Raw genomic sequence first — 72,089 nt, forward strand, 5'->3', positions numbered from 1 at the left:
GTTTTCTTGCAATTCAGCCGTTGAATCTTGGTAATAAGTCATGATTTTGTAGATTTCGTGCTCTTCTTTGCGAATTCAAGCCAGAAAACAACGAAAATCGGCGAGAAATAATAGTTTTGCATCGAAATATGCGGTTTTCTGTAAGAATTTTGATGATTTCGTGCAGAATTCTGCTGTTTTCTTGCAATTCAGCCGTTGAATCTTGGTAAAAAGTGATGATTTTGTAGATTTCGTGCTCTTCTTTGCGAATTCAAGCCAGAAAACAACGAAAATCGGCGAGAAATCGTCGTTCTGCATCGAAATATGCGGTTTTCTGTAAGAATTTTGATGATTTCGTGCAGAATTCTGCTGTTTTCTTGCAATTCAGCCGTTGAATCTTGGTAATAAGTCATGATTTTGTAGATTTCGTGCTCTTCTTTGCGAATTTAAGCCAGAAAACCACGAAAATCGGCGAGAAATCGTCGTTTTGCATCGAAATATGCGGTTTTCTCTAAGAATTATGATGATGTCGTGCAGAATTCTGCTGTTTTCTCTCAATTCAGCCGTTGAATCTTGGTAAAAAGTGATGATTTTGTAGATTTCGTGCTCTTCTTTGCGAATTCAAGCCAGAAAACAACAAAAATCGGCGAGAAATCGTTGTTTTGCATCGAAATATGCGGTTTTCTGTAAGAATTTTGATAATTTCGTGCAGAATTCTGCTGTTTTCTTGCAATTCAGCTGTTGAATCTTGGTAAAAAGTCATGATTTTGTAGATTTCGTGCTCTTCTTTGCGAATTCAAGCCAGAAAACAACGAAAATCGGCGAGAAATCGTCGTTTTGCATCGAAATATGCGATTTTCTGTAAGAATTTTGATGATTTCGTGCAGAATTCTGCTGTTTTCTTGCAATTCAGCCGTTGAATCTTGGTAATAAGTCATGATTTTGTAGATTTCGTGCTATTCTTTGCGAATTCAAGCCAGAAAACAACACAAATCGGCGAGAAATCGTTGTTTTGCATCGAAATATGCGGTTTTCTGTAAGAATTTTGATGATTTCGTGCAGAATTCTGCTGTTTTCTTGCAATTCAGCCGATGAATCTTGGTAAAAAGTCATGATTTGGTAGATTTCGTGCTCTTCTTTGCGAATTCAAGCCAGAAAACAACGAAAATCGGCGAGAAATCGTCGTTTTGCATCGAAAAATGCGGTTTTCTGTGAGAATTTTGATGATTTCGTGCAGAATTCTGCTGTTTTCTTGCAATTCAGCTGTTGAATCTTGGTAAAAAGTCATGATTTTGTAGATTTCGTGCTCTTCTTTGCGAATTTAAGCCAGAAAACCACGAAAATCGGCTAGAAATCGTCGTTTTGCATCGAAATATGCGGTTTTCTCTAAGAATTTTGATGATTTCGTGCAGAATTCTGCTGTTTTCTTGCAATTCAGCCGTTGAATCTTTGTAAAAAGTGATGATTTTGTAGATTTCGTGCTCTTCTTTGCGAATTCAAGCCAGAAAACAACGAAAATCGGCGAGAAATCGTCGTTTTGCATCGAAATATGCGGTTTTCTCTAAGAATTTTGACGATTTCGTGCAGAATTCGGCTGTTTTCTTGCAATTCAGCCGTTGAATTTTGGTAAAATGTCATGATTTTGTAGATTTCGTGCTCTTCTTTGCGAATTCAAGATAGAAAACAACGAAAATCAGCGAGAAATCGTCGTTTTGCATCGAAATATGCGGTTTTCTCTAAGAATTTTGATGATTTCGTGCAGAATTCTGCTGTTTTCTTGCAATTCAGCCGTTGAATCCTGGTAAAAAGTCATGATTTTGTAGATTTTGTGCTCTTCTTTGCGAATTCATGCCAGAAAACAACGAAAATCGGCGAGAAATCGTCGTTCTGCATCGAAATATGCGGTTTTCTGTAAGAATTTTGATGATTTCGTGCAGAATTCTGCTGTTTTCTTGCAATTCAGCCGTTGAATCTTGGTAATAAGTCATGATTTTGTAGATTTCGTGCTCTTCTTTGCGAATTCAAGCCAGAAAACAACGAAAATCGGCGAGAAATAATAGTTTTGCATCGAAATATGCGGTTTTCTGTAAGAATTTTGATGATTTCGTGCAGAATTCTGCTGTTTTCTTGCAATTCAGCCGTTGAATCTTGGTAAAAAGTCATGATTTTGTAGATTTCGTGCTCTTCTTTGCGAATTCAAGCCAGAAAACAACGAAAATCGGCGAGAAATAATCGTTTTGCATCGAAATATGCGGTTTTCTGTAAGAATTTTGATGATTTCGTGCAGAATTCTGCTGTTTTCTTGCAATTCAGCCGTTGAATCTTGGTAAAAAGTGATGATTTTGTAGATTTCGTGCTCTTTTTTGCGAGTTCAAGCCAGAAAACAACGAAAATCGGCGAGAAATCGTCGTTTTGCATCGAAATATGCGGTTTTCTCTAAGAATTTTGACGATTTCGTGCAGAATTCTGCTGTTTTCTTGCAATTCAGCTGTTGAATCTTGGTAAAAAGTCATGATTTTGTAGATTTCGTGCTCTTCTTTGCGAATTCAAGCCAGAAAACAACGAAAATCGGCGAGAAATCGTCGTTTTGCATCGAAAAATGCGGTTTTCTGTAAGAATTTTGATGATTTCGTGCAGAATTCTGCTGTTTTCTTGCAATTCAGCCGTTGAATCTTGGTAAAAAGTCATGATTTTGTAGATTTCGTGCTCTTCTTTGCGAATTCAAGCCAGAAAACAACGAAAATCGGCGAGAAATCGTCGTTTTGCATCGAAAAATGCGGTTTTCTGTAAGAATTTTGATGATTTCGTGCAGAATTCTGCTGTTTTCTTGCAATTCAGCCGTTGAATCTTGGTAAAAAGTCATGATTTTGTAGATTTCGTGCTCTTCTTTGCGAATTTAAGCCAGAAAACCACGAAAATCGGCGAGAAATCGTCGTTTTGCATCGAAAAATGCGGTTTTCTGTAAGAATTTTGATGATTTCGTGCAGAATTCTGCTGTTTTCTTGCAATTCAGCCGTTGAATCTTGGTAAAAAGTCATGATTTTGTAGATTTCGTGCTCTTCTTTGCGAATTTAAGCCAGAAAACCACGAAAATCGGCGAGAAATCGTCGTTTTGCATCGAAATATGCGGTATTCTCTAAGAATTTTGATGATTTCGTGCAGAATTCTGCTGTTTTCTTGCAATTCAGCCGTTGAATCTTTGTAAAAAGTGATGATTTTGTAGATTTCGTGCTCTTCTTTGCGAATTCAAGCCAGAAAACAACGAAAATCGGCGAGAAATCGTCGTTTTGCATCGAAATATGCGGTTTTCTCTAAGAATTTTAACGATTTCGTGCAGAATTCTGCTGTTTTCTTGCAATGCAGCCGTTGAAGCTTGGTAAAAGGTGATGATTTTGTAGATTTCGTGCACTTCTTTGCGAATTCAAGCCAGAAAACAACGAAAATCGGCGAGAAATCGTCGTTTTGCATCGAAATATGCGGTTTTCTCTAAGAATTTTGATGATTTTGTGCAGAATTCTGCTGTTTTCTTGCACTTCAGCCGTTGAGTCTTGGTAAAAAGTGATGATTTTGTAGATTTCGTTCTCTTCTTTGCGAATTCAAGCCAGAAAACAACGAAAATCGGCGAGAAATCGTCGTTTTGCATCGAAATATGCGGTTTTCTCTAAGAATTTTGATGATTTCGTGCAGAATTCTGCTGTTTTCTTGCAATTCAGCCGTTGAATCTTGGTAAAAAGTGATGATTTTGTAGATTTCGTGCTCTTCTTTGCGAATTCAAGCCAGAAAACAACGAAAATCGGCGAGAAATCGTCTTTTTGCATCGAAATATGCGGTTTTCTCTAAGAATTTTGATGATTTCGTGAAGAATTCTGCTGTTTTCTTGCAATTCAGCCGTTGAATCTTGGTAAAAAGTGATGATTTTGTAGATTTCGTGCTCTTCTTTGCGAATTCAAGCCAGAAAACAACGAAAATCGGCGAGAAATCGTCGTTTTGCATAGAAATATGCGGTTTTCTCTAAGAATTTTGATGATTTCGTGCAGAATTCTGCTGTTTTCTTGCAATTCAGCCGTTGAATCTTGGTAAAAAGTCATGATTTTGTAGATTTTGTGCTCTTCTTTGCGAATTCATGCCAGAAAACAACGAAAATCGGCGAGAAATCGTTGTTTTGCATCGAAATATGCAGTTTTCTCTAAGAATTTTGATGATTTCGTGCAGAATTCTGCTGTTTTCTTGCAATTCAGCCGTTGAATCTTGATAAAAAGTCATGATTTTGTAGATTTCGTACTCTTCTTTGCGAATTCAAGCCAGAAAACAACGAAAATCCGCGAGAAATCGTCGTTTTGCATCGAAATATGCGGTTTGCTGTAAGAATTTTGATGATTTCGTGCAGAATTCTGCTGTTTTCTTGCAATTCAGCCGTAGAATCTTGGTAAAAAGTGATGATTTTGTAGATTTCGTGCTCTTCTTTGCGAATTCAAGCTAGAAAACAACAAAAATCGGCGAGAAATCGTTGTTTTGCATCGAAATATGCGGTTTTCTCTAAGAATTTTGACGATCTCGTGCAGAATTCTGCTGTTTTCTTGCAATTCAGCCGTTGAATCTTGGTAAAAAGTCATGATTTTGTAGATTTCGTGCTCTTCTTTGCGAATTCAAGATAGAAAACAACGAAAATCAGCGAGAAATTGTCGTTTTGCATCGAAATATGCGGTTTTCTCTAAGAATTTTGATGATTTCGTGCAGAAATTTGCTGTTTTCTTGAAATCAGCCGTTGAATCTTGGTAAAAAGTCATGATTTTGTAGATTTCGTGCTCTTCTTTGCAAATTCATGCCTGAAAACAACGAAAATCGGCGAGAAATCGTCGTTTTGCATCGAAATATGCGGTTTTCTGTAAGAATTTTGATGATTTCGTGCAAAATTCTGCTGTTTTCTTGCAATTCAGCCGTTGAATCTTGGTAAAAAGTCATGATTTTGTAGATTTCGTGCTCTTCTTTGCGAATTCAAGCCAGAAAACAACGAAAATCGGCGAGAAATCGTCGTTTTGCATCGAAAAATGCGGTTTTCTGTAAGAATTTTGATGATTTCGTGCAGAATTCTGCTGTTTTCTTGCAATTCAGCCGTTGAATCTTGGTAAAAAGTCATGATTTTGTAGATTTCGTGCTCTTCTTTGCGAATTTAAGCCAGAAAACCACGAAAGTCGGCGAGAAATAGTCGTTTTGCATCGAAATATGCGGTTTTCTCTAAAAATTTTGATGATTTCGTGCAGAATTCTGCTGTTTTCTTGCAATTCAGCCGTTGAATCTTTGTAAAAAGTGATGATTTTTTAGATTTCGTGCTCTTCTTTGCGAATTCAAGCCAGAAAACAACGAAAATCGGCGAGAAATCGTCGTTTTGCATCGAAATATGCGGTTTTCTGTAAGAATTTTGATGATTTCGTGCAGAATTCTGCTGTTTTCTTGCAATTCAGCCGTTGAATCTTGGTAAAAAGTCATGATTTTGTAGATTTCGTGCTCTTCTTTGCATATTCATGCCTGAAAACAACGAAAATCGGCGAGAAATCGTCGTTTTGCATCGAAATATGCGGTTTTCTGTAAGAATTTTGATGATTTCGTGCAGAATTCTGCTGTTTTCTTGCAATTCAGCCGTTGAATCTTGGTAAAAAGTCATGATTTTGTAGATTTCGTGCTCTTCTTTGCGAATTCAAGATAGAAAACAACGAAAATCAGCGAGAAATCGTCGTTTTGCATCGAAATATGCGGTTTTCTCTAAGAATTTTGATGATTTCGTGCAGAATTCTGCTGTTTTCTTGCAATTCAGCCGTTGAATCATGGTAAAAAGTCATGATTTTGTAGATTTCGTGCTCTTCTTTGCAAATTCATGCCTGAAAACAACGAAAATCGGCGAGAAATCGTCGTTTTGCATCGAAATATGCGGTTTTCTGTAAGAATTTTGATGATTTCGTGCAGAATTCTGCTGTTTTCTTGCAATTCAGCCGTTGAATCTTGGTAAAAAGTCATGATTTAGTAGATTTCGTGCTCTTCTTTGCGAATTCAAGCCAGAAAACAACGAAAATCGGCGAGAAATCGTCGTATTGCATCGAAAAATGCGGTTTTCTGTAAGAATTTTGATGATTTCGTGCAGAATTCTGCTGTTTTCTTGCAATTCCGCCGTTGAATCTTAGTAAAAAGTCATGATTTTGTAGATTTCGTGCTCTTCTTTGCGAATACAAGCCAGAAAACAACGAAAATCGGCAAGAAATCGTCGTTTTGCATCGAAATATGCGGTTTTCTGTAAGAATTTTGATGATTTCGTGCAGAATTCTGCTGATTTCTTGCAATTCAGCCGTTGAATCTTGGTAAAAAGTCATGATTTTGTAGATTCCGTGCTCTTCTTTGCGAATTCAAGATAGAAAACAACGAAAATCAGCGAGAAATCGTCGTTTTGCATCGAAATATGCGGTTTTCTCTAAGAATTTTGATGATTTCGTGCAGAATTCTGCTGTTTTCTTGCAATTCAGCCGTTGAATCTTGGTAAAAAGTGATGATTTTGTAGATTTCGTGCTCTTCTTTGCGAATTCAAGCCAGAAAACAACGGAAACCGGCGAGAAATCGTCGTTTTGCATCGAAATATGCGGTTTTCTCTAAGAATTTTGACGATCTCGTGCAGAATTCTGCTGTTTTCTTGCAATTCAGCCGTTGAATCTTGGTAAAAAGTCATGATTTTGTAGATTTCGTGCTCTTCTTTGCGAATTCAAGATAGAAAACAACGAAAATCAGCGAGAAATCGTCGTTTTGCATCGAAATATGCGGTTTTCTCTAAGAATTTTGATGATTTCGTGCAGATTTCTGCTGTTTTCTTGCAATTCAGCCGTTGAATCTAGGTAAAAAGTCATGATTTTGTAGATTTCGTGCTCTTCTTGGCAAATTCAAGATAGAAAACAACGAAAATCGGCGAGAAATCGTTGATTTGCATCGAAATATGCGGTTTTCTGTAAGAATTTTGATGATTTCGTGCAGAATTCTGCTGTTTTCTTGCAATTCAGCCGTTGAATCTAGGTAAAAAGTCATGATTTTGTAGATTTCGTGCTCTTCTTGGCAAATTCAAGATAGAAAACAACGAAAATCGGCGAGAAATCGTTGTTTTGCATCGAAATATGCAGTTTTCTCTAAGAATTTCGATGATTTCGTGCAGAATTCTGCTGATTTCTTGCAATTCAGCCGTTGAATCTTGGTAAAAAGTCATGATTTTGTAGATTTCGTGCTCTTCTTTGCGAATTCAAGTCAGAAAACAACGAAAATCGGCGAGAAATCGTCGTTTTGCATCGAAATATGCGGTTTTCTGTAAGAATTTTGATGATTTCGTGCAGAATTCTGCTGTTTTCTTGCAATTCAGTCGTAGAATCTTGGTAAAAAGTGATGATTTTGTAGATTTCGTGCTCTTCTTTGCGAATTCAAGCCAGAAAACAACGAAAATCGGCGAGAAATCGTCGTTTTGCATCGAAATATGCGGTTTTCTGTAAGAATTTTGATGATTTCGTGCAGAATTCTGCTGTTTTCTTGCAATTCAGCCGTTGAATCTTGGTAAAAAGTGATGATTTTGTAGATTTCGTGCTCTTCTTTGCGAATTCAAGCCAGAAAACAACGGAAACCGGCGAGAAATCGTCGTTTTGCATCGAAATATGCGGTTTTCTCTAAGAATTTTCACGATCTCGTGCAGAATTCTGCTGTTTTCTTGCAATTCAGCCGTTGAATCTTGGTAAAAAGTCATGATTTTGTAGATTTCGTGCTCTTCTTTGCAAATTCAAGATAGAAAACAACGAAAATCAGCGAGAAATCGTCGTTTTGCATCGAAATATGCGGTTTTCTCTAAGAATTTTGATGATTTCGTGCAGAATTCTGCTGTTTTCTTGCAATTCAGCCGTTCAATCTTGATAAAAAGTCATGATTTTGTAGATTTCGTGCTCTTCTTTGCAAATTCATGCCTGAAAACAACGAAGATCGGCGAGAAATCGTCGTTTTGCATCGAAATATGCGGTTTTCTGTAAGAATTTTGATGATTTCGTGCAGAATTCTGCTGTTTTCTTGCAATTCAGCCGTAGAATCTTGGTAAAAAGTCATGATTTTGTAGATTTCGTGCTCTTCTTTGCGAATTTAAGCCAGAAAACAACGAAAATCGGCGAGAAATCGTCGTTTTGCACCGAAATATGCGGTTTTCTGTGAGAATTTTGATGATTTCGTGCAGAATTCTGCTGTTTTCTTGCAATTCAGCCGTAGAATCTTGGTAAAAAGTGATGATTTTGTAGATTTCGTGCTCTTCTTTGCGAATTCAAGCCAGAAAACAACGAAAATCGGCGAGAAATCGTCGTTTTGCATCGAAATATGCGGTTTTCTCTAAGAATTTTGATGATTTCGTGCAGAATTCTGCTGTTTTCTTGCAATTCAGCCGTTGAATTTTGGTAAAAAGTGAGGATTTTGTAGATTTCGTGCTCTTCTTTGCGAATTCAAGCCAGAAAACAACGAAAATCGGCGAGAAATCGTCGTTTTGCATCGAAATATGCGGTTTTCTGTAAGAATTTTGATGATTTCGTGCAGAATTCTGCTGTTTTCTTGCAACTCAGCCGTTGAATCTAGGTAAAATGTCATGATTTTGTAGATTTCGTGCTCTTCTTGGCGAATTCAAGATAGAAAACAACGAAAATCGGCGAGAAATCGTTGTTTTGCATCGAAATATGCGGATTTCTGTAAGAATTTTGATGATTTCGTGCAGAATTCTGCTGTTTTCTTGCAATTCAGCCGTTGAATCTATGTAAAAAGTCATGATTTTGTAGATTTCGTGCTCTTCTTGGCGAATCCAAGATAGAAAACAACGAAAATCGGCGAGAAATCGTTGTTTTGCATCGAAATATGTAGTTTTCTCTAAGAATTTTGATGATTTCGTGCAGAATTCTGCTGTTTTCTTGCAATTCAGCCGTTGAATCTTGGTAAAAAGTCATGATTTTGTAGATTTCGTGCTCTTCTTTGCGAATTCAAGCCAGAAAACAACGAAAATCGGCGAGAAATCGTCGTTTTGCATAGAAAAATGCGGTTTTCTGTAAGAATTTTGATGATTTCGTGCAGAATTCTGCTGTTTTCTTGCAATTCAGCCGTTGAATCTTGGTAAAAAGTGATGATTTTGTAGATTTCGTGCTCTTCTTTGCGAATTCAAGCCAGAAAACAACGGAAACCGGCGAGAAATCGTCGTTTTGCATCGAAATATGCGGTTTTCTCTAAGAATTTTGACGATCTCGTGCAGAATTCTGCTGTTTTCTTGCAATTCAGCCGTTGAATCTTGGTAAAAAGTCATGATTTTGTAGATTTCGTGCTCTTCTTTGCGAATTCAAGATAGAAAACAACGAAAATCAGCGAGAAATCGTCGTTTTGCATCGAAATATGCGGTTTTCTCTAAGAATTTTGATGATTTCGTGCAGATTTCTGCTGTTTTCTTGCAATTCAGCCGTTGAATCTAGGTAAAAAGTCATGATTTTGTAGATTTCGTGCTCTTCTTGGCAAATTCAAGATAGAAAACAACGAAAATCGGCGAGAAATCGTTGATTTGCATCGAAATATGCGGTTTTCTGTAAGAATTTTGATGATTTCGTGCAGAATTCTGCTGTTTTCTTGCAATTCAGCCGTTGAATCTAGGTAAAAAGTCATGATTTTGTAGATTTCGTGCTCTTCTTGGCAAATTCATGATAGAAAACAACGAAAATCGGCGAGAAATCGTTGTTTTGCATCGAAATATGCAGTTTTCTCTAAGAATTTCGATGATTTCGTGCAGAATTCTGCTGATTTCTTGCAATTCAGCCGTTGAATCTTGGTAAAAAGTCATGATTTTGTAGATTTCGTGCTCTTCTTTGCGAATTCAAGTCAGAAAACAACGAAAATCGGCGAAAAATCGTCGTTTTGCATCGAAATATGCGGTTTTCTGTAAGAATTTTGATGATTTCGTGCAGAATTCTGCTGTTTTCTTGCAATTCAGTCGTAGAATCTTGGTAAAAAGTGATGATTTTGTAGATTTCGTGCTCTTCTTTGCGAATTCAAGCCAGAAAACAACGAAAATCGGCGAGAAATCGTCGTTTTGCATCGAAATATGCGGTTTTCTGTAAGAATTTTGATGATTTCGTGCAGAATTCTGCTGTTTTCTTGCAATTCAGCCGTTGAATCTTGGTAAAAAGTGATGATTTTGTAGATTTCGTGCTCTTCTTTGCGAATTCAAGCCAGAAAACAACGGAAACCGGCGAGAAATCGTCGTTTTGCATCGAAATATGCGGTTTTCTCTAAGAATTTTCACGATCTCGTGCAGAATTCTGCTGTTTTCTTGCAATTCAGCCGTTGAATCTTGGTAAAAAGTCATGATTTTGTAGATTTCGTGCTCTTCTTTGCAAATTCAAGATAGAAAACAACGAAAATCAGCGAGAAATCGTCGTTTTGCATCGAAATATGCGGTTTTCTCTAAGAATTTTGATGATTTCGTGCAGAATTCTGCTGTTTTCTTGCAATTCAGCCGTTCAATCTTGATAAAAAGTCATGATTTTGTAGATTTCGTGCTCTTCTTTGCAAATTCATGCCTGAAAACAACGAAAATCGGCGAGAAATCGTCGTTTTGCATCGAAATATGCGGTTTTCTGTAAGAATTTTGATGATTTCGTGCAGAATTCTGCTGTTTTCTTGCAATTCAGCCGTAGAATCTTGGTAAAAAGTCATGATTTTGTAGATTTCGTGCTCTTCTTTGCGAATTTAAGCCAGAAAACAACGAAAATCGGCGAGAAATCGTCGTTTTGCATCGAAATATGCGGTTTTCTGTGAGAATTTTGATGATTTCGTGCAGAATTCTGCTGTTTTCTTGCAATTCAGCCGTAGAATCTTGGTAAAAAGTGATGATTTTGTAGATTTCGTGCTCTTCTTTGCGAATTCAAGCCAGAAAACAACGAAAATCGGCGAGAAATCGTCGTTTTGCATCGAAATATGCGGTTTTCTGTAAGAATTTTGATGATTTCGTGCTGAATTCTGCTGTTTTCTTGCAATTCAGCCGTTGAATCTTGGTGAAAAGTGATGATTTTGTAGATTTCGTGCTCTTCTTTGCGAATTCAAGCCAGAAAACAACGAAAATCGGCGAGAAATCGTCGTTTTGCATCGAAATATGCGGTTTTCTCTAAGAATTTTGATGATTTCGTGCAGAATTCTGCTGTTTTCTTGCAATTCAGCCGTTGAATTTTGGTAAAAAGTGAGGATTTTGTAGATTTCGTGCTCTTCTTTGCGAATTCAAGCCAGAAAACAACGAAAATCGGCGAGAAATCGTCGTTTTGCATCGAAATATGCGGTTTTCTGTAAGAATTTTGATGATTTCGTGCAGAATTCTGCTGTTTTCTTGCAACTCAGCCGTTGAATCTAGGTAAAATGTCATGATTTTGTAGATTTCGTGCTCTTCTTGGCGAATTCAAGATAGAAAACAACGAAAATCGGCGAGAAATCGTTGTTTTGCATCGAAATATGCGGATTTCTGTAAGAATTTTGATGATTTCGTGCAGAATTCTGCTGTTTTCTTGCAATTCAGCCGTTGAATCTATGTAAAAAGTCATGATTTTATAGATTTCGTGCTCTTCTTGGCGAATCCAAGATAGAAAACAACGAAAATCGGCGAGAAATCGTTGTTTTGCATCGAAATATGTAGTTTTCTCTAAGAATTTTGATGATTTCGTGCAGAATTCTGCTGTTTTCTTGCAATTCAGCCGTTGAATCTTGGTAAAAAGTCATGATTTTGTAGATTTCGTGCTCTTCTTTGCGAATTCAAGCCAGAAAACAACGAAAATCGGCGAGAAATCGTCGTTTTGCATAGAAAAATGCGGTTTTCTGTAAGAATTTTGATGATTTCGTGCAGAATTCTGCTGTTTTCTTGCAATTCAGCCGTTGAATCTTGGTGAAAAGTCATGATTTTGTAGATTTTGTGCTCTTCTTTGCGAATTCAAGCCAGAAAACAACGAAAATCGGCGAGAAATCGTCGTTTTGCATCGAAAAATGCGGTTTTCTGTAAGAATTATGATGATTTCGTGCAGAATTCTGCTGTTTTCTTGCAATTCAGCCGTTGAATCTTGGTAAAAAGTAATGATTTTGTAGATTTCGTGCTCTTCTTTGCGAATTCAAGCCAGAAAACAACGAAAATCGGCGAGAAATCGTCGTTTTGCATCGAAATATGCGGTTTTCTCTAAGAATTTTGACGATTTCGTGCAGAATTCTGCTGTTTTTTTTGCAATTCAGCCGTTGAATCTTGGTAAAAAGTCATGATTTTGTAGATTTCGTGCTCTTCTTTGCGAATTCAAGCCAGAAAACAACGAAAATCGGCGAGAAATCGTCGTTTTGCATCGAAATATGCGGATTTCTGTAAGAATTTTGTAGATTTCGAGCAGAATTCTGCTGTTTTCTTGCAATTCAGCCGTTGAATCTATGTAAAAAGTCATGATTTTGTAGATTTCGTGCTCTTCTTTGCGAATTCAAGCCAGAAAACAACGAAAATCGGCGAGAAATCGTCGTTTTGCATCGAAATATGCGGTTTTCTGTAAGAATTTTGATGATTTCGTGCAGAATTCTGCTGTTTTCTTGCAATTCAGCCGTAGAATCTTGGTAAAAAGTCATGATTTTGTAGATTTCGTGCTCTTCTTTGCGAATTCAAGCCAGAAAACAGCGAAAATCGGCGAGAAATCGTCGTTTTGCATCGAAATATGCGGTTTTCTGTAAGAATTTTGATGATTTCGTGCAGAATTCTGCTGTTTTCTTGCAATTCAGCCGTAGAATCTTGGTAAAAAGTGATGATTTTGTAGATTTCGTGCTCTTCTTTGCGAATTCAAGCCAGAAAACAACGAAAATCGGCGAGAAATTGTCGTTTAGCATCGCAATATGCGGTTTTCTGTTGGAATTTTGATGATTTCGTGCAGAATTCTGCTGTTTTCTTGCAATTCAGCCGTTGAATCTTGGTGAAAAGTGATGATTTTGTAGATTTCGTGCTCTTCTTTGCGAATTCAAGCCAAAAAACAACGAAAATCGGCGAGAAATCGTCGTTTTGCATCGAAATATGCGGTTTTCTCTAAGAATTTTGATGATTTCGTGCAGAATTCTGCTGTTTTCTTGCAATTCAGCCGTTGAATTTTGGTAAAAAGTGAGGATTTTGTAGATTTCGTGCTATTCTTTGCGAATTCAAGCCAGAAAACAACGAAAATCGGCGAGAAATCGTCGTTTTGCATCGAAATATGCGGTTTTCTGTAAGAATTTTGATGATTTCGTGCAGAATTCTGCTGTTTTCTTGCAATTCAGCCATTGAATCTAGGTAAAATGTCATGATTTTGTAGATTTCGTGCTCTTCTTGGCGAATTCAAGATAGAAAACAACGAATATCGGCGAGAAATCGTTGTTTTGCATCGAAATATGCGGATTTCTGTAAGAATTTTGATGATTTCGTGCAGAATTCTGCTGTTTTCTTGCAATTCAGCCGTTGAATCTATGTAAAAAGTCATGATTTTGTAGATTTCGTGCTCTTCTTGGCGAATCCAAGATAGAAAACAACGAAAATCGGCGAGAAATCGTTGTTTTGCATCGAAATATGCAGTTTTCTCTAAGAATTTTGATGATTTCGTGCAGAATTCTGCTGTTTTCTTGCAATTCAGCCGTTGAATCTTGGTAAAAAGTCATGATTTTGTAGATTTCGTGCTCTTCTTTGCGAATTCAAGCCAGAAAACAACGAAAATCGGCGAGAAATCGTCGTTTTGCATCGAAATAAGCGGTTTTCTGTAAGAATTTTGATGATTTCGTGCAGAATTCTGCTGTTTTCTTGCAATTCAGCCGTTGAATCTTGGTAAAAAGTCATGATTTTGTAGATTTCGTGCTCTTCTTTGCGAATTCAAGCCAGAAAACAACGAAAATCGGCGAGAAATCGTCGTTTTGCATAGAAAAATGCGGTTTTCTGTAAGAATTTTGATGATTTCGTGCAGAATTCTGCTGTTTTCTTGCAATTCAGCCGTTGAATCTTGGTGAAAAGTCATGATTTTGTAGATTTTGTGCTCTTCTTTGCGAATTCAAGCCAGAAAACAACGAAAATCGGCGAGAAATCGTCGTTTTGCCTCGAAAAATGCGGTTTTCTGTAAGAATTATGATGATTTCGTGCAGAATTCTGCTGTTTTCTTGCAATTCAGCCGTTGAATCTTGGTAAAAAGTAATGATTTTGTAGATTTCGTGCTCTTCTTTGCGAATTCAAGCCAGAAAACAACGAAAATCGGCGAGAAATCGTCGTTTTGCATCGAAATATGCGGTTTTCTCTAAGAATTTTGACGATTTCGTGCAGAATTCTGCTGTTTTTTTGCAATTCAGCCGTTGAATCTTGGTAAAAAGTCATGATTTTGTAGATTTCGTGCTCTTCTTTGCGAATTCAAGCCAGAAAACAACGAAAATCGGCGAGAAATCGTCGTTTTGCATCGAAATAAGCGGTTTTCTGTAAGAATTTTGATGATTTCGTGCAGAATTCTGCTGTTTTCTTGCAATTCAGCCGTTGAATCTTGGTAAAAAGTCATGATTTTGTAGATTTCGTGCTCTTCTTTGCGAATTCAAGCCAGAAAACAACGAAAATCGGCGAGAAATCATCGTTTTGCATCGAAAAATGCGGTTTTCTGTAAGAATTTTGATGATTTCGTGCAGAATTCTGCTGTTTTCTTGCAATTCAGCCGTTGAATCTTGGTGAAAAGTCATGATTTTGTAGATTTTGTGCTCTTCTTTGCGAATTCAAGCCAGAAAACAACGAAAATCGGCGAGAAATCGTCGTTTTGCATCGAAAAATGCGGTTTTCTGTAAGAATTTTGATGATTTCGTGCAGAATTCTGCTGTTTTCTTGCAATTCAGCCGTTGAATCTTGGTAAAAAGTAATGATTTTGTAGATTTCGTGCTCTTCTTTGCGAATTCAAGCCAGAAAACAACGAAAATCGGCGAGAAATCGTCGTTTTGCATCGAAATATGCGGTTTTCTCTAAGAATTTTGACGATTTCGTGCAGAATTCTGCTGTTTTCTTGCAATTCAGCCGTTGAATCTTGGTAAAAAGTCATGATTTTGTAGATTTTGTGCTCTTCTTTGCGAATTCAAGATAGAAAACAACGAAAATCAGCGAGAAATCGTCGTTTTGCATCGAAATATGCGGTTTTCTGTAAGAATTTTGATGATTTCGTGCAGAATTCTGCTGTTTTCTTGCAATTCAGCCGTAGAATCTTGGTAAAAAGTGATGATTTTGTAGATTTCGTGCTCTTCTTTGCGAATTCAAGCCAGAAAACAACGAAAATCGGCGAGAAATCGTCGTTTTGCATCGAAATATGCGGTTTTCTGTAAGAATTTTGATGATTTCGTGCAGAATTCTGCTGTTTTCTTGCAATTCAGCCGTTGAATCTTGGTGAAAAGTGATGATTTTGTAGATTTCGTGCTCTTCTTTGCGAATTCAAGCCAGAAAACAACGAAAATCGGCGAGAAATCGTCGTTTTGCATCGAAATATGCGGTTTTCTCTAAGAATTTTGATGATTTCGTGCAGAATTCTGCTGTTTTCTTGCAATTCAGCCGTTGAATTTTGGTAAAAAGTGAGGATTTTGTAGATTTCGTGCTCTTCTTTGCGAATTCAAGCCAGAAAACAACGAAAATCGGCGAGAAATCGTCGTTTTGCATCGAAATATGCGGTTTTCTCTAAGAATTTTGATGATTTCGTGCAGAATTCTGCTGTTTTCTTGCAATTCAGCCGTTGAATTTTGATAAAAAGTGAGGATTTTGTAGATTTCGTGCTCTTCTTTGCGAATTCAAGCCAGAAAACAACGAAAATCGGCGAGAAATCGTCGTTTTGCATCGAAATATGCGGTTTTCTGTAAGAATTTTGATGATTTCGTGCAGAATTCTGCTGTTTTCTTGCAATTCAGCCGTTGAATCTAGGTAAAATGTCATGATTTTGTAGATTTCGTGCTCTTCTTGGCAAATTCAAGATAGAAAACAACGAAAATCGGCGAGAAATCGTTGTTTTGCATCGAAATATGCGGATTTCTGTAAGAATTTTGATGATTTCGTGCAGAATTCTGCTGTTTTCTTGCAATTCAGCCGTTGAATCTATGTAAAAAGTCATGATTTTGTAGATTTCGTGCTCTTCTTGGCGAATCCAAGATAGAAAACAACGAAAATCGGCGAGAAATCGTTGTTTTGCATCGAAATATGCAGTTTTCTCTAAGAATTTTGATGATTTCGTGCAGAATTCTGCAGTTTTCTTGCAATTCAGCCGTTGAATCTTGGTAAAAAGTCATGATTTTGTAGATTTCGTGCTCTTCTTTGCGAATTCAAGCCAGAAAACAACGAAAATCGGCGAGAAATCGTCGTTTTGCATCGAAAAATGCGGTTTTCTGTAAGAATTATGATGATTTCGTGCAGAATTCTGCTGTTTTCTTGCAATTCAGCCGTTGAATCTTGGTAAAAAGTAATGATTTTGTAGATTTCGTGCTCTTCTTTGCGAATTCAAGCCAGAAAACAACGAAAATCGGCGAGAAATCGTCGTTTTGCATCGAAATATGCGGTTTTCTCTAAGAATTTTGACGATTTCGTGCAGAATTCTGCTGTTTTTTTGCAATTCAGCCGTTGAATCTTGGTAAAAAGTCATGATTTTGTAGATTTCGTGCTCTTCTTTGCGAATTCAAGCCAGAAAACAACGAAAATCGGCGAGAAATCGTCGTTTTGCATCGAAATAAGCGGTTTTCTGTAAGAATTTTGATGATTTCGTGCAGAATTCTGCTGTTTTCTTGCAATTCAGCCGTTGAATCTTGGTAAAAAGTCATGATTTTGTAGATTTCGTGCTCTTCTTTGCGAATTCAAGCCAGAAAACAACGAAAATCGGCGAGAAATCATCGTTTTGCATCGAAAAATGCGGTTTTCTGTAAGAATTTTGATGATTTCGTGCAGAATTCTGCTGTTTTCTTGCAATTCAGCCGTTGAATCTTGGTGAAAAGTCATGATTTTGTAGATTTTGTGCTCTTCTTTGCGAATTCAAGCCAGAAAACAACGAAAATCGGCGAGAAATCGTCGTTTTGCATCGAAAAATGCGGTTTTCTGTAAGAATTTTGATGATTTCGTGCAGAATTCTGCTGTTTTCTTGCAATTCAGCCGTTGAATCTAGGTAAAATGTCATGATTTTGTAGATTTCGTGCTCTTCTTGGCAAATTCAAGATAGAAAACAACGAAAATCGGCGAGAAATCGTTGTTTTGCATCGAAATATGCGGATTTCTGTAAGAATTTTGATGATTTCGTGCAGAATTCTGCTGTTTTCTTGCAATTCAGCCGTTGAATCTATGTAAAAAGTCATGATTTTGTAGATTTCGTGCTCTTCTTGGCGAATCCAAGATAGAAAACAACGAAAATCGGCGAGAAATCGTTGTTTTGCATCGAAATATGCAGTTTTCTCTAAGAATTTTGATGATTTCGTGCAGAATTCTGCTGTTTTCTTGCAATTCAGCCGTTGAATCTTGGTAAAAAGTCATGATTTTGTAGATTTCGTGCTCTTCTTTGCGAATTCAAGCCAGAAAACAACGAAAATCGGCGAGAAATCGTCGTTTTGCATCGAAATAAGCGGTTTTCTGTAAGAATTTTGATGATTTCTTGCAGAATTCTGCTGTTTTCTTGCAATTCAGCCGTTGAATCTTGGTAAAAAGTCATGATTTTGTAGATTTCGTGCTCTTCTTTGCGAATTCAAGCCAGAAAACAACGAAAATCGGCGAGAAATCGTCGTTTTGCATAGAAAAATGCGGTTTTCTGTAAGAATTTTGATGATTTCGTGCAGAATTCTGCTGTTTTCTTGCAATTCAGCCGTTGAATCTTGGTGAAAAGTCATGATTTTGTAGATTTTGTGCTCTTCTTTGCGAATTCAAGCCAGAAAACAACGAAAATCGGCGAGAAATCGTCGTTTTGCATCGAAAAATGCGGTTTTCTGTAAGAATTATGATGATTTCGTGCAGAATTCTGCTGTTTTCTTGCAATTCAGCCGTTGAATCTTGGTAAAAAGTAATGATTTTGTAGATTTCGTGCTCTTCTTTGCGAATTCAAGCCAGAAAACAACGAAAATCGGCGAGAAATCGTCGTTTTGCATCGAAATATGCGGTTTTCTCTAAGAATTTTGACGATTTCGTGCAGAATTCTGCTGTTTTTTTGCAATTCAGCCGTTGAATCTTGGTAAAAAGTCATGATTTTGTAGATTTCGTGCTCTTCTTTGCGAATTCAAGCCAGAAAACAACGAAAATCGGCGAGAAATCGTCGTTTTGCATCGAAATAAGCGGTTTTCTGTAAGAATTTTGATGATTTCGTGCAGAATTCTGCTGTTTTCTTGCAATTCAGCCGTTGAATCTTGGTAAAAAGTCATGATTTTGTAGATTTCGTGCTCTTCTTTGCGAATTCAAGCCAGAAAACAACGAAAATCAGCGAGAAATCATCGTTTTGCATCGAAAAATGCGGTTTTCTGTAAGAATTTTGATGATTTCGTGCAGAATTCTGCTGTTTTCTTGCAATTCAGCCGTTGAATCTTGGTGAAAAGTCATGATTTTGTAGATTTTGTGCTCTTCTTTGCGAATTCAAGCCAGAAAACAACGAAAATCGGCGAGAAATCGTCGTTTTGCATCGAAAAATGCGGTTTTCTGTAAGAATTTTGATGATTTCGTGCAGAATTCTGCTGTTTTCTTGCAATTCAGCCGTTGAATCTTGGTAAAAAGTAATGATTTTGTAGATTTCGTGCTCTTCTTTGCGAATTCAAGCCAGAAAACAACGAAAATCGGCGAGAAATCGTCGTTTTGCATCGAAATATGCGGTTTTCTCTAAGAATTTTGACGATTTCGTGCAGAATTCTGCTGTTTTCTTGCAATTCAGCCGTTGAATCTTGGTAAAAAGTCATGATTTTGTAGATTTTGTGCTCTTCTTTGCGAATTCAAGATAGAAAACAACGAAAATCAGCGAGAAATCGTCGTTTTGCATCGAAATATGCGGTTTTCTGTAAGAATTTTGATGATTTCGTGCAGAATTCTGCTGTTTTCTTGCAATTCAGCCGTTGAATCTTGGTAAAAAGTGATGATTTTGTAGATTTCGTGTTTTTCTTTGCGAATTCAAGCCACAAAACAACGAAAATCGGCGAGAAATCGTCGTTTTGCATCGAAATATGCGGTTTTCTCTAAGAATTTTGACGATTTGGTGCAGAATTCTGCTGTTTTCTTGCAATTCAGCTGTTGAATCTTGGTAAAAAGTCATGATTTTGTAGATTTCGTGCTCTTCTTTGCGAATTCAAGATAGAAAACAACGAAAATCAGCGAGAAATCGTCGTTTTGCATCGAAATATGCGGTTTTCTCTAAGAATTTTGATGATTTCGTGCAGAATTCTGCTGTTTTCTTGCAATTCAGCCGTAGAATCTTGGTAAAAAGTGATGATTTTGTAGATTTCGTGCTCTTCTTTGCGAATTCAAGCCAGAAAACAACGAAAATCGGCGAGAAATCGTTGTTTTGCATCGAAATATGCGGTTTTCTGTAAGAATTTTGATGATTTCGTGCAGAATTCTGCTGTTTTCTTGCAATTCAGCCGTAGAATCTTGGTAAAAAGTGATGATTTTGTAGATTTCGTGCTCTTCTTTGCGAATTCAAGCCAGAAAACAACGAAAATCGGCGAGAAATCGTTGTTTTGCATCGAAATATGCGGTTTTCTGTAAGAATTTTGATGATTTCGTGCAGAATTCTGCTGTTTTCTTGCAATTCAGCCGTTGAATCTTGGTAAAAAGTCATGATTTTGTAGATTTCGTGCTCTTCTTTGCAAATTCAAGCCAGAAAACAACGAAAATCCGCGAGAAATCGTCGTTTTGCATCGAAATATGCGGTTTTCTGTTAGAATTTTGATGATTTCGTGCAGAATTCTGCTGTTTTCTTGCAATTCAGCCGTTGAATCTAGGTAAAATGTCATGATTTTGTAGATTTCGTGCTCTTCTTGGCGAATTCAAGATAGAAAACAACGAAAATCGGCGAGAAATCGTTGTTTTGCATCGAAATATGCGGATTTCTGTAAGAATTTTGATGATTTCGTGCAGAATTCTGCTGTTTTCTTGCAATTCAGCCGTTGAATCTATGTAAAAAGTCATGATTTTGTAGATTTCGTGCTCTTCTTGGCGAATTCAAGATAGAAAACAACGAAAATCGGCGAGAAATCGTTGTTTTGCATCGAAATATGCAGTTTTCTCTAAGAATTTTGATGATTTCGTGCAGAATTCTGCTGTTTTCTTGCAATTCAGCCGTTGAATCTTGGTAAAAAGTCATGATTTTGTAGATTTCGTGCTCTTATTTGCGAATTCAAGAAAGAAAACAACGAAAATCGGCGAGAAATCGTCGTTTTGCATCGAAATAAGCGGTTTTCTGTAAGAATTTTGATGATTTCGTGCAGAATTCTGCTGTTTTCTTGCAATTCAGCCGTTGAATCTTGGTAAAAAGTCATGATTTTGTAGATTTCGTGCTCTTCTTTGCGAATTCAAGCCAAAAAACAACGAAAATCGGCGAGAAATCGTCGTTTTGCATCGAAAATGCGGCTTTCTGTAAGAATTTTGATGATTTCGTGCAGAATTCTGCTGTTTTCTTGCATTCAGCCGTTGAATCTTGGTGAAAAGTCATGATTTTGTAGATTTTGTGCTCTTCTTTGCGAATTCAAGCCAGAAAACAACGAAAATCAGCGAGAAATCTTCGTTTTGCATCGAAAAATGCGGTTTTCTGTAAGAATTTTGATGATTTCGTGCAGAATTCTGCTGTTTTCTTGCAATTCAGCCGTTGAATCTTGGTAAAAAGTAATGATTTTGTAGATTTCGTGCTCTTCTTTGCGAATTCAAGCCAGAAAACAACGAAAATCGGCGAGAAATCGTCGTTTTGCATCGAAATATGCGGTTTTCTCTAAGAAATTTGACGATTTCGTGCAGAATTCTGCTGTTTTCTTGCAATTCAGCCGTTGAATCTTGGTAAAAAGTCATGATTTTGTAGATTTTGTGCTCTTCTTTGCGAATTCAAGATAGAAAACAACGAAAATCAGCGAGAAATCGTCGTTTTGCATCGAAATATGCGGTTTTCTCTAAGAATTTTGATGTTTTCGTACAGAATTCTGCTGTTTTCTTGCAATTCAGCCGTTGAATCTTGGTAAAAAGTGATGATTTTGTAGATTTCGTGCTCTTCTTTGCGAATTCAAGCCAGAAAACAACGAAAATCGGCGAGAAATCGTCGTTTTGCATCGAAATGTGCGGTTTTCTCTAAGAATTTTGACGATTTCGTGCAGAATTCTGCTGTTTTCTTGCAATTCAGCCGTTGAATCTTGGTAAAAAGTCATGATTTTGTAGATTTCGTGCTCTTCTTTGCAAATTCATGAAAGAAAACAACGAAAATCGGCAAGAAATCGTCGTTTTGCATCGAAATGTGCGGTTTTCTCTAAGAATTTTGACGATTTCGTGCAGAATTCTGCTGTTTTCTTGCAATTCAGCTGTTGAATCTTGGTAAAAAGTCATGATTTTGTAGATTTCGTGCTCTTTCTTGCGAATTCAAGATAGAAAACAACGAAAATCAGCGAGAAATCGTCGTTTTGCATCGAAATATGCGGTTTTCTCTAAGAATTTTGATGATTTCGTGCAGAATTCTGCTGTTTTCTTGCAATTCAGCCGTAGAATCTTGGTAAAAAGTGATGATTTTGTAGATTTCGTGCTCTTCTTTGCGAATTCAAGCCAGAAAACAACGAAAATCGGCGAGAAATCGTTGTTTTGCATCGAAATATGCGGTTTTCTGTAAGAATTTTGATGATTTCGTGCAGAATTCTGCTGTTTTCTTGCAATTCAGCCGTTGAATCTTGGTAAAAAGTCATGATTTTGTAGATTTCGTGCTCTTCTTTGCGAATTCAAGCCAGAAAACAACGAAAATCGGCGAGAAATCGTCGTTTTGCATCGAAAAATGCGGCTTTCTGTTAGAATTTTGATGATTTCGTGCAGAATTCTGCTGTTTTCTTGCAATTCAGCCGTTGAATCTTGGTGAAAAGTTATGATTTTGTAGATTTCGTGCTCTTCTTTGCGAATTCAAGCCAGAAAACAACGAAAATCGGCGAGAAATCGTCGTTTTGCATCGAAAAATGCGGTTTTCTGTAAGAATTTTGATGATTTCGTGCAGAATTCTGCTGTTTTCTTGCAATTCAGCCGTTGAATCTTGGTAAAAAGTAATGATTTTGTAGATTTCGTGCTCTTCTTTGCGAATTCAAGCCAGAAAACAACGAAAATCGGCGAGAAATCGTCGTTTTGCATCGAAATATGCGGTTTTCTGTAAGAATTTTGATGATTTCGTGCAGAACTCTGCTGTTTTCTTGCAATTCAGCCGTAGAATATTGGTAAAAAGTGATGATTTTGTAGATTTCGTGCTCTTCTTTGCGAATTCAAGCCAGAAAACAACGAAAATCGGCGAGAAATCGTCGTTTTGCATCGAAATATGCGGTTTTCTGTAAGAATTTTGATGATTTCGTGCAGAATTCTGCTGTTTTCTTGCAATTCAGCCGTTGAATCTAGGTAAAAAGTCATGATTTTGTAGATTTCGTGCTCTTCTTGGCGAATTCAATATAGAAAACAACGAAAATCGGCGAGAAATCGTTGTTTTGCATCGAAATATGCGGTTTTCTGTAAGAATTTTGATGATTTCGTGCAGAATTCTGCTGTTTTCTTGCAATTCAGCCGTTGAATCTTGGTAAAAAGTCATGATTTTGTAGATTTCGTGCTCTTCTTTGCGAATTCAAGCCAGAAAACAACGAAAATCGGCGAGAAATCGTCGTTTTGCATCGAAAAATGCGGTTTTCTCTAAGAATTTTGATGATTTCGTGCAGAATTCTGCTGTTTTCTTGCAATTCAGCCGTTGAATCTTGGTAAAAAGTCATGATTTTGTAGATTTCGTGCTCTTCTTTGCGAATTCAAGATAGAAAACAACGAAAATCAGCGAGAAATCGTCGTTTTGCATCGAAATATGCGGTTTTCTCTAAGAATTTTGATGATTTCGTGCAGAATTCTGCTGTTTTCTTGCAATTCAGCCGTAGAATCTTGGTAAAAAGTGATGATTTTGTAGATTTCGTGCTCTTCTTTGCGAATTCAAGCCAGAAAACAACGAAAATCGGCGAGAAATCGTTGTTTTGCATCGAAATATGCGGTTTTCTGTAAGAATTTTGATGATTTCGTGCAGAATTCTGCTGTTTTCTTGCAATTCAGCCGTTGAATCTTGGTAAAAAGTCATGATTTTGTAGATTTCGTGCTCTTCTTTGCGAATTCAAGCCAGAAAACAACGAAAATCGGCGAGAAATCGTCGTTTTGCATCGAAAAATGCGGTTTTCTCTAAGAATTTTGATGATTTCGTGCAGAATTCTGCTGTTTTCTTGCAATTCAGCCGTTGAATCTTGGTAAAAAGTCATGATTTTGTAGATTTCGTGCTCTTCTTTGCGAATTCAAGATAGAAAACAACGAAAATCAGCGAGAAATCGTCGTTTTGCATCGAAATATGCGGTTTTCTCTAAGAATTTTGATGATTTCGTGCAGAATTCTGCTGTTTTCTTGCAATTCAGCCGTAGAATCTTGGTAAAAAGTGATGATTTTGTAGATTTCGTGCTCTTCTTTGCGAATTCAAGCCAGAAAACAACGAAAATCGGCGAGAAATCGTTGTTTTGCATCGAAATATGCGGTTTTCTGTAAGAATTTTGATGATTTCGTGCAGAATTCTGCTGTTTTCTTGCAATTCAGCCGTTGAATCTAGGTAAAATGTCATGATTTTGTAGATTTCGTGCTCTTCTTGGCGAATTCAAGATAGAAAACAACGAAAATCGGCGAGAAATCGTTGTTTTGCATCGAAATATGCGGATTTCTGTAAGAATTTTGATGATTTCGTGCAGAATTCTGCTGTTTTCTTGCAATTCAGCCGTTGAATCTATGTAAAAAGTCATGATTTTGTAGATTTCGTGCTCTTCTTGGCGAATTCAAGATAGAAAACAACGAAAATCGGCGAGAATTCGTTGTTTTGCATCGAAATATGCAGTTTTCTCTAAGAATTTTGATGATTTCGTGCAGAATTCTGCTGTTTTCTTGCAATTCAGCCGTTGAATCTTGGTAAAAAGTCATGATTTTGTAGATTTCGTGCTCTTCTTTGCGAATTCAAGCCAGAAAACAACGAAAATCGGCGAGAAATCGTCCTTTTGCATCGAAATAAGCGGTTTTCTGTAAGAATTTTGATGATTTCGTGCAGAATTCTGCTGTTTTCTAGCAATTCAGCCGTTGAATCTTGGTAAAAAGTCATGATTTTGTAGATTTCGTGCTCTTCTTTGCGAATTCAAGCCAGAAAACAACGAAAATCGGCGAGAAATCGTCGTTTTGCATCGAAAAATGCGGTTTTCTGTAAGAATTTTGATGATTTCGTGCAGAATTCTGCTGTTTTTTTGCATTCAGCCGTTGAATCTTGGTGAAAAGTCATGATTTTGTAGAATTTGTGCTTTTCTTTGCGAATTCAAGCCAGAAAACAACGAAAATCAGCGAGAAATCGTCGTTTTGCATCGAAAAATGCGGTTTTCTGTAAGAATTTTGATGATTTCGTGCAGAATTCTGCTGTTTTCTTGCAATTCAGCCGTTGAATCTTGGTAAAAAGTAATGATTTTGTAGATTTCGTGCTCTTCTTTGCGAATTCAAGCCAGAAAACAACGAAAATCGGCGAGAAATCGTCGTTTTGCATCGAAATATGCGGTTTTCTGTAAGAATTTTGATGATTTCGTGCAGAATTCTGCTGTTTTCTTGCAATTCAGCCGTAGAATATTGGTAAAAAGTGATGATTTTGTAGATTTCGTGCTCTTCTTTGCGAATTCAAGCCAGAAAACAACGAGAATCGGCGAGAAATCGTCGTTTTGCATCGAAATATGCGGTGTTCTGTAAGAATTTTGATGATTTCGTGCAGAATTCTGCTGTTTTCTTGCAATTCAGCCGTTGAATCTAGGTAAAAAGTCATGATTTTGTAGATTTCGTGCTCTTCTTGGCGAATTCAATATAGAAAACAACGAAAATCGGCGAGAAATCGTTGTTTTGCATCGAAATATGCGGTTTTCTGTAAGAATTTTGATGATTTCGTGCAGAATTCTGCTGTTTTCTTGCAATTCAGCCGTTGAATCTTGGTAAAAAGTCATGATTTTGTAGATTTCGTGCTCTTCTTTGCGAATTCAAGCCAGAAAACAACGAAAATCGGCGAGAAATCGTCGTTTTGCATCGAAAAATGCGGTTTTCTCTAAGAATTTTGATGATTTCGTGCAGAATTCTGCTGTTTTCTTGCAATTCAGCCGTTGAATCTTGGTAAAAAGTCATGATTTTGTAGATTTCGTGCTCTTCTTTGCGAATTCAAGGCAGAATACAACGAAAATCGGCGAAAAATCGTCGTTTTGCATCGAAATATGCGGTTTTCTGTAAGAATTTTGAAGATTTCGTGCAGAATTCTGCTGTTTTCTTGCAATTCAGCTGTTGAATCTTGGTAAAAAGTCATGATTTTGTAGATTTCGTGCTCTTCTTTGCGAATTCAAGCCAGAATACAACGAAAATCGGCGAGAAATCGTCGTTTTGCATCGAAATATGCGGTTTTCTGTAAGAATTTTGATGATTTCGTGCAGAATTCTGCTGTTTTCTTGCAATTCAGCCTTTGAATCTAGGTAAAAAGTCATGATTTTGTAGATTTCGTGCTCTTCTTGGCGAATTCAAGATAGAAAACAACGAAAATCGGCGAGAAATCGTTGTTTTGCATCGAAATATGCGGTTTTCTGTAAGAATTATGATGATTTCGTGCAGAATTCTGCTGTTTTCTTGCAATTCAGCCGTTGAATCTATGTAAAAAGTCATGATTTTGTAGATTTCGTGCTCTTCTTGGCGAATTCAAGATAGAAAACAACGAAAATCGGCGAGAAATCGTTGTTTTGCATCGAAATATGCAGCTTTCTCTAAGAATTTTGATGATTTCGTGCAGAATTCTGCTGTTTTCTTGCAATTCAGCCGTTGAATCTTGGTAAAAAGTCATGATTTTGTAGATTTCGTGCTCTTCTTTGCGAATTCAAGCCAGAAAACAACGAAAATCTGCGAGAAATCGTCGTTTTGCATCGAAATATGCGGTTTTCTGTAAGAATTTTGATGATTTCGTGCAGAATTCTGCTGTTTTCTTGCAATTCAGCCGTAGAATATTGGTAAAAAGTGATGATTTTGTAGATTTCGTGCTCTTCTTTGCGAATTCAAGCCAGAAAACAACGAAAATCGGCGAGAAATCGTTGTTTTGCATCGAAATATGCGGTTTTCTGTAAGAATTTTGATGATTTCGTGCAGAATTCTGCTGTTTTCTTGCAATTCAGCCGTTGAATCTATGTAAAAAGTCATGATTTTGTAGATTTCGTGCTCTTCTTGGCGAATTCAAGATAGAAAACAACGAAAATCGGCGAGAAATCGTTGTTTTGCATCGGAATATGCGGTTTTCTGTAAGAATTTTGATGATTTCGTGCAGAATTCTGCTGTTTTCTTGCAATTCAGCCGTTGAATCTATGTAAAAAGTCATGATTTTGTAGATTTCGTGCTCTTCTTGGCGAATTCAAGATAGAAAACAACGAAAATCGGCGAGAAATCGTTGTTTTGCATCGAAATATGCGGCTGAATTGCAAGAAAACAGCAGAATTCTGCACGAAATCATCAAAATTCTTACAGAAAACCGCATATTTCGATGCAAAACAACGATTTCTCGCCGATTTTCGTTGTTTTCTGGCTTGAATTCGCAAAGAAGAGCACGAAATCTACAAAATCATCACTTTTTACCAATATTCTACGGCTGAATTGCAAGAAAACAGCAGAATTCTGCACGAAATCATCAAAATTCTTACAGAAAACCGCATATTTCGATGCAAAACGACGATTTCTCGCCGATTTTCGTTGTTTTCTGGCTTGAATTCGCAAAGAAGAGCACGAAATCTACAAAATCATCACTTTTTACCAATATTCTACGGCTGAATTGCAAGAAAACAGCAGAATTCTGCACGAAATCATCAAAATTCTTACAGAAAACCGCATATTTCGATGCAAAACGACGATTTCTCGCAGATTTTCGTTGTTTTCTGGCTTGAATTCGCAAAGAAGAGCACGAAATCTACAAAATCATGACTTTTTACCAAGATTCAACGGCTGAATTGCAAGAAAACAGCAGAATTCTGCACGAAATCATCAAAATTCTTAGAGAAAGCTGCATATTTCGATGCAAAACAACGATTTCTCGCCGATTTTCGTTGTTTTCTATCTTGAATTCGCCAAGAAGAGCACGAAATCTACAAAATCATGACTTTTTACATAGATTCAACGGCTGAATTGCAAGAAAACAGCAGAATTCTGCACGAAATCATCAAAATTCTTACAGAAAACCGCATATTTCGATGCAAAACGACGATTTCTCGCCGATTTTCGTTGTTTTCTGGCTTGAATTCGCAAAGAAGAGCACGAAATTTACAAAATCATCACTTTTTACCAATATTCTACAGCTGAATTGCAAGAAAACAGCAGAATTCTGCACGAAATCATCAAAATTCTTACAGAAAACCGCATATTTCGATGCAAAACGACGATTTCTCGCCGATTTTCGTTGTTTTCTGGCTTGAATTCGCAAGGAAGAGCACGAAATCTACAAAATCATTACTTTTTACCAAGATTCAACGGCTGAATTGCAAGAAAACAGCAGAATTCTGCACGAAATCATCAAAATTCTTACAGAAAACCGCATTTTTCGATGCAAAACGACGATTTCTCGCCGATTTTCGTTGTTTTCTGGCTTGAATTCGCAAAGAAGAGCACGAAATCTACAAAATCATGACTTTTCACCAAGATTCAACGGCTGAATTGCAAGAAAACAGCAGAATTCTGCACGAAATCATCAAAATTCTAACAGAAAGCCGCATTTTTCGATGCAAAACGACGATTTCTCGCCGATTTTCGTTGTTATCTGGCTTGAATTCGCAAAGAAGAGCACGAAATCTACAAAATCATGACTTTTTACCAAGATTCAACGGCTGAATTGCAAGAAAACAGCAGAATTCTGCACGAAATCATCAAAATTCTTACAGAAAACCGCATATTTCGATGCAAAACAACGATTTCTCGCCGATTTTCGTTGTTTTCTGGCTTGAATTCGCAAAGAAGAGCACGAAATCTACAAAATCATCACTTTTTACCAAGATTCAACGGCTGAATTGCAAGAAAACAGCAGAATTCTGCACGAAATCATCAAAATTCTTAGAGAAAACCGCATATTTCGATGCAAAACAACGATTTCTCGCCGATCTTCGTTGTTTTCTATCTTGAATTCGCCAAGAAGAGCACGAAATCTACAAAATCATGACTTTTTACCAAGATTCAACGGCTGAATTGCAAGAAAACAGCAGAATTCTGCACGAAATCGTCAAAATTCTTAGAGAAAACCGCACATTTCGATGCAAAACGACGATTTCTCGCCGATTTTCGTTGTTTTCTGGCTTGAATTCGCAAAGAAGAGCACGAAATCTACAAAATCATCACTTTTTACCAAGATTCAACGGCTGAATTGCAAGAAAACAGCAGAATTCTGCACGAAATCGTCAAATTTCTTAGAGAAAACCGCATATTTCGATGCAAAACGACGATTTCTCGCCGATTTTCGTTGTTTTCTGGCTTGAATTCGCAAAGAAGAGCACGAAATCTACAAAATCATTACTTTTTACCAAGATTCAACGGCTGAATTGCAAGAAAACAGCAGAATTCTGCACGAAATCATCAAAATTCTTACAGAAAACCGCATTTCTCGATGCAAAACGACGATTTCTCGCTGATTTTCGTTGTTTTCTGGCTTGAATTCGCAAAGAAAAGCACAAAATCTACAAAATCATGACTTTTCACCAAGATTCAACGGCTGAATGCAAGAAAACAGCAGAATTCTGCACGAAATCATCAAAATTCTTACAGAAAACCGCATTTTTCGATGCAAAACGACGATTTCTCGCCGATTTTCGTTGTTTTCTGGCTTGAATTCGCAAAGAAGAGCACGAAATCTACAAAATCATGACTTTTTACCAAGATTCAACAGCTGAATTGCAAGAAAACAGCAGAATTCTGCACGAAATCATCAAAATTCTTACAGAAAACCGCTTATTTCGATGCAAAACGACGATTTCTCGCCGATTTTCGTTGTTTTCTGGCTTGAATTCGCAAAGAAGAGCACGAAATCTACAAAATCATGACTTTTTACCAAGATTCAACGGCTGAATTGCAAGAAAACAGCAGAATTCTGCACGAAATCATCAAAATTCTTAGAGAAAACTGCATATTTCGATGCAAAACAACGATTTCTCGCCGATTTTCGTTGTTTTCTATCTTGAATTTGCCAAGAAGAGCACGAAATCTACAAAATCATGACTTTTTACATAGATTCAACGGCTGAATTGCAAGAAAACAGCAGAATTCTGCACGAAATCATCAAAATTCTTACAGAAAACCGCATATTTCGATGCAAAACGACGATTTCTCGCCGATTTACGTTGTTTTCTGGCTTGAATTCGCAAAGAAGAGCACGAAATTTACAAAATCATCACTTTTTACCAATATTCTACAGCTGAATTGCAAGAAAACAGCAGAATTCTGCACGAAATCATCAAAATTCATACAGAAAACCGCATATTTCGATGCAAAACGACGATTTCTCGCCGATTTTCGTTGTTTTCTGGCTTGAATTCGCAAAGAAGAGCACGAAATCTACAAAATCATTACTTTTTACCAAGATTCAACGGCTGAATTGCAAGAAAACAGCAGAATTCTGCACGAAATCATCAAAATTCTTACAGAAAACCGCATTTTTCGATGCAAAACGACGATTTCTCGCCGATTTTCGTTGTTTTCTGGCTTGAATTCGCAAAGAAGAGCACGAAATCTACAAAATCATGACTTTTCACCAAGATTCAACGGCTGAATTGCAAGAAAACAGCAGAATTCTGCACGAAATCATCAAAATTCTAACAGAAAGCCGCATTTTTCGATGCAAAACGACGATTTCTCGCCGATTTTCGTTGTTATCTGGCTTGAATTCGCAAAGAAGAGCACGAAATCTACAAAATCATGACTTTTTACCAAGATTCAACGGCTGAATTGCAAGAAAACAGCAGAATTCTGCACGAAATCATCAAAATTCTTACAGAAAACCGCATATTTCGATGCAAAACAACGATTTCTCGCCGATTTTCGTTGTTTTCTGGCTTGAATTCGCAAAGAAGAGCACGAAATCTACAAAATCATCACTTTTTACCAAGATTCAACGGCTGAATTGCAAGAAAACAGCAGAATTCTGCACGAAATCATCAAAATTCTTAGAGAAAACCGCATATTTCGATGCAAAACAACGATTTCTCGCCGATCTTCGTTGTTTTCTATCTTGAATTCGCATAGAAGAGCACGAAATCTACAAAATCATGACTTTTTACCAAGATTCAACAGCTGAATTGCAAGAAAACAGCAGAATTCTGCACGAAATCGTCAAAATTCTTAGAGAAAACCGCATATTTCGATGCAAAACGACGATTTCTCGCCGATTTTCGTTGTTTTGTGGCTTGAATTCGCAAAGAAAAACACGAAATCTACAAAATCATCACTTTTTACCAAGATTCAACGGCTGAATTGCAAGAAAACAGCAGAATTCTGCACGAAATCATCAAAATTCTTACAGAAAACCGCATATTTCGATGCAAAACGACGATTTCTCGCTGATTTTCGTTGTTTTCTATCTTGAATTCGCAAAGAAGAGCACAAAATCTACAAAATCATGACTTTTTACCAAGATTCAACGGCTGAATTGCAAGAAAACAGCAGAATTCTGCACGAAATCGTCAAAATTCTTAGAGAAAACCGCATATTTCGATGCAAAACGACGATTTCTCGCCGATTTTCGTTGTTTTCTGGCTTGAATTCGCAAAGAAGAGCACGAAATCTACAAAATCATTACTTTTTACCAAGATTCAACGGCTGAATTGCAAGAAAACAGCAGAATTCTGCACGAAATCATCAAAATTCTTACAGAAAACCGCCTTTTTCGATGCAAAACGACGATTTCTCGCCGATTTTCGTTGTTTTCTGGCTTGAATTCGCAAAGAAGAGCACAAAATCTACAAAATCATGACTTTTTACCAAGATTCAACGGCTGAATTGCAAGAAAACAGCAGAATTCTGCACGAAATCATCAAAATTCTTACAGAAAACCGCATATTTCGATGCAAAACAACGATTTCTCGCCGATTTTCGTTGTTTTCTGGCTTGAATTTGCAAAGAAGAGCACGAAATCTACAAAATCATCACTTTTTACCAAGATTCTACGGCTGAATTGCAAGAAAACAGCAGAATTCTGCACGAAATCATCAAAATTCTTAGAGAAAACCGCATATTTCGATGCAAAACGACGATTTCTCGCTGATTTTCGTTGTTTTCTATCTTGAATTCGCAAGAAAGAGCACGAAATCTACAAAATCATGACTTTTTACCAAGATTCAACAGCTGAATTGCAAGAAAACAGCAGAATTCTGCACGAAATCGTCAAAATTCTTAGAGAAAACCCCACATTTCGATGCAAAACGACGATTTCTCGCCGATTTTCGTTGTTTTCTGGCTTGAATTCGCAAAGAAGAGCACGAAATCTACAAAATCATCACTTTTTACCAAGATTCAACGGCTGAATTGCAAGAAAACAGCAGAATTCTGCACGAAATCATCAAAATTCTTAGAGAAAACCGCATATTTCGATGCAAAACAACGATTTCTCGCCGATCTTCGTTGTTTTCTATCTTGGATTCGCCAAGAAGAGCACGAAATCTACAAAATCATGACTTTTTACCTAGATTCAACGGCTGAATTGCAAGAAAACAGCAGAATTCTGCACGAAATCATCAAAATTCTTACAGAAAACCGCATATTTCGATGCAAAACGACGATTTCTCGCCGATTTTCGTTGTTTTCTTTCATGAATTTGCAAAGAAGAGCACGAAGTCTACAAAATCATGACTTTTTACCAAGATTCAACGGCTGAATTGCAAGAAAACAGCAGAATTCTGCACGAAATCGTCAAAATTCTTAGAGAAAACCGCACATTTCGATGCAAAACGACGATTTCTCGCCGATTTTCGTTGTTTTCTGGCTTGAATTCGCAAAGAAGAGCACGAAATCTACAAAATCATCACTTTTTACCAAGATTCAACGGCTGAATTGCAAGAAAACAGCAGAATTCTGCACGAAAACATCAAAATTCTTAGAGAAAACCGCATATTTCGATGCAAAACGACGATTTCTCGCTGATTTTCGTTGTTTTCTATCTTGAATTCGCAAAGAAGAGCACAAAATCTACAAAATCATGACTTTTTACCAAGATTCAACGGCTGAATTGCAAGAAAACAGCAGAATTCTGCACGAAATCGTCAAATTTCTTAGAGAAAACCGCATATTTCGATGCAAAACGACGATTTCTCACCGATTTTCGTTGTTTTCTGGCTTGAATTCGCAAAGAAGAGCACGAAATCTACAAAATCATTACTTTTTACCAAGATTCAACGGCTGAATTGCAAGAAAACAGCAGAATTCTGCACGAAATCATCAAAATTCTTACAGAAAACCGCATTTTTCGATGCAAAACGACGATTTCTCGCTGATTTTCGTTGTTTTCTGGCTTGAATTCGCAAAGAAGAGCACAAAATCTACAAAATCATGACTTTTCACCAAGATTCAACGGCTGAATGCAAGAAAACAGCAGTTCTGCACGAAATCATCAAAATTCTTACAGAAAACCGCATTTTTCGATGCAAAACGACGATTTCTCGCCGATTTTCGTTGTTTTCTGGCTTGAATTCGCAAAGAAGAGCACGAAATCTACAAAATCATGACTTTTTACCAAGATTCAACGGCTGAATTGCAAGAAAACAGCAGAATTCTGCACGAAATCATCAAAATTCTTACAGAAAACCGCTTATTTCGATGCAAAACGACGATTTCTCGCCGATTTTCGTTGTTTTCTGGCTTGAATTCGCAAAGAAGAGCACGAAATCTACAAAATCATGACTTTTTACCAAGATTCAACGGCTGAATTGCAAGAAAACAGCAGAATTCTGCACGAAATCATCAAAATTCTTAGAGAAAACTGCATATTTCGATGCAAAAATACGATTTCTCGCCGATTTTCGTTGTTTTCTATCTTGAATTCGCCAAGAAGAGCACGAAATCTACAAAATCATGACTTTTTACATAGATTCAACGGCTGAATTGCAAGAAAACAGCAGAATTCTGCACGAAATCATCAAAATTCTTACAGAAATCCGCATATTTCGATGCAAAACAACGATTTCTCGCCGATTTTCGTTGTTTTCTATCTTGAATTCGCCAAGAAGAACACGAAATCTACAAAATCATGACATTTTACCTAGATTCAACGGCTGAATTGCAAGAAAACAGCAGAATTCTGCACGAAATCATCAAAATTCTAACAGAAAACCGCATATTTCGATGCAAAACGACGATTTCTCGCCGATTTTCGTTGTTTTCTGGCTTGAATTTGCAAAGAAGAGCACGAAATCTACAAAATCATGACTTTTTACCAAGATTCAACGGTTGAATTGCAAGAAAACAGCAGAATTCTGCACGAAATCATCAAAATTCTTACAGAAAACCGCATATTTCGATGCAAAACAACGATTTCTCGCCGATTTTCGTTGTTTTCTGGCTTGAATTCGCAAAGAAGAGCACGAAATCTACAAAATCATCACTTTTTACCAAAATTCTACGGCTGAATTGCAAGAAAACAGCAGAATTCTGCACGAAATCATCAAAATTCTTACAGAAAACCGCATATTTCGATGCAAAACAACGATTTCTCGCCGATTTTCGTTGTTTTCTGGCTTGAATTCGCAAAGAAGAGCACGAAATCTACAAAATCATCACTTTTTACCAAGATTCTACGGCTGAATTGCAAGAAAACAGCAGAATTCTGCACGAAATCATCAAAATTCTTAGAGAAAACCGCATATTTCGATGCAAAACGACGATTTCTCGCTGATTTTCGTTGTTTTCTATCTTTAATTCGCATAGAAGAGCACGAAATCTACAAAATCATGACTTTTTACCAAGATTCAACAGCTGAATTGCAAGAAAACAGCAGAATTCTGCACGAAATCGTCAAAATTCTTAGAGAAAACCGCATATTTCGATGCAAAACGACGATTTCTCGCCGATTTTCGTTGTTTTGTGGCTTGAATTCGCAAAGAAAAACACGAAATCTACAAAATCATCACTTTTTACCAAGATTCAACGGCTGAATTGCAAGAAAACAGCAGAATTCTGCACGAAATCATCAAAATTCTTACAGAAAACCGCATATTTCGATGCAAAACGACGATTTCTCGCTGATTTTCGTTGTTTTCTATCTTGAATTCGCAAAGAAGAGCACACAATCTACAAAATCATGACTTTTTACCAAGATTCAACGGCTGAATTGCAAGAAAACAGCAGAATTCTGCACGAAATCATCAAAATTCTTAGAGAAAACTGCATATTTCGATGCAAAAATACGATTTCTCGCCGATTTTCGTTGTTTTCTATCTTGAATTCGCCAAGAAGAGCACGAAATCTACAAAATCATGACTTTTTACATAGATTCAACGGCTGAATTGCAAGAAAACAGCAGAATTCTGCACGAAATCATCAAAATTCTTACAGAAATCCGCATATTTCGATGCAAAACAACGATTTCTCGCCGATTTTCGTTGTTTTCTATCTTGAATTCGCCAAGAAGAACACGAAATCTACAAAATCATGACATTTTACCTAGATTCAACGGCTGAATTGCAAGAAAACAGCAGAATTCTGCACGAAATCATCAAAATTCTAACAGAAAACCGCATATTTCGATGCAAAACGACGATTTCTCGCCGATTTTCGTTGTTTTCTGGCTTGAATTTGCAAAGAAGAGCACGAAATCTACAAAATCATGACTTTTTACCAAGATTCAACGGTTGAATTGCAAGAAAACAGCAGAATTCTGCACGAAATCATCAAAATTCTTACAGAAAACCGCATATTTCGATGCAAAACAACGATTTCTCGCCGATTTTCGTTGTTTTCTGGCTTGAATTCGCAAAGAAGAGCACGAAATCTACAAAATCATCACTTTTTACCAAGATTCTACGGCTGAATTGCAAGAAAACAGCAGAATTCTGCACGAAATCATCAAAATTCTTACAGAAAACCGCATATTTCGATGCAAAACAACGATTTCTCGCCGATTTTCGTTGTTTTCTGGCTTGAATTCGCAAAGAAGAGCACGAAATCTACAAAATCATCACTTTTTACCAAGATTCTACGGCTGAATTGCAAGAAAACAGCAGAATTCTGCACGAAATCATCAAAATTCTTACAGAAAACCGCATATTTCGATGCAAAACAACGATTTCTCGCCGATTTTCGTTGTTTTCTGGCTTGAATTCGCAAAGAAGAGCACGAAATCTACAAAATCATCACTTTTTACCAAGATTCTACGGCTGAATTGCAAGAAAACAGCAGAATTCTGCACGAAATCATCAAAATTCTTAGAGAAAACCGCATATTTCGATGCAAAACGACGATTTCTCGCTGATTTTCGTTGTTTTCTATCTTGAATTCGCATAGAAGAGCACGAAATCTACAAAATCATGACTTTTTACCAAGATTCAACAGCTGAATTGCAAGAAAACAGCAGAATTCTGCACGAAATCGTCAAAATTCTTAGAGAAAACCGCATATTTCGATGCAAAACGACGATTTCTCGCCGATTTTCGTTGTTTTGTGGCTTGAATTCGCAAAGAAAAACACGAAATCTACAAAATCATCACTTTTTACCAAGATTCAACGGCTGAATTGCAAGAAAACAGCAGAATTCTGCACGAAATCATCAAAATTCTTACAGAAAACCCCATATTTCGATGCAAAACGACGATTTCTCGCTGATTTTCGTTGTTTTCTATCTTGAATTCGCAAAGAAGAGCACAAAATCTACAAAATCATGACTTTTTACCAAGATTCAACGGCTGAATTGCAAGAAAACAGCAGAATTCTGCACGAAATCGTCAAAATTCTTAGAGAAAACCGCATATTTCGATGCAAAACGACGATTTCTCGCCGATTTTCGTTGTTTTCTGGCTTGAATTCGCAAAGAAGAGCACGAAATCTACAAAATCATTACTTTTTACCAAGATTCAACGGCTGAATTGCAAGAAAACAGCAGAATTCTGCACGAAATCATCAAAATTCTTACAGAAAACCGCATTTTTCGATGCAAAACGACGATTTCTCGCCGATTTTCGTTGTTTTCTGGCTTGAATTCGCAAAGAAGAGCACAAAATCTACAAAATCATGACTTTTCACCAAGATTCAACGGCTGAATTGCAAGAAAACAGCAGAATTCTGCACGAAATCATCAAAATTCTTACAGAAAACCGCATTTTTCGTTGCAAAACGATGATTTCTCGCCGATTTTCGTTGTTTTCTGGCTTGAATTCGCAAAGAAGAGCACGAAATCTACAAAATCATGACTTTTTACCAAGATTCAACGGCTGAATTGCAAGAAAACAGCAGAATTCTGCACGAAATCATCAAAATTCTTACAGAAAACCGCTTATTTCGATGCAAAACGACGATTTCTCGCCGATTTTCGTTGTTTTCTGGCTTGAATTCGCAAAGAAGAGCACGAAATCTACAAAATCATGACTTTTTACCAAGATTCAACGGCTGAATTGCAAGAAAACAGCAGAATTCTGCACGAAATCGTCAAATTTCTTAGAGAAAACCGCATATTTCGATGCAAAACGACGATTTCTCACCGATTTTCGTTGTTTTCTGGCTTGAATTCGCAAAGAAGAGCACGAAATCTACAAAATCATTACTTTTTACCAAGATTCAACGGCTGAATTGCAAGAAAACAGCAGAATTCTGCACGAAATCATCAAAATTCTTACAGAAAACCGCATTTTTCGATGCAAAACGACGATTTCTCGCTGATTTTCGTTGTTTTCTGGCTTGAATTCGCAAAGAAGAGCACAAAATCTACAAAATCATGACTTTTCACCAAGATTCAACGGCTGAATGCAAGAAAACAGCAGAATTCTGCACGAAATCATCAAAATTCTTACAGAAAACCGCATTTTTCGATGCAAAACGACGATTTCTCGCCGATTTTCGTTGTTTTCTGGCTTGAATTCGCAAAGAAGAGCACGAAATCTACAAAATCATGACTTTTTACCAAGATTCAACGGCTGAATTGCAAGAAAACAGCAGAATTCTGCACGAAATCATCAAAATTCTTACAGAAAACCGCTTATTTCGATGCAAAACGACGATTTCTCGCCGATTTTCGTTGTTTTCTGGCTTGAATTCGCAAAGAAGAGCACGAAATCTACAAAATCATCACTTTTTACCAAGATTCTACGGCTGAATTGCAAGAAAACAGCAGAATTCTGCACGAAATCATCAAAATTCTTAGAGAAAACCGCATATTTCGATGCAAAACGACGATTTCTCGCTGATTTTCGTTGTTTTCTATCTTGAATTCGCATAGAAGAGCACGAAATCTACAAAATCATGACTTTTTACCAAGATTCAACAGCTGAATTGCAAGAAAACAGCAGAATTCTGCACGAAATCGTCAAAATTCTTAGAGAAAACCGCATATTTCGATGCAAAACGACGATTTCTCGCCGATTTTCGTTGTTTTGTGGCTTGAATTCGCAAAGAAAAACACGAAATCTACAAAATCATCACTTTTTACCAAGATTCAACGGCTGAATTGCAAGAAAACAGCAGAATTCTGCACGAAATCATCAAAATTCTTACAGAAAACCGTATATTTCGATGCAAAACGACGATTTCTCGCTGATTTTCGTTGTTTTCTATCTTGAATTCGCAAAGAAGAGCACAAAATCTACAAAATCATGACTTTTTACCAAGATTCAACGGCTGAATTGCAAGAAAACAGCAAAATTCTGCACGAAATCGTCAAAATTCTTAGAGAAAACCGCATATTTCGATGCAAAACGACGATTTCTCGCCGATTTTCGTTGTTTTCTGGCTTGAATTCGCAAAGAAGAGCACGAAATCTACAAAATCATTACTTTTTACCAAGATTCAACGGCTGAATTGCAAGAAAACAGCAGAATTCTGCACGAAATCATCAAAATTCTTACAGAAAACCGCCTTTTTCGATGCAAAACGACGATTTCTCGCCGATTTTCGTTGTTTTCTGGCTTGAATTCGCAAAGAAGAGCACAAAATCTACAAAATCATGACTTTTTACCAAGATTCAACGGCTGAATTGCAAGAAAACAGCAGAATTCTGCACGAAATCATCAAAATTCTTACAGAAAACCGCATATTTCGATGCAAAACAACGATTTCTCGCCGATTTTCGTTGTTTTCTGGCTTGAATTTGCAAAGAAGAGCACGAAATCTACAAAATCATCACTTTTTACCAAGATTCTACGGCTGAATTGCAAGAAAACAGCAGAATTCTGCACGAAATCATCAAAATTCTTAGAGAAAACCGCATATTTCGATGCAAAACGACGATTTCTCGCTGATTTTCGTTGTTTTCTATCTTGAATTCGCAAGAAAGAGCACGAAATCTACAAAATCATGACTTTTTACCAAGATTCAACAGCTGAATTGCAAGAAAACAGCAGAATTCTGCACGAAATCGTCAAAATTCTTAGAGAAAACCGCATATTTCGATGCAAAACGACGATTTCTCGCCGATTTTCGTTGTTTTCTGGCTTGAATTCGCAAAGAAGAGCACGAAATCTACAAAATCATTACTTTTTACCAAGATTCAACGGCTGAATTGCAAGAAAACAGCAGAATTCTGCACGAAATCATCAAAATTCTTACAGAAAACCGCCTTTTTCGATGCAAAACGACGATTTCTCGCCGATTTTCGTTGTTTTCTGGCTTGAATTCGCAAAGAAGAGCACAAAATCTACAAAATCATGACTTTTTACCAAGATTCAACGGCTGAATTGCAAGAAAACAGCAGAATTCTGCACGAAATCATCAAAATTCTTACAGAAAACCGCATATTTCGATGCAAAACAACGATTTCTCGCCGATTTTCGTTGTTTTCTGGCTTGAATTTGCAAAGAAGAGCACGAAATCTACAAAATCATCACTTTTTACCAAGATTCTACGGCTGAATTGCAAGAAAAGAGCAGAATTCTGCACGAAATCATCAAAATTCTTAGAGAAAACCGCATATTTCGATGCAAAACGACGATTTCTCGCTGATTTTCGTTGTTTTCTATCTTGAATTCGCAAGAAAGAGCACGAAATCTACAAAATCATGACTTTTTACCAAGATTCAACAGCTGAATTGCAAGAAAACAGCAGAATTCTGCACGAAATCGTCAAAATTCTTAGAGAAAACCCCACATTTCGATGCAAAACGACGATTTCTCGCCGATTTTCGTTGTTTTCTGGCTTGAATTCGCAAAGAAGAGCACGAAATCTACAAAATCATCACTTTTTACCAAGATTCAACGGCTGAATTGCAAGAAAACAGCAGAATTCTGCACGAAATCATCAAAATTCTTAGAGAAAACCGCATATTTCGATGCAAAACAACGATTTCTCGCCGATCTTCGTTGTTTTCTATCTTGGATTCGCCAAGAAGAGCACGAAATCTACAAAATCATGACTTTTTACCTAGATTCAACGGCTGAATTGCAAGAAAACAGCAGAATTCTGCACGAAATCATCAAAATTCTTACAGAAAACCGCATATTTCGATGCAAAACGACGATTTCTCGCCGATTTTCGTTGTTTTCTTTCATGAATTTGCAAAGAAGAGCACGAAGTCTACAAAATCATGACTTTTTACCAAGATTCAACGGCTGAATTGCAAGAAAACAGCAGAATTCTGCACGAAATCGTCAAAATTCTTAGAGAAAACCGCACAGTTCGATGCAAAACGACGATTTCTCGCCGATTTTCGTTGTTTTCTGGCTTGAATTCGCAAAGAAGAGCACGAAATCTACAAAATCATCACTTTTTACCAAGATTCAACGGCTGAATTGCAAGAAAACAGCAGAATTCTGCACGAAAACATCAAAATTCTTAGAGAAAACCGCATATTTCGATGCAAAACGACGATTTCTCGCTGATTTTCGTTGTTTTCTATCTTGAATTCGCAAAGAAGAGCACAAAATCTACAAAATCATGACTTTTTACCAAGATTCAACGGCTGAATTGCAAGAAAACAGCAGAATTCTGCACGAAATCGTCAAATTTCTTAGAGAAAACCGCATATTTCGATGCAAAACGACGATTTCTCACCGATTTTCGTTGTTTTCTGGCTTGAATTCGCAAAGAAGAGCACGAAATCTACAAAATCATTACTTTTTACCAAGATTCAACGGCTGAATTGCAAGAAAACAGCAGAATTCTGCACGAAATCATCAAAATTCTTACAGAAAACCGCATTTTTCGATGCAAAACGACGATTTCTCGCTGATTTTCGTTGTTTTCTGGCTTGAATTCGCAAAGAAGAGCACAAAATCTACAAAATCATGACTTTTCACCAAGATTCAACGGCTGAATGCAAGAAAACAGCAGTTCTGCACGAAATCATCAAAATTCTTACAGAAAACCGCATTTTTCGATGCAAAACGACGATTTCTCGCCGATTTTCGTTGTTTTCTGGCTTGAATTCGCAAAGAAGAGCACGAAATCTACAAAATCATGACTTTTTACCAAGATTCAACGGCTGAATTGCAAGAAAACAGCAGAATTCTGCACGAAATCATCAAAATTCTTACAGAAAACCGCTTATTTCGATGCAAAACGACGATTTCTCGCCGATTTTCGTTGTTTTCTGGCTTGAATTCGCAAAGAAGAGCACGAAATCTACAAAATCATGACTTTTTACCAAGATTCAACGGCTGAATTGCAAGAAAACAGCAGAATTCTGCACGAAATCATCAAAATTCTTAGAGAAAACTGCATATTTCGATGCAAAAATACGATTTCTCGCCGATTTTCGTTGTTTTCTATCTTGAATTCGCCAAGAAGAGCACGAAATCTACAAAATCATGACTTTTTACATAGATTCAACGGCTGAATTGCAAGAAAACAGCAGAATTCTGCACGAAATCATCAAAATTCTTACAGAAATCCGCATATTTCGATGCAAAACAACGATTTCTCGCCGATTTTCGTTGTTTTCTATCTTGAATTCGCCAAGAAGAACACGAAATCTACAAAATCATGACATTTTACCTAGATTCAACGGCTGAATTGCAAGAAAACAGCAGAATTCTGCACGAAATCATCAAAATTCTAACAGAAAACCGCATATTTCGATGCAAAACGACGATTTCTCGCCGATTTTCGTTGTTTTCTGGCTTGAATTTGCAAAGAAGAGCACGAAATCTACAAAATCATGACTTTTTACCAAGATTCAACGGTTGAATTGCAAGAAAACAGCAGAATTCTGCACGAAATCATCAAAATTCTTACAGAAAACCGCATATTTCGATGCAAAACAACGATTTCTCGCCGATTTTCGTTGTTTTCTGGCTTGAATTCGCAAAGAAGAGCACGAAATCTACAAAATCATCACTTTTTACCAAGATTCTACGGCTGAATTGCAAGAAAACAGCAGAATTCTGCACGAAATCATCAAAATTCTTACAGAAAACCGCATATTTCGATGCAAAACAACGATTTCTCGCCGATTTTCGTTGTTTTCTGGCTTGAATTCGCAAAGAAGAGCACGAAATCTACAAAATCATCACTTTTTACCAAGATTCTACGGCTGAATTGCAAGAAAACAGCAGAATTCTGCACGAAATCATCAAAATTCTTAGAGAAAACCGCATATTTCGATGCAAAACGACGATTTCTCGCTGATTTTCGTTGTTTTCTATCTTGAATTCGCATAGAAGAGCACGAAATCTACAAAATCATGACTTTTTACCAAGATTCAACAGCTGAATTGCAAGAAAACAGCAGAATTCTGCACGAAATCGTCAAAATTCTTAGAGAAAACCGCATATTTCGATGCAAAACGACGATTTCTCGCCGATTTTCGTTGTTTTGTGGCTTGAATTCGCAAAGAAAAACACGAAATCTACAAAATCATCACTTTTTACCAAGATTCAACGGCTGAATTGCAAGAAAACAGCAGAATTCTGCACGAAATCATCAAAATTCTTACAGAAAACCGCATATTTCGATGCATAACGACGATTTCTCGCTGATTTTCGTTGTTTTCTATCTTGAATTCGCAAAGAAGAGCACAAAATCTACAAAATCATGACTTTTTACCAAGATTCAACGGCTGAATTGCAAGAAAACAGCAGAATTCTGCACGAAATCATCAAAATTCTTAGAGAAAACTGCATATTTCGATGCAAAAATACGATTTCTCGCCGATTTTCGTTGTTTTCTATCTTGAATTCGCCAAGAAGAGCACGAAATCTACAAAATCATGACTTTTTACATAGATTCAACGGCTGAATTGCAAGAAACAGCAGAATTCTGCACGAAATCATCAAAATTCTTACAGAAATCCGCATATTTCGATGCAAAACAACGATTTCTCGCCGATTTTCGTTGTTTTCTATCTTGAATTCGCCAAGAAGAACACGAAATCTACAAAATCATGACATTTTACCTAGATTCAACGGCTGAATTGCAAGAAAACAGCAGAATTCTGCACGAAATCATCAAAATTCTAACAGAAAACCGCATATTTCGATGCAAAACGACGATTTCTCGCCGATTTTCGTTGTTTTCTGGCTTGAATCTGCAAAGAAGAGCACGAAATCTACAAAATCATGACTTTTTACCAAGATTCAACGGTTGAATTGCAAGAAAACAGCAGAATTCTGCACGAAATCATCAAAATTCTTACAGAAAACCGCATATTTCGATGCAAAACAACGATTTCTCGCCGATTTTCGTTGTTTTCTGGCTTGAATTCGCAAAGAAGAGCACGAAATCTACAAAATCATCACTTTTTACCAAGATTCTACGGCTGAATTGCAAGAAAACAGCAGAATTCTGCACGAAATCATCAAAATTCTTACAGAAAACCGCATATTTCGATGCAAAACAACGATTTCTCGCCGATTTTCGTTGTTTTCTGGCTTGAATTCGCAAAGAAGAGCACGAAATCTACAAAATCATCACTTTTTACCAAGATTCTACGGCTGAATTGCAAGAAAACAGCAGAATTCTGCACGAAATCATCAAAATTCTTAGAGAAAACCGCATATTTCGATGCAAAACGACGATTTCTCGCTGATTTTCGTTGTTTTCTATCTTGAATTCGCATAGAAGAGCACGAAATCTACAAAATCATGACTTTTTACCAAGATTCAACAGCTGAATTGCAAGAAAACAGCAGAATTCTGCACGAAATCGTCAAAATTCTTAGAGAAAACCGCATATTTCGATGCAAAACGACGATTTCTCGCCGATTTTCGTTGTTTTGTGGCTTGAATTCGCAAAGAAAAACACGAAATCTACAAAATCATCACTTTTTACCAAGATTCAACGGCTGAATTGCAAGAAAACAGCAGAATTCTGCACGAAATCATCAAAATTCTTACAGAAAACCGCATATTTCGATGCAAAACGACGATTTCTCGCTGATTTTCGTTGTTTTCTATCTTGAATTCGCAAAGAAGAGCACAAAATCTACAAAATCATGACTTTTTACCAAGATTCAACGGCTGAATTGCAAGAAAACAGCAGAATTCTGCACGAAATCGTCAAAATTCTTAGAGAAAACCGCATATTTCGATGCAAAACGACGATTTCTCGCCGATTTTCGTTGTTTTCTGGCTTGAATTCGCAAAGAAGAGCACGAAATCTACAAAATCATTACTTTTTACCAAGATTCAACGGCTGAATTGCAAGAAAACAGCAGAATTCTGCACGAAATCATCAAAATTCTTACAGAAAACCGCATTTTTCGATGCAAAACGACGATTTCTCGCCGATTTTCGTTGTTTTCTGGCTTGAATTCGCAAAGAAGAGCACAAAATCTACAAAATCATGACTTTTCACCAAGATTCAACGGCTGAATTGCAAGAAAACAGCAGAATTCTGCACGAAATCATCAAAATTCTTACAGAAAACCGCATTTTTCGTTGCAAAACGATGATTTCTCGCCGATTTTCGTTGTTTTCTGGCTTGAATTCGCAAAGAAGAGCACGAAATCTACAAAATCATGACTTTTTACCAAGATTCAACGGCTGAATTGCAAGAAAACAGCAGAATTCTGCACGAAATCATCAAAATTCTTACAGAAAACCGCTTATTTCGATGCAAAACGACGATTTCTCGCCGATTTTCGTTGTTTTCTGGCTTGAATTCGCAAAGAAGAGCACGAAATCTACAAAATCATGACTTTTTACCAAGATTCAACGGCTGAATTGCAAGAAAACAGCAGAATTCTGCACGAAATCGTCAAATTTCTTAGAGAAAACCGCATATTTCGATGCAAAACGACGATTTCTCACCGATTTTCGTTGTTTTCTGGCTTGAATTCGCAAAGAAGAGCACGAAATCTACAAAATCATTCCTTTTTACCAAGATTCAACGGCTGAATTGCAAGAAAACAGCAGAATTCTGCACGAAATCATCAAAATTCTTACAGAAAACCGCATTTTTCGATGCAAAACGACGATTTCTCGCTGATTTTCGTTGTTTTCTGGCTTGAATTCGCAAAGAAGAGCACAAAATCTACAAAATCATGACTTTTCACCAAGATTCAACGGCTGAATGCAAGAAAACAGCAGAATTCTGCACGAAATCATCAAAATTCTTACAGAAAACCGCATTTTTCGATGCAAAACGACGATTTCTCGCCGATTTTCGTTGTTTTCTGGCTTGAATTCGCAAAGAAGAGCACGAAATCTACAAAATCATGACTTTTTACCAAGATTCAACGGCTGAATTGCAAGAAAACAGCAGAATTCTGCACGAAATCATCAAAATTCTTAGAGAAAACTGCATATTTCGATGCAAAACAACGATTTCTCGCCGATTTTCGTTGTTTTCTATCTTGAATTCGCCAAGAAGAGCACGAAATCTACAAAATCATGACTTTTTACATAGATTCAACGGCTGAATTGCAAGAAAACAGCAGAATTCTGCACGAAATCATCAAAATTCTTACAGAAATCCGCATATTTCGATGCAAAACAACGATTTCTCGCCGATTTTCGTTGTTTTCTATCTTGAATTCGCCAAGAAGAACACGAAATCTACAAAATCATGACATTTTACCTAGATTCAACGGCTGAATTGCAAGAAAACAGCAGAATTCTGCACGAAATCATCATAATTCTTACAGAAAACCGCATTTTTCGATGCAAAACGACGATTTCTCGCCGATTTTCGTTGTTTTCTGGCTTGAATTCGCAAAGAAGAGCACAAAATCTACAAAATCATGACTTTTCACCAAGATTCAACGGCTGAATTGCAAGAAAACAGCAGAATTCTGCACGAAATCATCAAAATTCTTACAGAAAACCGCATATTTCGATGCAAAACAACGATTTCTCGCCGATTTTCGTTGTTTTCTGGCTTGAATTCGCAAAGAAGAGCACGAAATCTACAAAATCATCACTTTTTATCCAGATTCTACGGCTGAATTGCAAGAAAACAGCAGAATTCTGCACGAAATCATCAAAATTCTTACAGAAAACCGCATATTTCGATGCAAAACAACGATTTCTCGCCGATTTTCGTTGTTTTCTGGCTTGAATTCGCAAAGAAGAGCACGAAATCTACAAAATCATCACTTTTTACCAAGATTCTACGGCTGAATTGCAAGAAAACAGCAGAATTCTGCACGAAATCATCAAAATTCTTAGAGAAAACCGCATATTTCGATGCAAAACGACGATTTCTCGCTGATTTTCGTTGTTTTCTATCTTGAATTCGCAAAGAAGAGCACGAAATCTACAAAATCATGACTTTTTACCAAGATTCAACAGCTGAATTGCAAGAAAACAGCAGAATTCTGCACGAAATCGTCAAAATTCTTAGAGAAAACCGCATATTTCGATGCAAAACGACGATTTCTCGCCGATTTTCGTTGTTTTGTGGCTTAAGTTCGCAAAGAAAAACACGAAATCTACAAAATCATCACTTTTTACCAAGATTCAACGGCTGAATTGCAAGAAAACAGCAGAATTCTGCACGAAATCATCAAAATTCTTACAGAAAACCGCATATTTCGATGCAAAACGACGATTTCTCGCTGATTTTCGTTGTTTTCTATCTTGAATTCGCAAAGAAGAGCACAAAATCTACAAAATCATGACTTTTTACCAAGATTCAACGGCTGAATTGCAAGAAAACAGCAGAATTCTGCACGAAATCGTCAAAATTCTTAGAGAAAACCGCATATTTCGATGCAAAACGACGATTTCTCGCCGATTTTCGTTGTTTTCTGGCTTGAATTCGCAAAGAAGAGCACGAAATCTACAAAATCATTACTTTTTACCAAGATTCAACGGCTGAATTGCAAGAAAACAGCAGAATTCTGCACGAAATCATCAAAATTCTTACAGAAAACCGCATTTTTCGATGCAAAACGACGATTTCTCGCCGATTTTCGTTGTTTTCTGGCTTGAATTCGCAAAGAAGAGCACAAAATCTACAAAATCATGACTTTTCACCAAGATTCAACGGCTGAATTGCAAGAAAACAGCAGAATTCTGCACGAAATCATCAAAATTCTTACAGAAAACCGCATTTTTCGATGCAAAACGATGATTTCTCGCCGATTTTCGTTGTTTTCTGGCTTGAATTCGCAAAGAAGAGCACGAAATCTACAAAATCATGACTTTTTACCAAGATTCAACGGCTGAATTGCAAGAAAACAGCAGAATTCTGCACGAAATCATCAAAATTCTTACAGAAAACCGCTTATTTCGATGCAAAACGACGATTTCTCGCCGATTTTCGTTGTTTTCTGGCTTGAATTCGCAAAGAAGAGCACGAAATCTACAAAATCATGACTTTTTACCAAGATTCAACAGCTGAATTGCAAAAAAACAGCAGAATTCTGCACGAAATCGTCAAAATTCTTAGAGAAAACCGCATATTTCGATGCAAAACGACGATTTCTCGCCGATTTTCGTTGTTTTCTGGTTTGAATTCGCAAAGAAGAGCACGAAATCTACAAAATCATTACTTTTTACCAAGATTCAACGGCTGAATTGCAAGAAAACAGCAGAATTCTGCACGAAATCATCATAATTCTTACAGAAAACCGCATTTTTCGATGCAAAACGACGATTTCTCGCCGATTTTCGTTGTTTTCTGGCTTGAATTCGCAAAGAAGAGCACAAAATCTACAAAATCATGACTTTTCACCAAGATTCAACGGCTGAATTGCAAGAAAACAGCAGAATTCTGCACGAAAGCATCAAAATTCTTACAGAAAACCGCATATTTCGATGCAAAACAACGATTTCTCGCCGATTTTCGTTGTTTTCTGGCTTGAATTCGCAAAGAAGAGCACGAAATCTACAAAATCATCACTTTTTACCAAGATTCTACGGCTGAATTGCAAGAAAACAGCAGAATTCTGCACGAAATCATCAAAATTCTTACAGAAAACCGCATATTTCGATGCAAAACAACGATTTCTCGCCGATTTTCGTTGTTTTCTGGCTTGAATTCGCAAAGAAGAGCACGAAATCTACAAAATCATCACTTTTTACCAAGATTCTACGGCTGAATTGCAAGAAAACAGCAGAATTCTGCACGAAATCATCAAAATTCTTAGAGAAAACCGCATATTTCGATGCAAAACGACGATTTCTCGCTGATTTTCGTTGTTTTCTATTTTGAATTCGCAAAGAAGAGCACGAAATCTACAAAATCATGACTTTTTACCAAGATTCAACAGCTGAATTGCAAGAAAACAGCAGAATTCTGCACGAAATCGTCAAAATTCTTAGAGAAAACCGCATATTTCGATGCAAAACGACGATTTCTCGCCGATTTTCGTTGTTTTGTGGCTTGAATTCGCAAAGAAAAACACGAAATCTACAAAATCATCACTTTTTACCAAGATTCAACGGCTGAATTGCAAGAAAACAGCAGAATTCTGCACGAAATCATCAAAATTCTTACAGAAAACCGCATATTTCGATGCAAAACGACGATTTCTCGCTGATTTTCGTTGTTTTCTATCTTGAATTCGCAAAGAAGAGCACAAAATCTACAAAATCATGACTTTTTACCAAGATTCAACGGCTGAATTGCAAGAAAACAGCAGAATTCTGCACGAAATCGTCAAAATTCTTAGAGAAAACCGCATATTTCGATGCAAAACGACGATTTCTCGCCGATTTTCGTTGTTTTCTGGCTTGAATTCGCAAAGAAGAGCACGAAATCTACAAAATCATTACTTTTTACCAAGATTCAACGGCTGAATTGCAAGAAAACAGCAGAATTCTGCACGAAATCATCAAAATTCTTACAGAAAACCGCATTTTTCGATGCAAAACGACGATTTCTCGCCGATTTTCGTTGTTTTCTGGCTTGAATTCGCAAAGAAGAGCACAAAATCTACAAAATCATGACTTTTCACCAAGATTCAACGGCTGAATTGCAAGAAAACAGCAGAATTCTGCACGAAATCAACAAAATTCTTACAGAAAACCGCATTTTTCGATGCAAAACGATGATTTCTCGCCGATTTTCGTTGTTTTCTGGCTTGAATTCGCAAAGAAGAGCACGAAATCTACAAAATCATGACTTTTTACCAAGATTCAACGGCTGAATTGCAAGAAAACAGCAGAATTCTGCACGAAATCATCAAAATTCTTACAGAAAACCGCTTATTTCGATGCAAAACGACGATTTCTCGCCGATTTTCGTTGTTTTCTGGCTTGAATTCGCAAAGAAGAGCACGAAATCTACAAAATCATTACTTTTTACCAAGATTCAACGGCTGAATTGCAAGAAAACAGCAGAATTCTGCACGAAATCATCATAATTCTTAGAGAAAACCGCATATTTCGATGCAAAACGACGATTTCTCGCTGATTTTCGTTGTTTTCTATCTTGAATTCGCAAAGAAGAGCACAAAATCTACAAAATCATGACTTTTTACCAAGATTCAACGGCTGAATTGCAAGAAAACAGCAGAATTCTGCACGAAATCGTCAAAATTCTTAGAGAAAACTGCATATTTCGATGCAAAACAACGATTTCTCGCCGATTTTCGTTGTTTTCTATCTTGAATTCGCCAAGAAGAGCACGAAATCTACAAAATCATGACTTTTTACATAGATTCAACGGCTGAATTGCAAGAAAACAGCAGAATTCTGCACGAAATCATCAAAATTTTTACAGAAAACCGCATATTTCGATGCAAAACAACGATTTCTCGCCGATTTTCGTTGTTTTCTATCTTGAATTCGCCAAGAAGAGCAGGAAATCTACAAAATCATGACTTTTTACCTAGATTCAACTGCTGAATTGCAAGAAAACAGCAGAATTCTGCACGAAATCATCAAAATTCTTAGAGAAAACTGCATATTTCGATGCAAAACAACGATTTCTCGCCGATTTTCGTTGTTTTCTATCTTGAATTCGCCAAGATGAGCACGAAATCTACAAAATCATGACTTTTTACCTAGATTCAACGGCTGAATTGCAAGAAAACAGCAGAATTCTGAACGAAATCATCAAAATTCTTACAGAAAACCGCATATTTCGATGCAAAACAACGATTTCTCGCCGATTTTCGTTGTTTTCTATCTTGAATTCGCCAAGAAGAGCACGAAATCTACAAAATCATGACTTTTTACCTAGATTCAACGGCTGAATTGCAAGAAAACAGCAGAATTCTGCACGAAATCATCAAAATTCTTACAGAAAACCGCATATTTCGATGCAAAACGACGATTTCTCGCCGATTTTCGTTGTTTTCTGGCTTGAATTCGCAAAGAAGAGCACGAAATCTACAGAATCATGACTTTTTACCAAGATTCAACGGCTGAATTGCAAGAAAACAGCAGAATTCTGCACGAAATCATCAAAATTCTTACAGAAAACCGCATATTTCGATGCAAAACGACGATTTCTCGCCAATTTTCGTTGTTTTCTTTCATGAATTTGCAAAGAAGAGCACGAAATCTACAAAATCATGACTTTTTACCAAGATTCAACGGCTGAATTGCAAGAAAACAGCAGAATTCTGCACGAAATCATCAAAATTCTTAGAGAAAACCGCATATTTCGATGCAAAACGACGATTTCTCGCTGATTTTCGTTGTTTTCTATCTTGAATTCGCAAAGAAGAGCACAAAATCTACAAAATCATGACTTTTTACCAAGATTCAACGGCTGAATTGCAAGAAAACAGCAGAATTCTGCACGAAATCGTCAAAATTCTTAGAGAAAACTGCATATTTCGATGCAAAACAACGATTTCTCGCCGATTTTCGTTGTTTTCTATCTTGAATTCGCCAAGAAGAGCACGAAATTTACAAAATCATGACTTTTTACATAGATTCAAAGGCTGAATTCAAGAAAACAGCAGAATTCTGCACGAAATCATCAAAATTTTTACAGAAAACCGCATATTTCGATGCAAAACAACGATTTCTCGCCGATTTTCGTTGTTTTCTATCTTGAATTCGCCAAGAAGAGCAGGAAATCTACAAAATCATGACTTTTTACCTAGATTCAACTGCTGAATTGCAAGAAAACAGCAGAATTCTGCACGAAATCATCAAAATTCTTACAGAAAACCGCATATCTCGATGCAAAACGACGATTTCTCGCCGATTTTCGTTGTTTTCTGGCTTGAATACGCAAAGAAGAGCACGAAATCTACAAAATCATGACTTTTTACCAAGATTTAGCGGCTGAATTGCAAGAAAACAGCAGAATTCTGCACGAAATCATCAAAATTCTTACAGAAAACCGCAAATTTCGATGCAAAACGACGATTTCTCGCCGATCTTCGCTGTTTTCTGGCATGAATTTGCAAAGAAGAGCACGAAATCTACAAAATCATGACTTTTTACCAAGATTCAACGGCTGAATTGCAAGAAAACAGCAGAATTCTGCACGAAATCATCAAAATTCTTACAGAAAACCGCTTATTTCGATGCAAAACGACGATTTCTCGCCGATTTTCGTTGTTTTCTGGCTTGAATTCGCAAAGAAGAGCACGAAATCTACAAAATCATGACTTTTTACCAAGATTCAACGGCTGAATTGCAAGAAAACAGCAGAATTCTGCACGAAATCATCAAAATTCTTACAGAAAACCGCTTATTTCGATGCAAAACGACGATTTCTCGCCGATTTTCGTTGTTTTCTGGCTTGAATTCGCAAAGAAGAGCACGAAATCTACAAAATCATGACTTTTTACCAAGATTCAACGGCTGAATTGCAAAAAAACAGCAGAATTCTGCACGAAATCGTCAAAATTCTTAGAGAAAACCGCATATTTCGATGCAAAACGACGATTTCTCGCCGATTTTCGTTGTTTTCTGGCTTGAATTCGCAAAGAAGAGCACGAAATCTACAAAATCATTACTTTTTACCAAGATTCAACGGCTGAATTGCAAGAAAACAGCAGAATTCTGCACGAAATCATCATAATTCTTACAGAAAACCGCATTTTTCGATGCAAAACGACGATTTCTCGCCGATTTTCGTTGTTTTCTGGCTTGAATTCGCAAAGAAGAGCACAAAATCTACAAAATCATGACTTTTCACCAAGATTCAACGGCTGAATTGTAAGAAAACAGCAGAATTCTGCACGAAATCATCAAAATTCTTAGAGAAAACTGCATATTTCGATGCAAAACAACGATTTCTCGCCGATTTTCGTTGTTTTCTATCTTGAATTCGCCAAGAAGAGCACGAAATCTACAAAATCATGACTTTTTACCTAGATTCAACGGCTGAATTGCAAGAAAACAGCAGAATTCTGCACGAAATCATCAAAATTCTTACAGAAAACCGCATATTTTGATGCAAAAAAACGATTTCTCGCCGATTTTCGTTGTTTTCTATCTTGAATTCGCCAAGAAGAGCACGAAATCTACAAAATCATGACTTTTTACCTAGATTCAACGGCTGAATTGCAAGAAAACAGCAGAATTCTGCACGAAATCATCAAAATTCTTAGAGAAAACCGCATATTTCGATGCAAAACGACGATTTCTCGCTGATTTTCGTTGTTTTCTATCTTGAATTCGCAAAGAAGAGCACGAAATCTACAAAATCATGACTTTTTACCTAGATTCAACGGCTGAATTGCAAGAAAACAGCAGAATTCTGCACGAAATCATCAAAATTCTAACAGAAAACCGCATATTTCGATGCAAAACGACGATTTCTCGCCGATTTTCGTTGTTTTCTGGCTTGAATTCGCAAAGAAGAGCACGAAATCTACAAAATCATGACTTTTTACCAAGATTCAACGGCTGAATTGCAAGAAAACAGCAGAATTCTGCACGAAATCATCAAAATTCTTACAGAAAACCGCATATTTCGATGCAAAACGACGATTTCTCGCCAATTTTCGTTGTTTTCTTTCATGAATTTGCAAAGAAGAGCACGAAATCTACAAAATCATGACTTTTTACCAAGATTCAACGGCTGAATTGCAAGAAAACAGCAGAATTCTGCACGAAATCATCAAAATTCTTAGAGAAAACCGCATATTTCGATGCAAAACGACGATTTCTCGCTGATTTTCGTCGTTTTCTATCTTGAATTCGCAAAGAAGAGCACAAAATCTACAAAATCATGACTTTTTACCAAGATTCAACGGCTGAATTGCAAGAAAACAGCAGAATTCTGCACGAAATCGTCAAAATTCTTAGAGAAAACTGCATATTTCGATGCAAAACAACGATTTCTCGCCGATTTTCGTTGTTTTCTATCTTGAATTCGCCAAGAAGAGCACGAAATCTACAAAATCATGACTTTTTACATAGATTCAACGGCTGAATTGCAAGAAAACAGCAGAATTCTGCACGAAATCATCAAAATTTTTACAGAAAACCGCATATTTCGATGCAAAACAACGATTTCTCGCCGATTTTCGTTGTTTTCTATCTTGAATTCGCCAAGAAGAGCAGGAAATCTACAAAATCATGACTTTTTACCTAGATTCAACTGCTGAATTGCAAGAAAACAGCAGAATTCTGCACGAAATCATCAAAATTCTTACAGAAAACCGCATATCTCGATGCAAAACGACGATTTCTCGCCGATTTTCGTTGTTTTCTGGCTTGAATACGCAAAGAAGAGCACGAAATCTACAAAATCATGACTTTTTACCAAGATTTAGCGGCTGAATTGCAAGAAAACAGCAGAATTCTGCACGAAATCATCAAAATTCTTACAGAAAACCGCAAATTTCGATGCAAAACGACGATTTCTCGCCGATCTTCGCTGTTTTCTGGCATGAATTTGCAAAGAAGAGCACGAAATCTACAAAATCATGACTTTTTACCAAGATTCAACGGCTGAATTGCAAGAAAACAGCAGAATTCTGCACGAAATCATCAAAATTCTTACAGAAAACCGCTTATTTCGATGCAAAACGACGATTTCTCGCCGATTTTCGTTGTTTTCTGGCTTGAATTCGCAAAGAAGAGCACGAAATCTACAAAATCATGACTTTTTACCAAGATTCAACGGCTGAATTGCAAGAAAACAGCAGAATTCTGCACGAAATCATCAAAATTCTTAGAGAAAACCGCATATTTCGATGCAAAACGACGATTTCTCGCCGATTTTCGTTGTTTTCTGGCTTGAATTCGCAAAGAAGAGCACAAAATCTACAAAATCATGACTTTTTACCAAGATTCAACGGCTGAATTGCAAGAAAACAGCAGAATTCTGCACGAAATCGTCAAAATTCTTAGAGAAAACTGCATATTTCGATGCAAAACAACGATTTCTCGCCGATTTTCGTTGTTTTCTATCTTGAATTCGCCAAGAAGAGCACGAAATCTACAAAATCATGACTTTTTACATAGATTCAACGGCTGAATTGCAAGAAAACAGCAGAATTCTGCACGAAATCATCAAAATTTTTACAGAAAACCGCATATTTCGATGCAAAACAACGATTTCTCGCCGATTTTCGTTGTTTTCTATCTTGAATTCGCCAAGAAGAGCACGAAATCTACAAAATCATGACTTTTTACCTAGATTCAACTGCTGAATTGCAAGAAAACAGCAGAATTCTGCACGAAATCATCAAAATTCTTACAGAAAACCGCATATCTCGATGCAAAACGACGATTTCTCGCCGATTTTCGTTGTTTTCTGGCTTGAATACGCAAAGAAGAGCACGAAATCTACAAAATCATGACTTTTTACCAAGAGTTAGCGGCTTAATTGCAAGAAAACAGCAGAATTCTGCACGAAATCATCAAAATTCTTACAGAAAACCGCAAATTTCGATGCAAAACGACGATTTCTCGCCGATCTTCGCTGTTTTCTGGCATGAATTTGCAAAGAAGAGCACGAAATCTACAAAATCATGACTTTTTACCAAGATTCAACGGCTGAATTGCAAGAAAACAGCAGAATTCTGCACGAAATCATCAAAATTCTTAGAGAAAACCGCATATTTCGATGCAAAACGACGATTTCTCGCTGATTTTCGTTGTTTTCTATCTTGAATTCGCAAAGAAGAGCACGAAATCTACAAAATCATGACTTTTTACCAAGATTCAACAGCTGAATTGCAAGAAAACAGCAGAATTCTGCACGAAATCGTCAAAACTCTTAGAGAAAACCGCATATTTCGATGCAAAACGACGATTTCTCGCCGATTTTCGTTGTTTTCTGGCTTAAATTCGCAAAAAAGAGCACGAAATCTACAAAATCATCACTTTTTACCAAGATTCAACGGCTGAATTGCAAGAAAACAGCAGAATTCTGCACGAAATCATCAAAATTCTTAGAGAAAACCGCATATTTCGATGCAAAACGACGATTTCTCGCCGATTTTCGTTGTTTTCTGGCTTGAATTCGCAAAGAAGAGCACGAAATCTACAAAATCATCACTTTTTACCAAGATTCAACGGCTGAATTGCATGAAAACAGCAGAATTCTGCACGAAATCATCAAAATTCTTAGAGAAAACTGCATATTTCGATGCAAAACAACGATTTCTCGCCGATTTTCGTTGTTTTCTATCTTGAATTCGCCAAGAAGAGCACGAAATCTACAAAATCATGACTTTTTACCTAGAATCAACGGCTGAATTGCAAGAAAACAGCAGAATTCTGCACGAAATCATCAAAATTCTTACAGAAAACCGCATATTTCGATGCAAAACAAAGATTTCTCGCCGATTTTCGTTGTTTTCTATCTTGAATTCGCCAAGAAGAGCACGAAATCTACAAAATCATGACTTTTTATCTAGATTCAACGGCTGAATTGCAAGAAAACAGCAGAATTCTGCACGAAATCATCAAAATTCTTACAGAAAACCGCATATTTCGATGCAAAACGACGATTTCTCGCCGATTTTCGTTGTTTTCTGGCTTGAATTCGCAAAGAAGAGCACGAAATCTACAAAATCATGACTTTTTACCAATATTCTACGGCTGAATTGCAAGAAAACAGCAGAATTCTGCATGAAATCATCAAAATTCTTACAGAAAACCGCATATTTCGATGCAAAACGACGATTTCTCGCCGATTTTCGTTGTTTTCTGGCTTGAATTCGCAAAGAAGAGCACGAAATCTACAAAATCATTACTTTTTACCAAGATTCAACGGCTGAATTGCAAGAAAACAGCAGAATTCTGCACGAAATCATCAAAATTCTTAGAGAAAACTGCATATTTCGATGCAAAACAACGATTTCTCGCCGATTTTCGTTGTTTTCTATCTTGAATTCGCCAAGAAGAGCACGAAATCTACAAAATCATGACTTTTTACATAGATTCAACGGCTGAATTGCAAGAAAACAGCAGAATTCTGCACGAAATCATCAAAATTCTTACAGAAAACCGCATATTTCGATGCAAAACGACGATTTCTCGCCGATTTTCTTTCTTTTCTGGCTTGAATTCGCAAAGAAGAGCACGAAATCTACAAAATCATGACTTTTTACATAGATTCAACGGCTGAATTGCAAGAAAACAGCAGAATTCTGCACGAAATCATCAAAATTCTTACAGAAAACCGCATATTTCGATGCAAAACGACGATTTCTCGCCGATTTTCGTTGTATTCTAGCTTGAATTCGCAAAGAAGAGCACGAAATCTACAAAATCATGAATTTTTACCAAGATTCAACGGCTGAATTGCAAGAAAACAGCAGAATTCTGCACGAAATCATCAAAATTCTTACAGAAAACCGCATATTTCGATGCAAAACGACGATTTCTCGCCGATTTTCGTTGTATTCTAGCTTGAATTCGCAAAGAAGAGCACGAAATCTACAAAATCATGACTTTTTACCAAGATTCAACGGCTGAATTGCAAGAAAACAGCAGAATTCTGCACGAAATCATCAAAATTCTTACAGAAAACCGCATATTTCGATGCAAAACAACGATTTCTCGCCGATTTTCGTTGTTTTCTGGCTTGAATTCGCAAAGAAGAGCACGAAATCTACAAAATCATCACTTTTTACCAAGATTCAACGGCTGAATTGCATGAAAACAGCAGAATTCTGCACGAAATCATCAAAATTCTTAGAGAAAACTGCATATTTCGATGCAAAACAACGATTTCTCGCCGATTTTCGTTGTTTTCTATCTTGAATTCGCCAAAAAGAGCACGAAATCTACAAAATCATGACTTTTTACCTAGATTCAACGGCTGAATTGCAAGAAAACAGCAGAATTCTGCACGAAATCATCAAAATTCTTACTGAAAACCGCATATTTCGATGCAAAACAACGATTTCTCGCCGATTTTCGTTGTTTTCTATCTTGAATTCGCCAAGAAGAGCACGAAATCTACAAAATCATGACTTTTTACCTAGATTCAACGGCTGAATTGCAAGAAAACAGCAGAATTCTGCACGAAATCATCAAAATTCTTACAGAAAACCGCATATTTCGATGCAAAACGACGATTTCTCGCCGATTTTCGTTGTTTTCTGGCTTGAATTCGCAAAGAAGAGCACGAAATCTACAAAATCATAACTTTTTACCAAGATTCAACGGCTGAATTGCAAGAAAACAGCAGAATTCTGCACGAAATCATCAAAATTCTTACAGAAAACCGCATATTTCGATGCAAAACGACGATTTCTCGCCGATTTTCGTCGTTTTCTTTCAAGAATTTGCAAAGAAGAGCACGAAATCTACAAAATCATGATTTTATACCAAGATTCAACGGCTGAATTGCAAGAAAACAGCAGAATTCTGCACGAAATCATCAAAATTCTTAGAGAAAACCGCTTATTTCGATGCAAAACGACGATTTCTCGCCGATTTTCGTTGTTTTCTGGCTTGAATTCGCAAAGAAGAGCACGAAATCTACAAAATCATGACTTTTTACCAAGATTCAACGGCTGAATTGCAAGAAAACAGCAGAATTCTGCACGAAATCATCAAAATTCTTAGAGAAAACCGCATATTTCGATGCAAAACGACGATTTCTCGCCGATTTTCGTTGTTTTCTGGCTTGAATTCGCAAAGAAGAGCACAAAATCTACAAAATCATGACTTTTTACCAAGATTCAACGGCTGAATTGCAAGAAAACAGCAGAATTCTGCACGAAATCGTCAAAATTCTTAGAGAAAACTGCATATTTCGATGCAAAACAACGATTTCTCGCCGATTTTCGTTGTTTTCTATCTTGAATTCGCCAAGAAGAGCACGAAATCTACAAAATCATGACTTTTTACATAGATTCAACGGCTGAATTGCAAGAAAACAGCAGAATTCTGCACGAAATCATCAAAATTTTTACAGAAAACCGCATATTTCGATGCAAAACAACGATTTCTCGCCGATTTTCGTTGTTTTCTATCTTGAATTCGCCAAGAAGAGCACGAAATCTACAAAATCATGACTTTTTACCTAGATTCAACTGCTGAATTGCAAGAAAACAGCAGAATTCTGCACGAAATCATCAAAATTCTTACAGAAAACCGCATATCTCGATGCAAAACGACGATTTCTCGCCGATTTTCGTTGTTTTCTGGCTTGAATACGCAAAGAAGAGCACGAAATCTACAAAATCATGACTTTTTACCAAGAGTTAGCGGCTTAATTGCAAGAAAACAGCAGAATTCTGCACGAAATCATCAAAATTCTTACAGAAAACCGCAAATTTCGATGCAAAACGACGATTTCTCGCCGATCTTCGCTGTTTTCTGGCATGAATTTGCAAAGAAGAGCACGAAATCTACAAAATCATGACTTTTTACCAAGATTCAACGGCTGAATTGCAAGAAAACAGCAGAATTCTGCACGAAATCATCAAAATTCTTAGAGAAAACCGCATATTTCGATGCAAAACGACGATTTCTCGCTGATTTTCGTTGTTTTCTATCTTGAATTCGCAAAGAAGAGCACGAAATCTACAAAATCATGACTTTTTACCAAGATTCAACAGCTGAATTGCAAGAAAACAGCAGAATTCTGCACGAAATCGTCAAAACTCTTAGAGAAAACCGCATATTTCGATGCAAAACGACGATTTCTCGCCGATTTTCGTTGTTTTCTGGCTTAAATTCGCAAAAAAGAGCACGAAATCTACAAAATCATCACTTTTTACCAAGATTCAACGGCTGAATTGCAAGAAAACAGCAGAATTCTGCACGAAATCATCAAAATTCTTAGAGAAAACCGCATATTTCGATGCAAAACGACGATTTCTCGCCGATTTTCGTTGTTTTCTGGCTTGAATTCGCAAAGAAGAGCACGAAATCTACAAAATCATCACTTTTTACCAAGATTCAACGGCTGAATTGCATGAAAACAGCAGAATTCTGCACGAAATCATCAAAATTCTTAGAGAAAACTGCATATTTCGATGCAAAACAACGATTTCTCGCCGATTTTCGTTGTTTTCTATCTTGAATTCGCCAAGAAGAGCACGAAATCTACAAAATCATGACTTTTTACCTAGAATCAACGGCTGAATTGCAAGAAAACAGCAGAATTCTGCACGAAATCATCAAAATTCTTACAGAAAACCGCATATTTCGATGCAAAACAAAGATTTCTCGCCGATTTTCGTTGTTTTCTATCTTGAATTCGCCAAGAAGAGCACGAAATCTACAAAATCATGACTTTTTATCTAGATTCAACGGCTGAATTGCAAGAAAACAGCAGAATTCTGCACGAAATCATCAAAATTCTTACAGAAAACCGCATATTTCGATGCAAAACGACGATTTCTCGCCGATTTTCGTTGTTTTCTGGCTTGAATTCGCAAAGAAGAGCACGAAATCTACAAAATCATGACTTTTTACCAATATTCTACGGCTGAATTGCAAGAAAACAGCAGAATTCTGCATGAAATCATCAAAATTCTTACAGAAAACCGCATATTTCGATGCAAAACGACGATTTCTCGCCGATTTTCGTTGTTTTCTGGCTTGAATTCGCAAAGAAGAGCACGAAATCTACAAAATCATTACTTTTTACCAAGATTCAACGGCTGAATTGCAAGAAAACAGCAGAATTCTGCACGAAATCATCAAAATTCTTAGAGAAAACTGCATATTTCGATGCAAAACAACGATTTCTCGCCGATTTTCGTTGTTTTCTATCTTGAATTCGCCAAGAAGAGCACGAAATCTACAAAATCATGACTTTTTACATAGATTCAACGGCTGAATTGCAAGAAAACAGCAGAATTCTGCACGAAATCATCAAAATTCTTACAGAAAACCGCATATTTCGATGCAAAACGACGATTTCTCGCCGATTTTCTTTCTTTTCTGGCTTGAATTCGCAAAGAAGAGCACGAAATCTACAAAATCATGACTTTTTACATAGATTCAACGGCTGAATTGCAAGAAAACAGCAGAATTCTGCACGAAATCATCAAAATTCTTACAGAAAACCGCATATTTCGATGCAAAACGACGATTTCTCGCCGATTTTCGTTGTATTCTAGCTTGAATTCGCAAAGAAGAGCACGAAATCTACAAAATCATGAATTTTTACCAAGATTCAACGGCTGAATTGCAAGAAAACAGCAGAATTCTGCACGAAATCATCAAAATTCTTACAGAAAACCGCATATTTCGATGCAAAACGACGATTTCTCGCCGATTTTCGTTGTATTCTAGCTTGAATTCGCAAAGAAGAGCACGAAATCTACAAAATCATGACTTTTTACCAAGATTCAACGGCTGAATTGCAAGAAAACAGCAGAATTCTGCACGAAATCATCAAAATTCTTACAGAAAACCGCATATTTCGATGCAAAACAACGATTTCTCGCCGATTTTCGTTGTTTTCTGGCTTGAATTCGCAAAGAAGAGCACGAAATCTACAAAATCATCACTTTTTACCAAGATTCAACGGCTGAATTGCATGAAAACAGCAGAATTCTGCACGAAATCATCAAAATTCTTAGAGAAAACTGCATATTTCGATGCAAAACAACGATTTCTCGCCGATTTTCGTTGTTTTCTATCTTGAATTCGCCAAAAAGAGCACGAAATCTACAAAATCATGACTTTTTACCTAGATTCAACGGCTGACTTGCAAGAAAACAGCAGAATTCTGCACGAAATCATCAAAATTCTTACTGAAAACCGCATATTTCGATGCAAAACAACGATTTCTCGCCGATTTTCGTTGTTTTCTATCTTGAATTCGCCAAGAAGAGCACGAAATCTACAAAATCATGACTTTTTACCTAGATTCAACGGCTGAATTGCAAGAAAACAGCAGAATTCTGCACGAAATCATCAAAATTCTTACAGAAAACCGCATATTTCGATGCAAAACGACGATTTCTCGCCGATTTTCGTTGTTTTCTGGCTTGAATTCGCAAAGAAGAGCACGAAATCTACAAAATCATAACTTTTTACCAAGATTCAACGGCTGAATTGCAAGAAAACAGCAGAATTCTGCACGAAATCATCAAAATTCTTACAGAAAACCGCATATTTCGATGCAAAACGACGATTTCTCGCCGATTTTCGTCGTTTTCTTTCAAGAATTTGCAAAGAAGAGCACGAAATCTACAAAATCATGATTTTATACCAAGATTCAACGGCTGAATTGCAAGAAAACAGCAGAATTCTGCACGAAATCATCAAAATTCTTAGAGAAAACCGCATATTTCGATGCAAAACGACGATTTCTCGCTGATTTTCGTTGTATTCTAGCTTGAATTCGCAAAGAAGAGCACGAAATCTACAAAATCATGAATTTTTACCAAGATTCAACGGCTGAATTGCAAGAAAACAGCAGAATTCTGCACGAAATCATCAAAATTCTTACAGAAAACCGCATATTTCGATGCAAAACGACGATTTCTCGCCGATTTTCGTTGTATTCTAGCTTGAATTCGCAAATAAGAGCACGAAATCTACAAAATCATGACTTTTTACCAAGATTCAATGGCTGAATTGCAAGAAAACAGCAGAATTCTGCACGAAATCATCAAAATTCTTACAGAAAACCGCATATTTCGATGCAAAACAACGATTTCTCGCCGATTTTCGTTGTTTTCTGGCTTGAATTCGCAAAGAAGAGCACGAAATCCACAAAGTCATCACTTTTTACCAAGATTCAACGGCTGAATTGCATGAAAACAGCAGAATTCTGCACGAAATCATCAAAATTCTTAGAGAAAACTGCATATTTCGATGCAAAACAACGATTTCTCGCCGATTTTCGTTGTTTTCTATCTTGAATTCGCCAAAAAGAGCACGAAATCTACAAAATCATGACTTTTTACCAAGATTCAACGGCTGAATTGCAAGAAAACAGCAGAATTCTGCACGAAATCATCAAAATTCATACAGAAAACCGCATTTTTCGATGCAAAACGACGATTTCTCGCCGATTTTCGTTGTTTTCTGGCTTGAATTCGCAAAGAAGAGCACGAAATCTACAAAATCATGACTTTTTACCAAGATTCAACGGCTGAATTGCAAGAAAACAGCAGAATTCTGCACGAAATCATCAAAATTCTTACAGAAAACCGCATTTTTCGATGCAAAACGACGATTTCTCGCCGATTTTCGTTGTTTTCTGGCTTGAATTCGCAAAGAAGAGCACGAAATCTACAAAATCATGACTTTTTACCAAGATTCAACGGCTGAATTGCAAGAAAACAGCAGAATTCTGCACGAAATCATCAAAATTCTTACAGAAAACCGCATATTTCGATGCAAAACAACGATTTCTCGCCGATTTTCGTTGTTTTCTGGCTTGAATTCGCAAAGAAGAGCACGAAATTTACAAAATCATCACTTTTTACCAATATTCTACGGCTGAATTGCAAGAAAACAGCAGAATTCTGCATGAAATCATCAAAATTCTTACAGAAAACCGCATATTTCGATGCAAAACGACGATTTCTCGCCGATTTTCGTTGTTTTCTGGCTTGAATTCGCAAAGAAGAGCACGAAATCTACAAAATCATTACTTTTTACCAAGATTCAACGGCTGAATTGCAAGAAAACAGCAGAATTCTGCACGAAATCATCAAAATTCTTAGAGAAAACTGCATATTTCGATGCAAAACAACGATTTCTCGCCGATTTTCGTTGTTTTCTATCTTGAATTCGCCAAGAAGAGCACGAAATCTACAAAATCATGACTTTTTACATAGATTCAACGGCTGAATTGCAAGAAAACAGCAGAATTCTGCACGAAATCATCAAAATTCTTACAGAAAACCGCATATTTCGATGCAAAACGACGATTTCTCGCCGATTTTCTTTCTTTTCTGGCTTGAATTCGCAAAGAAGAGCACGAAATCTACAAAATCATGACTTTTTACATAGATTCAACGGCTGAATTGCAAGAAAACAGCAGAATTCTGCACGAAATCATCAAAATTCTTACAGAAAACCGCATATTTCGATGCAAAACGACGATTTCTCGCCGATTTTCGTTGTATTCTAGCTTGAATTCGCAAAGAAGAGCACGAAATCTACAAAATCATGAATTTTTACCAAGATTCAACGGCTGAATTGCAAGAAAACAGCAGAATTCTGCACGAAATCATCAAAATTCTTACAGAAAACCGCATATTTCGATGCAAAACGACGATTTCTCGCCGATTTTCGTTGTATTCTAGCTTGAATTCGCAAAGAAGAGCACGAAATCTACAAAATCATGACTTTTTACCAAGATTCAACGGCTGAATTGCAAGAAAACAGCAGAATTCTGCACGAAATCATCAAAATTCTTACAGAAAACCGCATATTTCGATGCAAAACAACGATTTCTCGCCGATTTTCGTTGTTTTCTGGCTTGAATTCGCAAAGAAGAGCACGAAATCTACAAAATCATCACTTTTTACCAAGATTCAACGGCTGAATTGCATGAAAACAGCAGAATTCTGCACGAAATCATCAAAATTCTTAGAGAAAACTGCATATTTCGATGCAAAACAACGATTTCTCGCCGATTTTCGTTGTTTTCTATCTTGAATTCGCCAAAAAGAGCACGAAATCTACAAAATCATGACTTTTTACCTAGATTCAACGGCTGAATTGCAAGAAAACAGCAGAATTCTGCACGAAATCATCAAAATTCTTACTGAAAACCGCATATTTCGATGCAAAACAACGATTTCTCGCCGATTTTCGTTGTTTTCTATCTTGAATTCGCCAAGAAGAGCACGAAATCTACAAAATCATGACTTTTTACCTAGATTCAACGGCTGAATTGCAAGAAAACAGCAGAATTCTGCACGAAATCATCAAAATTCTTACAGAAAACCGCATATTTCGATGCAAAACGACGATTTCTCGCCGATTTTCGTTGTTTTCTGGCTTGAATTCGCAAAGAAGAGCACGAAATCTACAAAATCATAACTTTTTACCAAGATTCAACGGCTGAATTGCAAGAAAACAGCAGAATTCTGCACGAAATCATCAAAATTCTTACAGAAAACCGCATATTTCGATGCAAAACGACGATTTCTCGCCGATTTTCGTCGTTTTCTTTCATGAATTTGCAAAGAAGAGCACGAAATCTACAAAATCATGATTTTATACCAAGATTCAACGGCTGAATTGCAAGAAAACAGCAGAATTCTGCACGAAATCATCAAAATTCTTAGAGAAAACCGCATATTTCGATGCAAAACGACGATTTCTCGCTGATTTTCGTTGTATTCTAGCTTGAATTCGCAAAGAAGAGCACGAAATCTACAAAATCATGAATTTTTACCAAGATTCAACGGCTGAATTGCAAGAAAACAGCAGAATTCTGCACGAAATCATCAAAATTCTTACAGAAAACCGCATATTTCGATGCAAAACGACGATTTCTCGCCGATTTTCGTTGTATTCTAGCTTGAATTCGCAAATAAGAGCACGAAATCTACAAAATCATGACTTTTTACCAAGATTCAATGGCTGAATTGCAAGAAAACAGCAGAATTCTGCACGAAATCATCAAAATTCTTACAGAAAACCGCATATTTCGATGCAAAACAACGATTTCTCGCCGATTTTCGTTGTTTTCTGGCTTGAATTCGCAAAGAAGAGCACGAAATCCACAAAGTCATCACTTTTTACCAAGATTCAACGGCTGAATTGCATGAAAACAGCAGAATTCTGCACGAAATCATCAAAATTCTTAGAGAAAACTGCATATTTCGATGCAAAACAACGATTTCTCGCCGATTTTCGTCGTTTTCTATCTTGAATTCGCCAAAAAGAGCACGAAATCTACAAAATCATGACTTTTTACCTAGATTCAACGGCTGAATTGCAAGAAAACAGCAGAATTCTGCACGAAATCATCAAAATTCTTACAGAAAACCGCATATTTCGATGCAAAACAACGATTTCTCACCGATTTTCGCTGTTTTCTGGCTTGAATTCGCAAAGAAGAGCACGAAATCTACAAAATCATCACTTTTTACCAAGATTCAACGGCTGAATTGCATGAAAACAGCAGAATTCTGCACGAAATCATCAAAATTCTTAGAGAAAACTGCATATTTCGATGCAAAACAACGATTTCTCGCCGATTTTCGTTGTTTTCTATCTTGAATTCGCCAAAAAGAGCACGAAATCTACAAAATCATGACTTTTTACCTAGATTCAACGGCTGAATTGCAAGAAAACAGCAGAATTCTGCACGAAATCATCAAAATTCTTACAGAAAACCGCATATTTCGATGCAAAACGACGATTTCTCGCCGATTTTCGTTGTTTTCTGGCTTGAATTCGCAAAGAAGAGCACGAAATCTACAAAATCATAACTTTTTACCAAGATTCAACGGCTGAATTGCAAGAAAACAGCAGAATTCTGCACGAAATCATCAAAATTCTTACAGAAAACCGCATATTTCGATGCAAAACGACGATTTCTCGCCGATTTTCGTCGTTTTCTTTCATGAATTTGCAAAGAAGAGCACGAAATCTACAAAATCATGATTTTATACCAAGATTCAACGGCTGAATTGCAAGAAAACAGCAGAATTCTGCACGAAATCATCAAAATTCTTAGAGAAAACCGCATATTTCGATGCAAAACGACGATTTCTCGCTGATTTTCGTTGTATTCTAGCTTGAATTCGCAAAGAAGAGCACGAAATCTACAAAATCATGAATTTTTACCAAGATTCAACGGCTGAATTGCAAGAAAACAGCAGAATTCTGCACGAAATCATCAAAATTCTTACAGAAAACCGCATATTTCGATGCAAAACGACGATTTCTCGCCGATTTTCGTTGTATTCTAGCTTGAATTCGCAAATAAGAGCACGAAATCTACAAAATCATGACTTTTTACCAAGATTCAATGGCTGAATTGCAAGAAAACAGCAGAATTCTGCACGAAATCATCAAAATTCTTACAGAAAACCGCATATTTCGATGCAAAACAACGATTTCTCGCCGATTTTCGTTGTTTTCTGGCTTGAATTCGCAAAGAAGAGCACGAAATCCACAAAATCATCACTTTTTACCAAGATTCAACGGCTGAATTGCATGAAAACAGCAGAATTCTGCACGAAATCATCAAAATTCTTAGAGAAAACTGCATATTTCGATGCAAAACATCGATTTCTCGCCGATTTTCGTTGTTTTCTATCTTGAATTCGCCAAAAAGAGCACGAAATCTACAAAATCATGACTTTTTACCTAGATTCAACGGCTGAATTGCAAGAAAACAGCAGAATTCTGCACGAAATCATCAAAATTTTTACAGAAAACCGCATATTTCGATGCAAAACAACGATTTCTCACCGATTTTCGCTGTTTTCTGGCTTGAATTCGCAAAGAAGAGCACGAAATCTACAAAATCATCACTTTTTACCAAGATTCAACGGCTGAATTGCATGAAAACAGCAGAATTCTGCACGAAATCATCAAAATTCTTAGAGAAAACTGCATATTTCGATGCAAAACAACGATTTCTCGCCGATTTTCGTTGTTTTCTATCTTGAATTCGCCAAAAAGAGCACGAAATCTACAAAATCATGACTTTTTACCTAGATTCAACGGCTGAATTGCAAGAAAACAGCAGAATTCTGCACGAAATCATCAAAATTCTTACAGAAAACCGCATATTTCGATGCAAAACAACGATTTCTCGCCGATTTTCGTTGTTTTCTATCTTGAATTTGCCAAGAAGAGCACGAAATCTACAAAATCATGACTTTTTACCTAGATTCAACGGCTGAATTGCAAGAAAACAGCAGAATTCTGCACGAAATCATCAAAATTCTTACAGAAAACCGCATATTTCGATGCAAAACGACGATTTCTCGCCGATTTTCGTTGTTTTCTGGCTTGAATTCGCAAAGAAGAGCACGAAATCTACAAAATCATAACTTTTTACCAAGATTCAACGGCTGAATTGCAAGAAAACAGCAGAATTCTGCACGAAATCATCAAAATTCTTACAGAAAACCGCATATTTCGATGCAAAACGACGATTTCTCGCCGATTTTCGTCGTTTTCTTTCATGAATTTGCAAAGAAGAGCACGAAATCTACAAAATCATGATTTTATACCATGATTCAACGGCTGAATTGCAAGAAAACAGCAGAATTCTGCACGAAATCATCAAAATTCTTACAGAAAACCGCATATTTCGATGCAAAACAACGATTTCTCACCGATTTTCGCTGTTTTCTGGCTTGAATTCGCAAAGAAGAGCATGAAATCTACAAAATCATCACTTTTTACCAAGATTCAACGGCTGAATTGCATGAAAACAGCAGAATTCAGCACGAAATCATCAAAATTCTTAGAGAAAACAGCATATTTCGATGCAAAACAACGATTTCTCGCCGATTTTCGTTGTTTTCTATCTTGAATTCGCCAAAAAGAGCACGAAATCTACAAAATCATGACTTTTTACCTAGATTCAACGGCTGAATTGCAAGAAAACAGCAGAATTCTGCACGAAATCATCAAAATTCTTACTGAAAACCGCATATTTCGATGCAAAACAACGATTTCTCGCCGATTTTCGTTGTTTTCTATCTTGAATTCGCCAAGAAGAGCACGAAATCTACAAAATCATGACTTTTTACCTAGATTCAACGGCTGAATTGCAAGAAAACAGCAGAATTCTGCACGAAATCATCAAAATTCTTACAGAAAACCGCATATTTCGATGCAAAACGACGATTTCTCGCCGATTTTCGTTGTTTTCTGGCTTGAATTCGCAAAGAAGAGCACGAAATCCACAAAATCATAACTTTTTACCAAGATTCAACGGCTGAATTGCAAGAAAACAGCAGAATTCTGCACGAAATCATCAAAATTCTCACAGAAAACCGCATATTTCGATGCAAAACGACGATTTCTCGCCGATTTTCGTCGTTTTCTTTCATGAATTTGCAAAGAAGAGCACGAAATCTACAAAATCATGATTTTATACCAAGATTCAACGGCTGAATTGCAAGAAAACAGCAGAATTCTGCACGAAATCATCAAAATTCTTAGAGAAAACCGCATATTTCGATGCAAAACGACGATTTCTCGCTGATTTTCGTTGTATTCTAGCTTGAATTCGCAAAGAAGAGCACGAAATCTACAAAATCATGAATTTTTACCAAGATTCAACGGCTGAATTGCAAGAAAACAGCAGAATTCTGCACGAAATCATCAAAATTCTTACAGAAAACCGCATATTTCGATGCAAAACGACGATTTCTCGCCGATTTTCGTTGTATTCTAGCTTGAATTCGCAAATAAGAGCACGAAATCTACAAAATCATGACTTTTTACCAAGATTCAATGGCTGAATTGCAAGAAAACAGCAGAATTCTGCACGAAATCATCAAAATTCTTACAGAAAACCGCATATTTCGATGCAAAACAACGATTTCTCGCCGATTTTCGTTGTTTTCTGGCTTGAATTCGCAAAGAAGAGCACGAAATCCACAAAATCATCACTTTTTACCAAGATTCAACGGCTGAATTGCATGAAAACAGCAGAATTCTGCACGAAATCATCAAAATTCTTAGAGAAAACTGCATATTTCGATGCAAAACAACGATTTCTCGCCGATTTTCGTTGTTTTCTATCTTGAATTCGCCAAAAAGAGCACGAAATCTACAAAATCATGACTTTTTACCTAGATTCAACGGCTGAATTGCAAGAAAACAGCAGAATTCTGCACGAAATCATCAAAATTCTTACAGAAAACCGCATATTTCGATGCAAAACAACGATTTCTCACCGATTTTCGCTGTTTTCTGGCTTGAATTCGCAAAGAAGAGCACGAAATCTACAAAATCATCACTTTTTACCAAGATTCAACGGCTGAATTGCATGAAAACAGCAGAATTCTGCACGAAATCATCAAAATTCTTAGAGAAAACTGCATATTTCGATGCAAAACAACGATTTCTCGCCGATTTTCGTTGTTTTCTATCTTGAATTCGCCAAAAAGAGCACGAAATCTACAAAATCATGACTTTTTACCTAGATTCAACGGCTGAATTGCAAGAAAACAGCAGAATTCTGCACGAAATCATCAAAATTCTTACAGAAAACCGCATATTTCGATGCAAAACAACGATTTCTCGCCGATTTTCGTTGTTTTCTATCTTGAATTTGCCAAGAAGAGCACGAAATCTACAAAATCATGACTTTTTACCTAGATTCAACGGCTGAATTGCAAGAAAACAGCAGAATTCTGCACGAAATCATCAAAATTCTTACAGAAAACCGCATATTTCGATGCAAAACGACGATTTCTCGCCGATTTTCGTTGTTTTCTGGCTTGAATTCGCAAAGAAGAGCACGAAATCTACAAAATCATAACTTTTTACCAAGATTCAACGGCTGAATTGCAAGAAAACAGCAGAATTCTGCACGAAATCATCAAAATTCTTACAGAAAACCGCATATTTCGATGCAAAACGACGATTTCTCGCCGATTTTCGTCGTTTTCTTTCATGAATTTGCAAAGAAGAGCACGAAATCTACAAAATCATGATTTTATACCAAGATTCAACGGCTGAATTGCAAGAAAACAGCAGAATTCTGCACGAAATCATCAAAATTCTTACAGAAAACCGCATATTTCGATGCAAAACAACGATTTCTCACCGATTTTCGCTGTTTTCTGGCTTGAATTCGCAAAGAAGAGCACGAAATCTACAAAATCATCACTTTTTACCAAGATTCAACGGCTGAATTGCATGAAAACAGCAGAATTCTGCACGAAATCATCAAAATTCTTAGAGAAAACTGCATATTTCGATGCAAAACAACGATTTCTCGCCGATTTTCGTTGTTTTCTATCTTGAATTCGCCAAAAAGAGCACGAAATCTACAAAATCATGACTTTTTACCTAGATTCAACGGCTGAATTGCAAGAAAACAGCAGAATTCTGCACGAAATCATCAAAATTCTTACAGAAAACCGCATATTTCGATGCAAAACAACGATTTCTCGCCGATTTTCGTTGTTTTCTATCTTGAATTTGCCAAGAAGAGCACGAAATCTACAAAATCATGACTTTTTACCTAGATTCAACGGCTGAATTGCAAGAAAACAGCAGAATTCTGCACGAAATCATCAAAATTCTTACAGAAAACCGCATATTTCGATGCAAAACGACGATTTCTCGCCGATTTTCGTTGTTTTCTGGCTTGAATTCGCAAAGAAGAGCACGAAATCTACAAAATCATAACTTTTTACCAAGATTCAACGGCTGAATTGCAAGAAAACAGCAGAATTCTGCACGAAATCATCAAAATTCTTACAGAAAACCGCATATTTCGATGCAAAACGACGATTTCTCGCCGATTTTCGTTGTTTTCTATCTTGAATTTGCCAAGAAGAGCACGAAATCTACAAAATCATGACTTTTTACCTAGATTCAACGGCTGAATTGCAAGAAAACAGCAGAATTCTGCACGAAATCATCAAAATTCTTACAGAAAACCGCATATTTTGATGCAAAACGACGATTTCTCGCCGATTTTCGTTGTTTTCTGGCTTGAATTCGCAAAGAAGAGCACGAAATCTACAAAATCATAACTTTTTACCAAGATTCAACGGCTGAATTGCAAGAAAACAGCAGAATTCTGCACGAAATCATCAAAATTCTTACAGAAAACCGCATATTTCGATGCAAAACGACGATTTCTCGCCGATTTTCGTCGTTTTCTTTCATGAATTTGCAAAGAAGAGCACGAAATCTACAAAATCATGATTTTATACCAAGATTCAACGGCTGAATTGCAAGAAAACAGCAGAATTCTGCACGAAATCATCAAAATTCTTACAGAAAACCGCATATTTCGATGCAAAACAACGATTTCTCACCGATTTTCGCTGTTTTCTGGCTTGAATTCGCAAAGAAGAGCACGAAATCTACAAAATCATCACTTTTTACCAAGATTCAACGGCTGAATTGCATGAAAACAGCAGAATTCTGCACGAAATCATCAAAATTCTTAGAGAAAACTGCATATTTCGATGCAAAACAACGATTTCTCGCCGATTTTCGTTGTTTTCTATCTTGAATTCGCCAAAAAGAGCACGAAATCTACAAAATCATGACTTTTTACCTAGATTCAACGGCTGAATTGCAAGAAAACAGCAGAATTCTGCACGAAATCATCAAAATTCTTACAGAAAACCGCATATTTCGATGCAAAACAACGATTTCTCGCCGATTTTCGTTGTTTTCTATCTTGAATTTGCCAAGAAGAGCACGAAATCTACAAAATCATGACTTTTTACCTAGATTCAACGGCTGAATTGCAAGAAAACAGCAGAATTCTGCACGAAATCATCAAAATTCTTACAGAAAACCGCATATTTCGATGCAAAACGACGATTTCTCGCCGATTTTCGTTGTTTTCTGGCTTGAATTCGCAAAGAAGAGCACGAAATCTACAAAATCATAACTTTTTACCAAGATTCAACGGCTGAATTGCAAGAAAACAGCAGAATTCTGCACGAAATCATCAAAATTCTTACAGAAAACCGCATATTTCGATGCAAAACGACGATTTCTCGCCGATTTTCGTCGTTTTCTTTCATGAATTTGCAAAGAAGAGCACGAAATCTACAAAATCATGATTTTATACCAAGATTCAACGGCTGAATTGCAAGAAAACAGCAGAATTCTGCACGAAATCATCAAAATTCTTAGAGAAAACCGCATATTTCGATGCAAAACGACGATTTCTCGCTGATTTTCGTTGTTTTCTATCTTGAATTCGCAAAGAAGAGCACAAAATCTACAAAATCATGACTTTTTACCAAGATTCAACGGCTGAATTGCAAGAAAACAGCAGAATTCTGCACGAAATCGTCAAA

The sequence above is a fragment of the Gnatocerus cornutus genome, chromosome 8, assembly GCF_029298725.1.
Source record: "Gnatocerus cornutus isolate USDA-ARS CGAHR chromosome 8, icGnaCorn1.1, whole genome shotgun sequence".
NCBI lineage: Eukaryota > Metazoa > Arthropoda > Insecta > Coleoptera > Tenebrionidae > Gnatocerus > Gnatocerus cornutus.